Here is a 68,590-nt window from a genome sequence, read left to right as displayed (position 1 = left end):
TCTTTACACGAATACGTGTAGTTAGCATGTATACAAAATATGTTTTTTGCCGTTTAAAAGTTTTAATGATAACCAATAAAGACTAATCCAATAAAAGCCAGTCCTGAAAACTAACCAATATTGTGGAAAATTGATTCATATCACAAGTGCCCATACAATTCGATATCTTCCCATCTTGTGGAAAATTGATTGGAGAATTTGATAAAATTATAGTCCTAGAGCTGAGAATCCTAACTAGCTAGTAATATCGAATAGAAGATCAAAGTCGAGGAATAGTGCTTGAATATGTTAGTGTGAACGGATATTATTTTTGGTATATTTCTGTGGTATTTCTGTGGAGAAGAGAGGATCGTGCTGACCTGTACCAGAGCCAGAGCCAATTATAACATTTACTTATTTTCCATTTGTGCAATTTTCAGAAAAACAATAGAATTTCCATTCCTCTTTTGTTGCGCGCGCTATTTTTCAAAAATATATGTTAACCTTCATGTGTCTCTACATGTTACATACATTTACATACTGAAGACAAAACTCCCTTGGTTCTAAAAGTGAGTTCTAAAATATGAGGTCAGGAAGTACACAATCCAATAAAAAGTAATATTTACAAAAAGCCGAATTGATTCTTCAAACGTATTCAATTATTGTTTCAGTGTTAAAATGTCTTTGCAAGTTGTAAATATCGAATAGAACATCAAAATCGTGGAAAATGATTTTAGATGTAGGTATTAGATATAGGTATATTTACAGTATATTTTAAATTTTGAATGCAGGGGTATATTTCGGTATATTTCTGAGAGTCTGACGGTCTATTTGATCGATAACTTCACGGTCACACTGATCAAAAGCCGAACATATTTATAATTTTTGTAATAATCAATAAAAAGTTAAATTTATAGAATATTTACTATCGCGAGAGCTAAGAGAGGACACACGCCAGAGAAACAATATGAGCGGGAGGTAAGCCAGCAGTGAGAATTGCTTGATAAATATCTACTTACGGGTGCATATTATGTATGTATGAACATATATGTATGTTTCTTGCAGTTCCCTCTGTGGGGTTGTGGAGCCAGCCGATTTCCAGGCAGCCGCCGCCACTGCCGCTGCAGCTGCGGCAGCTGCCACTAGGGCCAACAGCTCGTCGGACCGGGATGAGTGGAGCGTGAGCGAGTGCGGCTTTATGGATCCCGAAGTGCAGCGCACAATGCGAAGCGGCAGTGCCGCAGAGGACATAACACAGTATCCGCTGCGTGGATGGCAGGAGGTGACCGGCGAGTTCATTGCGGCATGTCAAGAACTGATACCCGGCGAGCTGGCGCAGGACATGATGTTTGGCCTCTTCGAAGCCATGTCTGCGATCGAGATAATGGACCCAAAGATGGATGTGGGCATGGGCTTCGACAAGTCGGACTTGCCTCCTCCCTCCTTTGAGGCAGCCATCACGGTAAGAATGCGGGAAATAGTCTCTCGTCTAACTCATCAATTCATTGACACCCCTGCCAGATGGGAGTAATCAAGCTGGACGACCTGACGCCCACCGAACTGATTGGGATCTTTGATGCTCTATTCTCGTGCATTGTGTCCTGGCTGGAAGGCAATTCAATGGATCAGGTGTTGTTCACGTGTCTCTATCTGCACGCCCCTGCCAAGATTAAGGACAAGCCGCTGCGCGTCTTCTGCACTGCAGTGCGTAATCTCATTGCGGTCATCAAGAGCATCATTCTCTTGGCCGGTGTGAATGAGGAGGAGGACTTTCAGCTGTACGGCAACTCAACCCTGCTGTCCGCGGAAAAGGCTCATCCCGGCAATATTTTCGGTTATTTGAAGGAGGTGGAGGACGAACTGGTGCGCAAATGCAAGCAGCTGACATCGCCAGAGGATTTGATGTCTGTGGTGCATCGACTTCGCTTTATGCGACACCTGTTCCAGGTCATCTACCAAGTGGAGCAGATGGAAACCAGTACCGGCACGGAGGATAGAATGAGCGAGATTTACAAGAATCTGAACGTGGCTTCCGAACTGCTGCCGCTTATACGCAAAACCATTGATCGGGGCACCCAGCCCGTGGAGGGCTGTAAGTTCACTGCCGGCGATTGTGCTTCTGTATTGTCTAACGAATTTATTTTATCCCGCAGCGGAGGCCCCGAATCCTATTGGTTTCTCTACACGCATCCATGACCGCAGCCAGCCTCCCTCCTTTCCTCGCAGCATTAAGATCAGAGACCGTCCAGCCAGCTTTCAATTCCTGGAAGAGATGATCTCTCGTTTCAAGTACGCCTGCAAAGTGACCCGGAATAAGGACTACTTCTCAGCTCTGGTAAGACTAACAATTGAAATATTAAGAATTTAGCATTTAGGCGTTGCCTCCCCTTGCAGAACTTCTTCATCGAGTACAGCAAAAAGTCGGGGCAGTGCATCCTCTCAAGGAGTGTGCTGCAGGCGATATTCACCGCAAACCTGCGGATGGTGCATGGCCGAATGCCGATGAAGCAGTTTCTACGGCACTCGGTGCAGGCCTTCAACTCACCGCCGGTGCTCAGTGCCAAGAATACGGTGTCCAGTGATCCCAAGGTGCAGCAGCAGTTGGAGAACTTCTTTCGCTATTGCATCAGCCTGAACACCTTCACCATGTTTATACGCATCTGCGGCTTTAATCGGGCCAGGCAGCGGGACAAGCTGGGTCGCTTGATTGAGAATTTCGACGCCATCCAAGTGGATGCGGCCAGATTGGACTCGTTTATGAACCAGCTGGCAAACGAACGGGCCATGGAGGGCAACGAGCTGCATGCCACGGCTCTCAAGCACAGCACCCACTTCTCCACGTGGGTCCTGTACAACTGCTTCCGTGCCATGCTGATCTATCTGATGTCCGGCTTCGAGCTGGAGCTGTATGCTGTGCACGAGTTCCTCTACATCTACTGGTATCCGTACGAGTTTCTGGTGGGCTTCCTCGTTTCGGCCCTGACACGCACGGAAAATATTCTGCTGGCCCAGGAGGAATACGCTGAACACCTGAGCAAGACTCAAGCGAACGGCGGCAGCACCTCCAAGAACCGCAAGGTAGCCAAGCCAAGGAAGAACAAGAAGCTACAGCGGCCCTATCGCTGCGAGATAGTCTTCTATCACGCTTTGCTTAGCCTCTGTGGCGGCATGTACAAGGCCATGGGTGCCCTTACCAAAGATGGACGCGTGCGTTTGCCAATGGACACATTTGACAACGAGGAGGTTCGATATATTCGACGATTCCGACCCTTTGGATCACTCACCAGTCCACCGCCCGTCAGCTATCAGGAGTTCAAGAGCATCCGGGACCACATGATGCTTGCCAGCGTCGAGGATCTGTACTCTGTGGCAGCCAAGCATTTCGATCAGGCCCGAAATATTTTGGAAAACATACAGAATCCTGACCAGGAAGTAAGTCTGGAATCCTTCTCCCAACCTCCCGTTCACATCTGAATATCCAATTTGTTGCAGGTGCTGGACCTTCTTCAAATCGCTCGGACCAACTTTGTTGTGATGAACGTGCTGGCCCGTGGCCATCAGAAGGATGTGAAGCGCCAGCCAGAGTTTGACTTTTCGAAGCATAGCTATTTCCCCATTATTAAGTTGAAATAAGCGCCTGGCGATTTGATTTTAAATGTGTTCTACCACCCCCCAAAAATAATGGACTAAATTATATGTATTTATGGAGTTTAATATCAATGCTGCTCTTCCGACACAACGTCCTGCTTGACTATGTGCTCCTCCACATAGCCCTTAATGGGGCAGCTCTTGGCACAGGTGTAGACCGCCAGTACGCCCCAGTCCAGCAACTCTTCCTTGAGCAACGCCAAGGTCTGGGGCATGATCTGGAACTCGAACTGGCGAACTCCGCCGCACTGACTGCAGTTGGGCAGCGTCTTCAGTTGATCAGCCACAGTGGCGGCTGTATTTGTTATCCAGAGAGGCTCTCCGCCGCGCTTGTAGCGCACAATCTGCTCGGGCTCATCAGCGATTTGCTTCTTAAATTGACGAAACGTCTTGTCATCCGAACCAGCTGTATTGCCAAAGTACTTGTCCATCTCCGCCTCGGAAACGTTGCTCAGGTCGCCGGTGTTCCCGCTGGCCTGCAGCGCCTCAAACTCTGCCAAACGAGCGTCGTCATCTTTGTCGTCTTCTTCCACCGGCCTGGTCGGACTGCTCTCGATCACAATCTCGAATTCCTCAAATTCTATCGCGCTTAGTGGCTTGTGCAGCGCAGGCTTCGATGATCCGCAGTTGGCCTTGTGGGCGGACCAATGTGCCCGCTGATGTTCAGAGGAACAATAATAGATGCTTTTGCAGCGGCTGCAGGCGTGCGGAGCGTAACAGCCGCAGGCCTCACATAATTTTTTCAGGCAGGGTATAGGGGGCTGAAAAACAATAGGTCAACAATTTGAAAAATCTTGAGCATTCCTTCATTGCATACCAAAGGTTCACCATCATCTTCCGCCGCCTGTTCCGAGAAGAATTTGTTTTTCCGCGGCAGCTGCGACCTCAGCACTGTGAAATTTCTGTGAAAGCCAGAAGTATTAGGATATTCAGGATAATCACACACGTATTAAATCACTTACTCTGCATTATGTGCCTGCTGGCAGTCTGCATTCCGGCACACGAAAATATAAATTGAACGATGAAAACTGAATTCCTCCTCGTGGGGCGCATAGAGTTGGGCCAAGAAAACTTTGGGTGCCTTGCACTTGCTGCACTGCAGCTGTGCTGTTGGGGGGAGTGCCTCCAGGTCCAGCCAGGCGGGTTGTCCACCCAATTTGCTAGGGAAGTACCGGTTGCTCAACCAGGCATTATTATCCCGTTTCTCGGCAAAACCTAAATCAATTTCCATGTTTTTAAACGTGCAGAAGAGATACCAGTGTGGCCGACGATGATAAAATATACCGCCTGACCCTCAGATAAAATCCGAAATATACCGAGTAAAAAAGGAACCTGATCTATATTTCGCTTCAAGATGGAAGTGTTTAACCGGCTAGTTTTCTGGTATATTTTGTGCTGATCTGAGTATTCAACAGCAAAATTTGTGCGTCAAAATTGTATGTCGAACAAAAACCAAGAATTCTGCCTCGTTAAAAGTTTCTGGCCTTAATCTTGGCTCTGAGCGCGTCTGAGATGACGAGGAGATGATTCCATCCATGTAAGAACGGGCTGTCTGTGAGTTCGGCTGGGTCAAATTTTCTGGCATCCTTCTCCAACTGCTCGTCGCAAAGAGCGGTCCAGTCTCTGTCGCCAGAAATTGACTAGCTACGATATTGTCACAGGTTCGTCTTCGACTGCTCCTCCGACTTCGTGTTGATTTTAAGTCCAGATATGGGTATGCTTTTGATATTAGCCTCGGATCCTGAATGTAACCGCCTGCGGCCAGACTCTGGTTTAATGGGCGCATAGTAATCGGTGGTTGAATCGTGCGTGGAAGTTTCTTGACCGGCGAGCCACCGTTCTTGTTCTTTCGATAGTCCTGGAGTGAAATGCGAGCCTGTTTAACGGAAAAACTCTCCTCGGATGTGTCCTCCTTGATGGGATGGTTTCTCTTGTGACTTTCAACTTCCAACTCCTCTTTTACCACTGGAGTGTTATCAGAGTAGCGCCGAAAGATGAAAAATTTGAATGTGATGGATCATTTATGGATTCCAACTACAACGGGCTGCGGCAAGGGCGTAATCAGAACTGTGCTGGTCAATCAGGACTACAAGGCGGCAGTCATTCCCGTGGACTGTGCCATCATTGGCCTCATCGTGATTCCCTACGAGTTCAACAAGCAAGCCAAGCGACCCGCCCAGTTCCTGTAGCTCCTGTTTGGCCAAAAGAGATTGTAAGTATATATATCTGAAAGTTATATCTCCTACTGACTGAATCTGCTCTATCCCTTCAGCATCGCGAGAGTGTGAGTGATCATCCACATACCAGAATTCGTAGTGGATGTCGTGTGCAAGACTGTCATTGTGGGTAAAGTACACGGGGATGTTGGCCCTGTTTTGAGACCAAGGATTCTGAATACTCATTAATTAATAATCCATTCATATTGCCCACCCAACCAGGATTGGACTCCAATTTTGTAGTTGGAATCGTTTGGTTTTCGTCGAGTTCACGGTAAAGTGAATCCAGAAATGATGGATTCTTTCATCTTTCGGCGCTACTTTGATAAAACTTCAGTGGTAAAAGAGAAGTTGGACGTTGAAAGTCACAAGAGAAACCAACCCACCAAGGAGGACACATCCGAGGAGAGTTTTTCCGTTAAACAGAACGGTGGCTCGCCGGTCAAGAAACTTCCACGCGCGATTCAACCACCGATTACTATGCGCCCATTAAAACAGAGTCTGGCCGCAGGCGGTTACATTCAGGATCCGAGGCTTATATCAAAAGCGTACGGGCATATCTGGGCGGTAAAATCAACACGGAGTCGAAGGCGCAATCGAAGACGAAGCCAGCGTCAATATCAGAACCCGACAATCCTGGCGACAGACTCTGGACCGCTCTTTGCGACGAGCAAAGCAAAAACGAGCAAAAAAAGAATTCGATTATGATTTGAGCCTACCTTTGGAGAACAGGTTCAAAGCCTGTTTCTCGCTGGGAAATTTGTGTAAAAGAGTCAGCAACGAGTAAACTATCTCAGAAAAGTGGCGGTGCTCAAAGTACATTTCACCGAAATCTCGTCCTGTTGTGGAGCTGTCCTGGTTGAGCAATTTAAACTCTCGCGGGACTCAACTTCCAAACCAAAAATACAGAAATGGCCATATTTGTATTTCGCTCTGTGCCCAGTATGATCAAAGTAGAACAAAGTAGATGCTCTCTAGGTACACTGCTTTGTGTTTGTTTGCACAATAAAACCCGTGGAAAATTCCATCCAAATTTTGTATGAACTCCGGAGTAGAATGTTATTGCAGAGTGGATATGGAGCTAAGCCAAATCTATCTTTCGCCACTAACCATACAGTATAAAGTACACTCCATGCGCGAAGAATTTGTTTAAAAATATTGTTGAGCAATGCATTACAAACGATGCATATTGGTCCAATGCTGCAAATCCATGCGCTTCTCATAGGTATGAAAAGAACACTTGGTAAAAGTGTGCTACAACAAACTTTAAATGTGTCAATGAAAAATTGGAATTAGGCATTAAGCAAGGAGAATTAAATTCCCAGACGCATAATAAAGGTTGGCTTTTGTAATTCGATCATTTTCACAAAATGCTAACATCCCATCCCTTATTAAAAATTATCAATTGGTCTCGCGGCGGCAGCGTTCCTCGGGTCATTTCCCTCTTAGTTCAGTGCTTCAGGCGTACACTCCATTGACGTTTCACTCACACTTACAGCGAGAGCCCTTTCACTCGCACTTATTGACAGCATTGTTACGTTTCCCTAATTTTTCCGACGGGACCTCCTTATAGTTGCTTCATGTATAAGACAAAGTCATCGTTAATTATTAAAAGCAGTTTATTAAATGGATTTTTTTTTTACCTTTAACCTTATTATGCAATCAATTGAGGAAAGATGTACCATAAAATCAGCAAATCCTGCGGAGAATTGAATGATAGTGTGAGTAAAATTACATTTTTAAAGCTGAGAGTCCTTACCTGCTGGTAATATTAAATTGAACATCAAAATCAAGGAAAATAATTTAAGATTCACGGTATATTTACAGTATATTTTGAAAATGCAAGGGTATATTTAATCGATAAGTACGTGGTCACACTGCTCCCGCGGAAAACAACAAACCACCCATTTTATCCCACTGTACTGTGTGCGCACTCTTTGTTTTTTTTTTCGCTCGGGGTGCATCGCTCTGTGGAACCTGTATATATCAACACTTACTTTTAAATATGAAGTGATTTTACAATCCTACTCAAAGACGCAGAGTGAACTGTTTTTAATTGGTTTTTTTAGCAAATAGGCAAAAGTGAACGTGGAGTGCAACTGCAGTTACATAAAATCGAGTTACTGTAACTGCACTTTTACAGTAAGATTCCATTTATCTCAGTCCACACCACCGCCATTTGCCTATGTCTGCGTGTTCTGCGTCGTTCGGTTGTTGTTTCTCCTGCGCGTTTGCTCGTTCTCTCTGTCTCTCAGAAAGCGCACTAGTTGCCTTTTCTCCCCTGTCCCACACTTCCTCACTGCGTCATACTCCGAATTCACTTTTGTCTCCTATTTATAGAGCCACAGATTAACTGCACCTACGAAGCGCTATGGAATCAGAGAAGGGTAGAAAAAGCGAACAAAAGCGTCCACGCGGGTGGGTAAGAGAGATGTGATAGTGTCTGCTCCCACTCGCCATATCACAGTGGGGCCTATGGCGTTATCAGTGCCAAACAACAGCCAACCATAAAATAGTATGCCAATCAGGCCGCGATCAGCCTCAACAAACTAAAAATTATTATCAAGAAGGGCCCCGACTCCATAAATATATGTATGTATGTACATATGTATTCATACATATACATATGCTGTAAGAAGTTCTCAATCTTCTAGCTGCCGTGGCTATGCGGTCTAGACGTTTAGAAATTTCTCATGTTTGGGATTAGGGAACGTTCGTGTGTTCGAATCCCGCCCGAGCTTGTTGGCTTCTTCGACGAAAACCCACGTTAATTAGCCGTTACTCCTTGGGCTACATTAACTTTTTGTTTTTTTTCCCCATTTTCTTTTCCCCTGTTGTTGGTTTTTCACTTAAGTTTTCCATGAAAAAGAATTTTAAAGCGAGTTGTTATTTGCGGTGTGATATCATCGGCATTCAAATATAACGACAATGGTTAAGCTCTCTCTTTTTCTCTCTCTCTGCGTTTGTTCGTTTGCCTCTGACTGGTGACGTAATATGCATCTACTGCAATCGCATTTCTTGCTTTGGTCTTATACGAAATGTGTATGGCTGCGCAAACCGGTTCTCAATAGTTTACTTTTGATTTCGGAACTGCGCCGCACCAAAACAAACTTCCATCTGCTGCTCTCACCCTACCACAATCCCATCCGTATCATAATCATTAAAAAGCGAGTTCCAGATGGGCTGGCTGACTGTCTGACTGGATAGGTTTCTTAGTTGAAGGCGACCTACCATCAAGTGTGGCTGGCCATCCATATCAATGTGAATCGCTGTGTTGTCAACACAATAAAAGTGTTGAAAGCTTATTCAGACGCGATTAAATATTGGGAAACTGCAGTTACTAGCTTGGATTTTCTTAAACTTGTAGGTTTAAAATTGTATTCGTGTAAAACTATTCTTTCGTAGCTTCAACATTCCCCGGATAGACACTCATAATGAAAACGAACATTACCCAAAAACGAGTGTGCCTTAATTTATGGGCAGTGTAACCATTGGAATCAACGCCCTTGACATGGTTACAACACTTATCCAGCTCCAGCTGCTCGCGAAAACATAAACAACGTCATGACGACGAGTTCGTTTGATCTCGTTCTAATTATAGGCAACCCAAAATTACACGAAAATGTTCACGGATAGAGTGGGGGTTTGTTAGATTTGTATATGGCTGATTTCAAATAAGGGCAGAATGCCTTAGATGTGGAATAGGCTTGCTTAAAACTATGTATGTAAATGATCGTGCTAAACATATGTAACAGAAATTGTAAAACTCTTCCAGTGAGATTTGGTTGCATGTGTCTTAAGTTTAAACTCTTAACAGTTGATGCGCGCTACATAAGGTGGTGATATTGATGATGATGACATCACCATCTATTGAGCAGGGCAGCTTATGTAGACCCACTGTCTAGTGGACCTAGGGATTATGCTGGACACCCACACGACGCCCACGGGGGAAAAGGTTTTCGTTTTTGTGTGAATGAAGCAGCTACGAGGGCACTCTGCTGTAACAAAAGTGGGTCAACTGGTTCCATTCAGGCAGCTGGCCGAGGCACTATCAACACGCAACCTGACAAATCAATAAAAGCGACCCAAAATCTTCTAACATACACCCACATGCATTTTATTTATAGCTTGAATAAATATTTTCAGACAATCGAGCCACAGGAAGCGGACTCCAGCCATGGGTCAGATCATGGGATCCATGCAGAGCAATGTGGCCGAAGTGTTTAGCAACCGACGGAAGCGGAAGCGCAGCACGGATTCGACTCTTGGTCAGGAAGAGCAGGCGCAGCTGGGTACCACGCTGCCCAAGAAGTAAGCAGCTCCCAGAGTGCCATTGCTTGTGGTTCCATTTGCTAATTTATTTGCTTGCCTCCACCGCCAGAAAGAAACTGCTGACGACCACGCAATACATTTACAAGGCCCTGTTCAAGGAGGAAAAGAACTCTGATGTGGCCGTGATGGTGCTGGACAAGGTGTGGCACCTGCACAAGGTGTACTTGAGTCAGAGTCCCTACTTCTACACGATGTTCAATGGGACGTGGAAGGAGGCGCAACAGAACTTTATACAAATCACCATTCCCGACGATCGCATCAACGTTGAGAGCCTGGATGCGGTGTTCGGCTCTATGTACTCGGACGAGATCGAGATAGATCCAAAGGATGTGATACCAGTACTGGCCACAGCCACGCTATTCCACCTGGACGGCATCATCGACAAGTGTTCCGAGGTGATGGTAGACACCATCAATGCGGAGACGGCCATTCACTACTACGAGGCGGCCTGCCAGTACGGAGTGATGGGGGTGAAGAAGTCCACCTTCAAGTGGTTCCAGATCAACCTACTCAGCATTTACAGCAAGCAACCGAACCTGTTGCGGCACATCTCCATAGATCTGATGACCGCCCTGACTGCCAGCAAAGACCTCTACGTGATGCAGACAGAGTTCTCCCTGTACACACTGCTGCGCACATGGATGTTTTTGCGCCTGCATCCTGATCACGATCCCGAAGATCCAGTGCAGCGGGCTGAGGCGCAGAGGACGCAGGATCGACTGGTCAACGCTGGCGTAGAGACTCACACACCAAGCATGGATGTTGCCCAGTGGACATACTTCACCAGCCGAATGGAAGAACGCTCCTTTCTGGCCACGACCGAGGGACAGCCCTTTGTTCCAGTCTTCCAGAAGCTCCGCACTCAGTACCTTACAAACCACTATATGGATTTGAAGATCATCTATAACGACAACATAATACCCAAGGAGTGGCTATACAGCCACATCCACAGTCACTGGGACGCCCTGTTAAAAATCGATCACGGCCAAGAGGATAGGTAAGGCCATCCTATCGCACAGTTTCCCGAGGACGTTAACCCATAACTTTGTAATTCTCCCACAGTAGACGACAGTGGGACAGTTCTACAGTCCCGCAACAGTTGGACGACGACCAGTTCTTCGAGAACTGTATGCGCTGTGGTCGCCTCCTGACCGAGCCGGGGTACCAGAAGTGGCGCTGGACGGGCTTTAATTTCGGCATGGATCTCATACTTATCATGGACTCTCGCAGACTGAACATTCGGCGCCACCACCGGCACGAGCACGAGCGAGTCCTGAGCCTCCAGACCAAACGCAAATTCATGATCCGCACCACTGTCACTTCGATCAATGCTCAACGCCAGCCGGTGTTTACACAAACCTCAGACATCTGCTCGCTGAGTCTTGAGAAGAACGAGGAGGTGCCGCTGATGGTTCTCGACCAGAAGCTGGTCCATCCGCTCCTCATATCCATTAACTTGCTCGTAGTCATGCCGCCCAATCAGAGCTTCAAGGAAGTTGTGCCGCACAGCGAGGAGCCAACGTCGGCGACGTCGTTTTCCATACCCATTTCGGAGATTGGCGCCACTTGCGAGAGACCGCTGACTCCGGCCAGTGCTGATGATTCGGCGGTCTACATTGGCGATTCGGAGGCTTCGACGCCGACGTCCCCGTCGCCGCGGCGAAGGATAAGTTGGCCCCGAGAGATCGCTGTCTCCAGCGAGGCTGACGCACTGTTTGGCGACATGGCGTGCTGAGCGCGTACATTCACCAATTGCAATATCGCCATCATAAGCACAACTACATACCACCATTTCCTGTTCATATGCTCGCACTGGCCGAGTGTCGTTTTAGATGTAATTGTAAATTCGTTATCTGATAGTTTCTCTTACGATTACGATTATCGTGTGATTTGATCCACACGTTTGTAAATTAAGTTCCGGCACAGCACACCGAAGATCGTTCTATATCTAGAATCTATATTTTTGTATATCGTTTACATAACAACCTACATGTAATAAGTAATTATGTAAATCTACTCGTTGGAGTAGCCTGGAATCGTTAATGCGCTCGCACATCCATGCTGCATCTTGTAATTTATACATACACACATATTACTCACTCAAAAATTATCTACTTGTTAAGCTAAAGAGTAAGTAAGGCGGCAACGTAACTAAGATTAAAGCGTATTCGGATTATGTAGTCGTGTAGTATGTTTACGCATCTAACTGTCCTAACACACATTTTGTATTCGCTTTGTACGCCATGTACGCACAGTAACAATTATCTCGATTTCGTTTATTAAAGTCTTCGATTAATTAAAAAATTAAGTACATCCAATTAAAAGGTTAAAAAAAGTACAGTACAAATTATCTCGATTTCTATTATAGCAAAATATTCCGAAATTCGTATACTACTCTTTATCACCATCGTCCTGCACGCCAAGCAGCTCATCCAGAACGTTTCGCCGCCAGGAGGCCAGATCACCAATCAACTTAAAGTTGTCTTGCATCTGCGGCTCTGCACCTCCTGCAGTTTGAGGCAACCTCCTCAGAATCCTATTGCCGTCCTTGCTCCGCGTCCAAAACGTGTACTTCGCTGCACGCGCCGCCTGAACGTAGGGCGACTTCTCCTCATAGCTCATGAGTTTCCACTTCTGGCCGGCACTCAGCACTATTTGAGTTTGTCGCAGATTGCAGAGTTTCTCCTTGTTGCACCTCTTGAAGTGTACCAGAAATCTGAGGAAAGGATTTCGTCCGCCCCCTTCCGCGTCAGTCATTCCTTTGCAGCGTTTATTTTCCAGTTTACTTGACGTGCACTTCGACTTTTTGGCCGAACCAGAAGTAGTCGTCTTAGAGGATGAGTCACCACACTTTTTTACACAACTCCCCATTTTTCAGAGAATTTTGATCAACGTACAATAAGTATTGTATTTATATAACAACTAATGCAAAGGACATAAATACATATGTATGAGGGCATATAAGGTAAGAACAATTTAATTGTTAGCATTTAACAACGGAAATTTGTAATTAAATTTATCTACTGACACCAAACAAATTCGCTTTTGCAGCCATCATCATATGCATAATTGAGTACAGAATATTCGCCGGAGGGGGGTTCACAGTAATACAGATTAGTAATAGAATAATTCTGGAAAGTTTGTCTCGTAGATGGGCTTTTCGTTGCTGCCCTGCAGCTGGGCCACCTTGCTGTCGCTTTGCGATATCTGACGCTCCACGGCCAGCGAATTGAACAGCTCGTTGAGGCGGTTCTGGATGAGATCGTGCTACAAATGGGGAAACAAAACTAATGAGTTAGTTCGAATAAATAGATGGGGCATGGTTGAGAATTACCTTCGGTTCTGTGCGTCTCACAAGATCATCGAACTCGCCTTCGCGGAAGGTGCGAACGATTTGCATTTGTCGCTCGCGCAGCTCCCGCTTAGCAGCCTCCGTGGGCTCGGCTAGAGCCCGTTTCATTGCGTCGAAGTTGAATTCGGGCGCCAGTATCTTCTTGCATACGCCCGGCGAGCTGCTCACGCTGTCCACATCCCCATTGTAGACCGTTAGATCCGCCGAGCTGTTGCGCTGCGTCAAATGGCTCACCGACTCCACCCAGGAATGGCGGTGGCCGGGATTGTCCGTTTGGTTGAGCGTATAGGGAGCGCCCGTATTGAGACGCTGGGCATCCATGCCAGCATTTTGCAGACACTCGCCCAGCGCCAGCTTGTCGATTGCTAGGTGTGGCAGCGACAGATTCAGGCTCTTCGATGCGACCTTCTTGGACTCCAGCAGCGGGGGTAGATAGTAGGTGGCCTCCTCGCGACGCGCATCAACAATCTTCTGGGCATACTCCAGCAAATTGTTAATGCCACTAACACGCGAGATGAGCACCAGCAATGCAATTGAAATGGCGTGCAAATTGCACTTGTGCACGGCTCCCAAGGTCTCCACTGTGTTGGCCACCTCTTGAATGCTAAGGATGTAAGAACATGAGTTTGGTAAGATGAAAGCTTCTTGATTGGATGCCTTACCCCAGGATAAACAGCAGGAACTCCTGCACTGTCTCGCTGCTGGACATCTCCACAATGAGCAGGGCGGCGGTGTTGTAGCTGGCGGACAGTGCGTCGACGCGCTCCGAAAGGGCCATGCTATCAATGAGCGCCTGCATTATGTGGGCTCCGTGCTTGTGCGTGAAAATTATGTCAGAGCGCGAGGGCGGCTCCTGGGAAAGGGCCGGATATGGCTTCACACTGACACTACTGAGCACCTGATCGTTCTGGTGGCGATCCAGGAGTGCTTGGAAGATCTGCATGACAATCAAGCGCGTTGGATCATGGGGCGCACGGGCCATCTTCAGCAGTGGCTGCAGGAACGAAGCGGGGAAGGCCTTCTCGAAGGACACCGTGCTGTACTGGGTGCCGACCTTAAGCAGCGACTTGAGCAGAATGTTCTGCAACATCTGGTCGCCCTTGCTCTTCTTAGAGGGGTCCGGCACCGTGTTCATGATGAACAGCATTATCTCGATCTTCTGGTAGTCGGGATGATGGTTTGCAAACTCTCCCAGTGCATTTATAAGCGCCTCCTGGTACTGAGACTCCTCAGCGGTGATCTCAGTGGTGGTGCTTACGCTTGTGCGCAAGTGGGTCAGCAGATTGTTGATGATGTCCAGGGCCGAGGGTCCTACGCTTTCGCCGGCCGCAATGGCAATGATCTTCGACAGCACCACCGCCAGGGAAGTGCGCGTCTTGGGCGAGGACTTGAAGTTGCTGTCCAGGTGCTGCATCAGCGTCTCCACCACAGTGTACGAGTACTGCGGCTGAATCGAGATCATCACAATACGGAACGTGTGAATGGCAAAGGTGTTTGGCACCCAAAGCTCATGCCGATCGAGGTGACTGTACGATTGCGAGGGTAAATATTGATTGAGCACATTGATAGAACTGATAGTTATGCTTTGTTTGTGGCCACTTACGTCAGCAGCGGCTTGAGCACGCTCCGAATGTGTCCGAACGATGCGCGCCCGACCAGCTCCCGGAGCACTTCCTCGGCCAGTGCTGGTGGCGTCACATTAGTGGCATCTTCGACGGGCGTGAGGTCGCCAGACTGCGGCGGGCGATAGAGAAATACATTAGAGTCTGGCACTGGACAGAAGGTGCATCTATCTTATCAGCTACTAAACTACTCGCACAAATGCTAGTCCACAGGTCATTGTGCTAATTTAATACTAGGATTCGATTCGATTATAGTAATTATTACCGCCAGTAAATTTTTCTTCACGAACATAACGTTTACACAAAACTGTTTCATGTTGTTGTGTGTTGGTTGTGTTGTGGATTGGTTGGTTGGTTGGTTAGGGTTTGGTTTGCATTAACAGAATATACGAAAACGAAATGCAGAATAGTATATCGAAATTAGTTCAAGTCGCAACAATTTTGAATCATTAACCAATCCAATTGAAATGGCAGGGATCCAGGGATATTTATCCTCTGCATCGGCTGCTACATGTGTTGTCATTTTGCTCACCTGCATATTGAACAGCAGCGAGGGCACAATCTTCTCCATGTGCTGTGCCGCCCAGATGTTCTCCACCAGATCATCGGACACGGTCTTTCGTATGACGCCCTGCAGTCCCTTGATGCCCGCCAGCCGCAGGCTATCCCTCAGATCCTTGCCCTCGCTGTGGCACATCGACGAAAACTTTGAGATGAAGAAATCGTAGCGTCGATGGTACGAGGGCGTGTCTTCGTTTATGTTGGCGAACTTGACAAACTGCATGGAGTGACATAATGGCATAATGACACACTGAGCAGACTTCATGTTTACTTACCGAATTGGTGGCCATGATTTTTAAATTCGGATTATTATCCTCCAGCAGCTTCTGCACCATCCGCAGGAACGATTCCACGAACAAGTTGAGAGTGGTCTGGGCGTGACAGGCCTGCAGCAACAAGTCCATTGCCTCCATGGCGATCTCTGCCAGCCTTAGAGGGCAAGCAAACACATTTAATGTTATTCAAATAACAGATGCCAAGCCGTTTTACTCACTTGTAGCGCTTGCGGTTGATGTCCTTGGTGGCCTTCTGGTAGAGATATTCGCCAATGCGGTCAAGCTTATCGGGTGAGCTGAGCGAGTAGAAGGTCAGCTTCTCCATGTTCGACTTGACCAGCCCATCCTCCGGGTTCACCGGAAAGATGTTGTCCACCAGTCGCTTGTAGCGCGGCCGCAGCGCCGAGCAGCACCCGCAGCAACCTAGAAGGGCGCAGGGAAAGGCACAGCTATTAGAGGGATTTGGAAGACAGGCGCGTATGCAGCGGTAGGTAAACATAGCGACGACGATGCGACGTCATCGGAGTGGTCCGTGTTTAGCAGATGGCGAAAATCGACTACCGGGAGCGACCCCTAGAACTGGCGACTCGCCTGACCGGCACCAGTCAGCGGGGTGGCGCTCGGCAGGGTAGGTAGAGTCGAATGGGTGCGACCACCATTTTCCGTTGTAATCTTATCGCGATAATGCTTATGGCCGACTATAGTTTTTGCTGTTCTTATTGTCAGATGTCGCGTGCCTGTGTGTGTGTGTTACCCTGCGTTTAAGCTGTGTCCCGATGAGTGATGGCGCTTTTCATTGCTCTTCGGCGATATTGGCCTGTTCCATCATATATAACCCTTCCGGTTACTCCTACACCCCCACCGACTCACCCAATGACTCGGACCGGCCCCAATCTGCCACCTGGTGGCGTCATTTTCTTCACTTTGGTGTCGAGGTCATATCGTTCTCAATGGCCTTTATCACGCCAGGCAGCGCTTTTCACCTGGCTCTCTCTCGATTGCTTACCAGGCATGTCAGCGTTTGCTCCAAAGGCGTAATTTGCTTCGTTGGCCTTTATCGCGGCATTAGATAATAAAAGTAGGCGATAAAAGAGCTATGCTCTGTGTTTGTTGTTGATTTTTTTTATGAAAAAAAATTTTACTATCGATATCGAAGATTGTCTGTGTTCAGTGTGACCGTGGACCCATCGATCAAATATACCGCATGACCCTCAAAAATAAACCGATATAATTACGTTCTAAATCTAAATCTAAATATACCTAAATCATTTTCCTTGATTTTGATATTCTGCTTCATAATGCCAGCTATTTAAGACTCTCAGAACTAAAATTATAATTTTATTCCATTTCTTAATCAGTTATCCACAAGATTGTCTAGTTTTCATGATCTATTTATATTGTATTGATTACAAAATAAGGTTCAAACTAAAATGGGAAACGAAAAAAAGATTAGCATAACCCGTAAGAATGTTTCGATTTGCCAACTTGTTGCTTGTCGTCGTATGACACTCTAAATATTTATTTCGATACATGAGGCACAGAAAAAACAAACAAATCCGTCATGCACTGATACTCTAGATTACCTAATTATAGTACAAGCTTTACTTATGCTAGTTCTACGATCTGGCAGCACTCGCTAAAGCGGTAACTGGCCGTTGAATTTTGAAAGATGGCTTTCTCGTTAATCTCATAAATAATCAGATTTTATACTCACAACTGGGATCGGTGCATTTTTGCACGAAGCTGTCGAAGAACTCGGGCAATTCTGGTGGCTCAAAGCAGCAGCGTAGCAACGCCATAGTTAGATGACAACAGCAAAATCTCGCACCCCCCGGGCAGGACGTTGACCATGAACTTTGAGTATTTTTAGTGCGAGCGTCTATATCCGTTTGTTGCTCTTCTCTTGTTGTTTGTTGCTTGAAGTCAGCTGATGCCCGACCTAGCGAGGGCAAAGCTCCAACTCTCGTCTTGCTGTCTCCAAGCTTTTTATTGCCATAGACACTTATATCACAGGGGGCCCCAGTTGTGGGGTTTGAGCCAATGATGCCTTTCCCCTTTATTTGTTTTGACACACATTTCTGAATACTAATCAAGGTAAAATTAATTGTCCTACGCCCGAAACTCGTTCAATAAAAACGCTACCACTTTGGCGAAACGATAATTAATGCAATTAATAAAATGTAAAAATTTTTAATAACGGCCGCCAGGCCGCCCAAAACTCAAACAGCACACGGCAGGAACAACAAACTGAATGGAAAATGTGTGTTAGAGAAAATGTACTTTTCGCACAAAAGCTCGATGTGGCTGCCACACACTTGGCTGGCTTCGCGGTTGCTGGCAAAAAGCACCGCAGAAAAGCAAAGCTCAGGGGAAAAGCTTCAGCTTTTCGCGTATGATTTTCATTCATGAAGTAATACTCTGGTGGCGGCGGGGGGGCTTGTGGCGTTCGCTTCGTTTACCGTTATGCAGAGGACACAATTAAACACTCGAAATCTGGAATGCAAAACGAGAATCGTTATGCCCACGGACACATACTCGATGTTGTCAATTGCGTCCATCAGCAGGCAACGGAGAGTTTGTGGTGTGTGTGTGTTGGCTGCTAAAAAGAGATGGCATGCTGTCGGCTGGAGCTCTTCACACGCCAGTTTCGTGCGTTGACAACTTTATTAAGCCTAAATGGGCTCCTTGGCGGGATGGGTGAAGGGGAAGCGGTGCAAGAAAAGGAGCGTGACGAGGAGTGTGGAGCGGGAGTGGAGAAGAGCTATCAAAGTGGACGTGGTCTCGGTTCTCACTCCAGCTGGGTGCTTTATAGTTTCTTGACCGACGATGACGATCGATGATTTATTGGTATTTCGCTTATTCCGAGATCTTTTGATTAATTACTGTGATATTCAAATTCAAAATTCAAGTGTGTTCAGCATATACTCACATTTACGAGTATGTATCAATATATCTGTCGCCTTTATATTCTCATTCCCAAAAGAGACGATTCTCGCGTTGAGTTCTGGGACCGAGTGGCGATATTTTACGCTTTGTTCACGACACATGTCCAGAATGGTTTTTATTTACCCAAAGATTAGCGCCCTGTTCCGAAGATCCGAATGGTTGTCGTATCTAGAAGATGAATTAATTAGTGCCGGGCCTTAATGACTAGTGATTGATGAGTGGGTGTGGCCTTTGTGGGCAGGAGCGGCAGCGGGGGTCCGGCTAGGGTCACTGCTTTGGAAGCGTACAGTAGCCAGTCCAAAACTGGAATATCATCTGCCGACTCCAACAATATTTTCATATTTGCCTGGGCGCACGTAGGAAAACATCCCAAGAATGTTTGGGCGATCTGGTTTCACTTGTTTCCACTACCAGCAGCGCAAAGCTCCCTCCCCCCAAGTATTCGTACTCGCACTCGCACTCGCACCTTGATTCCAATTCATACGAAAGAGTGTAGAACACAAACTTGCTCACGTTCGCTCTTTAAATCTCTCGCTCGCTTGCTCTCTCTATCTCTCTCTCTTGTTTTTCTTCTTTGGGGCTTTCGAAATGCCGGCTACTTGCTAGCAATGTGTATCAACACACGGTGAGGCCATTGGCAATCATGAATCTCTCTGAAGCTGAGAGAGGGGAAATATCTCACCTTACATACAACGTTGCACCTTGCTTGCTAACTTCGTCACATTCGGCACTTGTTTACCTGCCCTCGGCTCATTAAGCTCGTGGCTCTCTCTCTCTCTCTCTCTCTGCCGATCTCTCAATCTCCATTCTCTTTCGTGGGAGCTTTGCCAGAGATCGTGCCGAGTCCCATCAACTGGCTGGCTGCTGGCTTCAGTCGCCTCTCAGACGTGACCGCGACCACCTTATTGCCGATCCACTAAAAACGAAACTGCGTCGCGTTCGAGCCTAGTAAACAGCCCACAAGCAACCAACGAACTGGCCAGCGCCCAACTGCCAACAACCCGACACCCCACTGAAGAGGATTCCGGATTCCATCTTCCACGAAAACCCTGACTCCCCCCAACAACAGCAACGGCTACAGCCTAAAGCTGGCTTTTGGTGGCAATCACTGATCCGACCCGACCATCGGCACGTCCATTCAAACGCTCTCGAGTCGACAACAACCCACACAAATCAACGACTTTGTGCGCATTGCAAAAAAAAAAGCAAAAGCAAGAGCTAAATCAAAAACTCAAATACAAATACAAATACAAATCGTGATAAATGTTAGCTTAAATTGTGCAAACGTTATTCGATGAATTGTTTCGGACAAAGACCATTTTCGGTATCGACTAATTAATATTTGACGTGCATCCGCATACTCCGAAAAAAAAAACAAACAAAACAAAAAACTCCGCGACGACACCTGGCAAGTGAAACACTTTTGTGTGTGCCACCTAACGAGCTGTTGATACATCAGCAACAATAACCCCCAGCGGCCCCACTACAAACAAATAAGTAATTAGAACTGCGCAAAAATTACTTACATAGAACTGCAAAAACACATGTACATATGCGGAATGCTGTTTTGAGGTGAGTCGAAGCGACACTACAGTAGAACAACCCTAAACACACCCTCTAACGAAACGCAGTAGATGCTTTGTACCCTCTACACTCTGATAACAAACTGAACTGCAGGACCCTGGAACCAACGAGAATAATCCTTTCCTTAATCCGCCCAGCAAAATCCTCTTCTTCCCTACTAAATCCGGCTAAAACTAAAGCTATCTCTGATTCTACTCTATGCTGCCTTGAATTATTCAGATTCGTAATCCCAAATACCTAATCTCAGATCTAAGCTTTTATGAGCCTCGAATAATATTGAGGCTGTCCCAGTTACACACTTACCCATGTGGGTGGGTGGGTGTGTGTGTGTGTGTGTCTGTCTCTGAGCCATATATAGGATGGAGCGGGCAACAGAACAGCCAACGCACTAACGAAAGTCAAGACACGAACATGAGTCAGATGGCATAGAAGTTTTGCTGGCACTCCACTCTACGTAAGCCAAAAACCCATTTGGTCTCGCCTGATCTGGGCAACGCAACCTTTCGCCCGATCTGGTTAATTGGAAGTCATTTGGGGGTTCAACGATTCGGCGGCAACGAAGAAGATTCGCGATGAAGAAGAACCAACTCGACGCGACCCGACCGGACCCGACCCGACCGCAAATATCGTCTACTTTCTTTCGGTGTTTCTCCTCTCGAAACATTAATATGAAATATACTTAACGATCAGGCGGTCTGTCGGAGCTTTGAATGTGGATGGGATGCAAATTAATAACCAATTCTAATGTTAATAATAAAAGCTCGACTCTGTTCGGCTGATGTAGAGCTTATAGACCGCTGAAATGCGTTCGTCTTCATTGTTTGGGGCGGAAATAGAAACAGAATTTTTGAAGGTCTCTCTCTCTCTCTCTCTTTGCTGAACAGAAAGCAAACATTTTTCAATGATGACTTCAATGTTGAGTGAAAGTTTTCGATGCTCTTCGGAAATTTGAGGAACAGTTTACATATTCCACCATCACTTTATATATATATATATATATAGAAGTGTGTTCTCTGTGGGGGACCCTAAGTTCTTATGAATTAGCATTGCTAATATTTCGTTAGAAAAACTTTAGCATTTACATTAGTCTGGGCTTTGATGTGATTAGGAATTTGAAATTTATTGTTTTTCTGCGGTTTTTTGGCAAAATATACATAAGTAATTGGCCACAGAATCGGCACATTTGAATTCTGGTTCAAAGTTATTTGTTGTTTGTGTGGATTTTGCTTAATTATACAACATAAACATATGTAGTTTCGTCTCGATAACGAGAGAGAAAAACGAAGCGTTACAGAAGGTTCTCCTGGGGTCAATCTTTATTTTGCGAAGCACTCTCCATCCACTTCTCTTCTGGAAGGATCCAGAAAACTGCGTTTCGTTCAACCTATTCTAAATTATTTCGATATTTATGTAGATCTTGTATTGTATGCGTGGGAGATGTTTTATTGCTGCAAAGATTTGACCAACTTTAACCTTGAATTTCAATGCCACTGCCAATGTCAATGATGTCAGATGTATATCTGTATCTGTACATAAGATGCGATAATATATGTATCTGAATGTGTGGCTGTGTGGAGTGTCTTGATAAACACCTCGTTTTGTTCTGCTGCATCTTCCAGAACCCGAACTGCTGCTGCTGCTGCTGCTGGGTGCTGTCCTCGTTCTCGTTCTCGTGCTGCCTCTCGTTTTCGTGAGCCTCTTCAAATGCCGGACCAAATTAACTCGACTCCTCATTAAAGTCGAAAAATTCGAAAGTTTCGACCGCCATCGTCTGGAAATAAACGTCAATTTAAACGAAACCCCTACTCCACACACAGGAGGTAGAGGAGGGTAGCAGCAGGGTAGGCAGGAGGTTTGTTCAAAAAACAAAAACAAAAAAAAACAGCCACAAAAAATTGAAAATTCTCAAAAAGCTGATTTTGTTGATGTGGCCAAAAAAGGTCTACAGCCTTGCCATGTATGCAGTCAGTCCTACGGCTTGTCTCGTTTTTTTGTTTTTTTTTTTGGAAGCCGCTGCGTTGCCTCCTCCCCATACGGGGTATTACGAGTATATTGTCTTTGGGCTGCCGTTTTTGGTGTTGCATGCGTCAAGGATGATTTGTATTTGTGCATAAGGCGAATGCTGTTTCTCGATTTTGGATTTTCTGTTTTCTGTTTTATGTTTTATCATTAATTAAACTTTGTATTCATTTCATTTTGTGCTCGGTAGAGCTTCCTGCTTTGAGTCAGTGTCCGGCATTTAGCACTTTACACCTACAACGCGATGCCAACAATTAGTCACTGACATCAAAGGCCAGCCACCGCCCGCTCTTTCTTAGAACACTATTTTGCAGCTATTTGCTAAGCCCAAATACTAACACTATCCCTGAGTGGTGCCTCACTAGGTTGATTGTCGTAGCTGTAACGTTGCCCCGCTCCCAGATTTAATTCATCTTTCTCCCTGCCACATATCGTTGCATTACGTCTGTTCCCATTTTATTGGCACAATCACTTCCCTGTCGTTCGGTTCGTTCCACACCCATTGCGGCTATGTGGTCCTCCCTGGTGACCTTAAGCAACCGAAGCATAGATGGATGTGGTTGGATGGATGGATGGATGGATGGAAGGTGCGTGGCTCTTCGAAGCACATTCACTTTGGCGCTGGCATCGTGCAGCTTTAATTGCCCATGGGGGTTCAACAGCCAAGCAAGAGCTGAATAAAATCAAACTACAAAATACAAAATACGAAAAAATGAAATAAAATCAATGCCTGTCAAATGGCGCAATCGGCCTGAAAGCACCTGAAAGTTGATCGTCCGGCGATGCGATCGGTCCGCTGATTGTTTAACTGTTGACTTAAGCGGCAGTGTTAACAAATTATTTGATTTGGTCGCATTTCATTTAAAAGGCAAAACATTTGCCCAGCTCGACGACCGTCGAGTGGCATTGGGGAGGCCTCTCGCGGCCGCTCTCGATCGCAGTCTCAACGGAAGTTGAAGCGCGGGAATCGAATTGAACGGTAAATGGCATACGACACTCCATAGAGCTGCTGCGGAAGTACTTGGATCTCAATTTGGTTTATTTCTGCACACCCTCCCGCCTCACCACTTCCATTCATAGCAAATCAACAGCGTTTGACACGCTCGTTTGGCTTAATTTTTGTTGTGTGTTTGTTTTTCGGGCTTGGGTCTGGGCCTGGGCCTGTGCCTGGGCCTGGGCCGTTGGGGTTCGTTGTGTTGGGTGACCTTTCTGGGGGATATCAAGTGTCGCCACGCAGGTGCAATCCGACGCCCTGGGAACAGGTAGTAAGTAGGTAAGAAACACGGTTCAAGGCAGTTTTCGGTAACTCTGCGAAGCTGCAAGATCTCTCTCCTCCTGCTCTCAATGTGAGTTTCGGAGTTTAGGAGTGGGAGCAATAAAATGGATCCAAATTCGAAATCTTTGGGTTCTTCCTTTCTTTCTTGACCGAAAATGCTTTCAATGAAGTCATTAAATTGATGTATTGGTCGATAGTTTCGCCGCTTTGGGGCACACCGCGCGTCTCTGTGTTTCCAGGTCAATTACAAATTTCGTAGAACTGAGCAGCGCTCTGGGGCGTGGGCCGTTCATCGTTCATCGTGATATCATTGGCCAAGCGACATTGCTACATGCACATAAATTATATGCTCGACAAACAAAAAACGAAGCAAACCAAACCCATTATGGCTGAAATGTTAATGAGACTCGATTTGTGGTCTACGATGGATCGTCGTCGTCGGCGTCTCATTGTCGCCTTATCACGTACGGGTCGCGGCACCATCTCAAGTGTTTTATTCAAAGCTTTGAAAGATTTGTAACGCTTTCATCATGTAATAAGCCCCTGCCCCTCATTGAATCTTTCGCATTACTCAATGAAATATGTATACCAAAAAATATACTCGTAAGGGCAGTGTCGAAAGCGTACTTTGTATGCCCCACTCGGCAGGTTTTGCGACTTTGATTCGCGGTCAACAACATTTCGGGGGCAATTGTTTTGGCAGTTGCATATCAATGAACCAGTGGAAAGAGGAATCTGCTTTGAGGTGGAGAGTACGAGCAACGAATGAATGGCCAAATCGATGCTCTGTCAATCAATTTGGAATCGAATTGGATATCCCAGCTGCCTTTTGGCGATCAATTAGCTGAAATTTGCATAATTTAGTATTTGGCTACCGCTAGTCGGACGACTGCCATTAATTACAATGGCCACCAAAAACACCAACGAAAAAAAAAAACATAAACAGAAACACAGATGGAAAAAGTGAAACTCTCCCTGCCGGTGCTGTTGTCTGTCTTATGCAAGGCGGAAGATGGAAGATGGCGCATGCACCGCAGCTTTGATTATGACATGCACTACAGACCCAAAGAAGGTAACCAGCCAGCCAGCCAGCCAGCCAGTCAACCAGTCAGCCAGTGGCAAAGGAAAACAGTTGGCAGCAGCATCGCACAGCATCGCGTGCAGAGTCGCCCTTTTCCCACTCAACGAGGCCTCCTTCTGGCCTCCAAACATTCGTTTTCTTTGGCTCTTTTTTTTGGAATTGAGAAGAGCTGGGAGCACAGCGGATGAGAGCGGAGCCTGACCTTTGCCACCGCGCTTGAGACGTTGCCGGAAACCTTTGGACGCTGCTGCTTTTATTGATTTCCCAAGAAAGGCCTGCCTCTTCGTGTTTTGTGGATTCTTTTTGCACAACCCAAGTCGCGGCTCAATAATTGCGCACAATTGTCGATAAATTCAATCGATAACAAGCAGAGAATGGTGCAGAAAAGATGGAAACGCGAACGTGATGATGAGTCCCACGTACACTTACAAGTATCGGCCCATATCGGCTGGGCGAATGGCGCTAAATGACTGCACATCGTGACACGAAAAAGCGGCTAGAGATGATAAGGAAAGAGACAACTGAAGTGCGGCTATAACTCGCATGTCTCATGTTGGTAATAATTCGATGCTCATAATGAATTTATTTACATACCGACCGATGATCGGTCTCAGATCTTAAGTGGATTTTTTTGTTGACTTTTTGATCGATCGATTGATAAAAGATAAAAACTCTTTGTGTGTCGGAGTTCCTAATTGATTTTCGCACAGGTTAAAAGTCGCCCAACCAGCAGGTATGACATGGCCCCCTTGGGGCAGTGCTTTCTCAGCTCTGGATCTGGGCATAATCTGCTGATCCAAACCGAAACCGAAGCGCCGCGTCACTGGGCTAATTATGAGTTTGGAAAAGTGAAATCTCTCGTATGGCTCGCAGCTCACAGATAGATTAATCATGCAAAAAATACTCGCACGCAGGAGGAGGAGAAATGGATTCACATTTTCCGCTTACAACTACCGAAACCCACTCACTGGCCATGCCTGGCAAAGGTTGCCGTGTAATGCCACAGAGATTAACCTTCTAACACACATAGTAAGCCCGTGTCCAAGTCTGAGACTGAGTCTGAGACTACACAAGGGGAAGAGCTTCCTCTAAGCAGAAGAAGGTAACACACAGATACACACAGATGCGTGTACAGTTTAGGTGGCTAACAAAGCGTGAAAACGACGGCAGTGCACCCCACCAGAAGCGATGACAAACATTGTGGCCAGATTTGGCATTGGCAGAAAGCAAGCGACGGGGGGATAGAACAACTCTCTAACAGATGATTCGCATTTCGTTTTTCATTTGGTGTTCCCATCATGCTATTGAAGTTTTCATTCATTCATTCATTCATTAGCTCAAGAAAGCTCTCAGACTCTCAGACACTCAGACACTCGGACCCCTGGGGGCGAACGAGATTGCGCCTCTGAGCGTATGTGAGTGGGCGCTGGACAATCGCCAGCTCAGAGCGGAAAAGATGGAAAGAACTCGTCATTGTTGTTGTCATCATCTCAGCAAATGCCACTGGTTCACAACAGATAAGCGCATGGAAGCAGATGACTCTAAATGGGAGTAGCAATTACTAATTTCCTTAGTAAAGCGCACGATTGCGCACGAGGGGAATTTAGTTGTAAGAATTGACAATTGACCCTCTCCCCCTCTCTCTCACTCTCTCTGTGTCTGTGTCTGTCTGTCTGCAGCTTCAACTCACCAGAGACCACAGACCCCAGACTCGATCCCCATCCCCATTCCGTTCCTTCTTGCCAAAGACAGCGCCGGCGCGTTCTTTGGCTGTCCGATCGTCCACTGTCTGGGGCATTGAGCGGCTGCGGCAGCGGCGGCATTCACATTCACATTCACTCACAGATGCCTGAGCATAGATATCGAAATGCAATTAAGTATTTGCCAAAGTCGAAGACGCGAACGAGCGCCACGCCACCAACAAAGCGGCTCCTCCGCTCCATGCTGCACGCATGGAAAAATGTGCGCTAGACAAGGTCCAGTCCACCACATTGAATCTCAACTCCAGAGGGAGCTGAAGCTGGAGCCGCACCAGCAGGAGCTACAGTCGGAGCTGGAGTTGGCGATGGAGATGGAGCTGGAGCTGGAGCAAGGTTGATCTTTGCATAACTTGGACTTTGTATGGCCATAGGGCTTGGCCATACTTACAAATTGGACTACACCTTCATTTTCACTTCTATACCAAAAGGCCGCACTCGTCTGTCTCACTCTGAGAGCACTACACTGGGAGAAAAGTTGTGGTAGTGGGAAATAATCGAAATAACAATAAATATTGTATCCGATATTTGATCCTGGCTATGGCAGCTTTTATGCTGCAAGGAAATGGGGCAAGTGCATTTTCTCTCAGTGCATGACTCTCAATCTCCCTTGGCTTGGCCCGAACCCCAGAACCCCAGAGGTCAGAGCCGCGGCAACCGCTGGGAACACACGCAAAGTGGGCAACCGGCGAGACGTTTGTTTGCTTTGCTTTTGCTTCTGCCTCTGCCTCTGCCCCTCGAATTGTGCCTCGGCGCACTTTTGGTTTCACTTGACACGGCCACACGGTGCTGTTGTTTCTGTTGCCAAAGGAGGAGTACGGATTGGGGTTGGGTTCGGTCTGGGGTTCTTGTTTGCGGGGCCTTCCTATCATTACCGCAGTGTTAAAGTTCAAGTTCAGAATGATTATTGTTCTTCGTGGGGCCCACGGTCAGGGGATGTTGTGGGATGTTTTGGCAGTCATTTGATGGCTAAATTGTTTACTCTGCGCTCTAATCTAATCCCATTTCCATTTCCATGTACGTACCATGTGTGTAATTTGTATAATTTCAAGTAATTTCGGCTCAAAATTAGCCACAAATGCGAATGCGAGACTGTGAATGAGCGAAGCAAACGAATGAAATTAGAATAAAATTGCACTTGAGTGAGACATTGTGTGTGTGTGTGTGTCTAGACTCTAGACTTTTTAGTTTAATTGAAAGACTCTACACACACACACACACATCGAGTGGTCCAACTCCAACTCCATCTACGAATCCGACTGAGACTCCAAGGTCCGCGAAGCGATACAAATTTTATGTTTATTACACCTTAATAATGCGTGTTTACAAACAAATCACGTTCATGGCGCAATCAACGCTCAGCAATCGGCATCAGGAATCAGGAATCAGACATCGGCATCTGCCAAGTCTACAGCTTCAACTCCAACTCCAACTCCAACTGCAGCTTCAGCTTCCCATCAAAGTCAGGGCGCACGCATGCGCACTCAAATTATATGGTAAAGGATTTTTATTGGCAGCTTGCAGCGTTTTTTGTTACCCTCTACCCCGCTCAGGCCGGCAATGGCGTGGCATGGAGGCCGAGGCCGAGGCCGAGGCCGAGGAGCCTGGCCCCGTGTCCAGCGGTGCCCATGATCAGACAGACAATGTTGCCATTGATGTCTAGCCGGGCGATTGTGCTTGTTAGAGCGGAAAGGCCTAGGAGTAGTCTGAGCCTGGCTTCGGCCTGTCCTGTAAGTAAGCCAGTAAGTGAATGACCAAGCGACCAAGTGGTCTGCTCTGGTCTCCTTTTCGATAGCTGTCCCAGTGCTTGTCCAGGTGCCATAATAGACGTGCATTTTGCACACATTACCGCGCTTCCCAGTCATGCTTTGAGACTGGCGAAGCTCTCAGTGATTTCTGTGTCCTGTGATCTCTGAAGGGTATTCAGGATTTGCCATGCCCGCGTCCAGTCGCAGTCTGTGCATGTGTGCGCGTTGGTGGTGGGTGTGCGTGTCTATGGGGCGCTGTTGTCTAAACTGGACGCTCTTCTGGGGGATCCACTCGCGGCAGGGGCAGGGGCAGGGGCAGGCTGTAGCAGGGGAGGACTGTAGGGCTAGTCCGAAGTTCCCCCTCGGGCGTGGTGCATTGTTTGTGTGCTCTCGCATTCAAATATGAATATTATCGCGTTTGCTTAATCGCAATCAATATTTCTACAGTTTTCTCCACTCCTCGGGGCAGAGCACTCTGGAAAACTCGCCTGGCGAGTCCTATACTCCGTACCTCTGCCCTCTCCTTCTGCCTCGCTCTGCTGTGGTCTGGTCTGGTCCGCTCTCTGTGACAATGGCAAATCGAATTTGAATCTCGTATGCAGCACCAAGCACCAAGCACCCTCGGTCGTGTGTCTATTTTTGTAATTGTCCGAGAAAAAGAACCACAAAAAATGGAACAAAAATACATAAAAACGCGATTCGATTGGTCGTGGCCCACACCCGAAACTGAGGGATCAGTCAGAGTGGGAATCAGAATCAGAATCAGAATTGAAATAAGAATACAAATTAATTGGCAATTATTCTTTTGACTGCTGTCATGCACAACAAACAATTGAAGAAAGACTGTATAATATTATTTACCATTCTTACGGGAATCCTAATGCATATTATAATACCTTTACTTTGCTTTCTGCGCTCTGTCTTTCTACGTTCCTTTTGTTAACAAATATGATTTAATTGTAACAACACTTTCTCTCGCCAAGCGGACACGTACCTAAGCCAGATCTAGCATAACTACAGCTAAAACAAATACAAAATAAATACAAGTTTGACTAAAACTAAAACCAAACACGAGGAAGAGGAGTAAAGTGGAGTAAAAAGTCTAACAGCGAGCTGCGCTCTTAACGCGAGCTGGATAATAAGTACGATAATCAGATAATCAGATCAAAATAACAAACACAACAAATAACAAACCCAAACAGTGAAATCCCCCGCACAGAGAATAGATGCTTATATATCTGAGAATTGTTTCTTCTTGCAGCTAAAAACAATTTCAATTTCCCTGCTTAAATGGAAAATGCGAGAAGCAGTTCAAGCAGCTCGATGAGACTGTCGCACAGAAAGTTCACTTAGGGCTTCGAATTCTTCCGATAGAGAAGATAGCCCAAAAGGAGAGAGAGTAACAAAGACAGACAAGAGAAACAAAGAGACAGAAAGGTAGAGAACAAATACAAAACAAGAGAGAGCAAATCACCGCAAATATACTGAGATGCAACAACAACAGCAACAGCAATCTGGAGCAGCAACAGCAACAAATGGAGGACCACGCGTCAGCTTCAACCGGGATGTGCACGTGAAGCGGATAGGTCAGTGTGTGTGTGTGTGTGTGTGTGTGTTCATAAGGAATCCAACTCCCTCGCACAGCGTAACCCCAATTGCTAGTAAATAACCAACATGCGCATCATCAAAAGCAAAAAGCAAAAAGCAAAAAACAACACGAACTTCTCTCTCTCTCTAATGATACTCTAAGCAAAAGACCAGCCAAAGAAAACTCATCAATAACGGATCCAAGCAGCAACAAAACAAATCACTAACCAAGAGCCATACATATACATACCCTAGCAAAGGGCATTTGTGTTTATTTGCAGAGTGTCAAAAATTAAGAGTGTCTCATCAACTACATTTTATTCTTTTTGCAGTGAAGTTAGCTGCAAAAGTTAGCTATTTGCATTACTTAAACAAACTGTAGGGTGTAGCTACCCCACCATTTGTGGCCTTTAATTCTTTGTGTGGTGTGCCGAGGCCGGCAGCCCACACTCATTGGCTTGGTCAGTCTGTCAGTCGGCCCCAGTGAGTAGTTGTGAGTTCTAACACAAAGTCTTGATGGATGGATGGGCCCAGAGGCTTTCCCTCTTCGCTTGCCTAACGTTGAGAAACTCTTGAAGTTTTCCTTCATTTAGTGCAAAAAAACATATTGTAAGGTTTTCCGTATGGCTGGGGAGCAAAAAAGAAAGAAAAACAAAAAGAAACCTCGTGCTGGTAGTGGGCGAATAAAGCCAGAACGAATGCCAAAAGCGATAAAAATAATAATAATAACAAAAGCCGCCTCTCAACAATAAAATGTAGTTTACCTTGAGAATAATCATCACACACACAGATGCACACTCACACTCGCACTCACAGTCACTCCAAGACAAAGTGGAGAGCTGTCCCCCTACTCCCATAGCCTCATATAACTATTTAAAATAAGTTGATATTTTATAAGGCATTACGAGTCGCAGCAGCAGTAACAACTAGCTCTGAGAGCAAACGCAAGAGAGCAGAGAGCCAGCTGCAGTATCACTTTGCACATCTCTCAGTCGGACATCCGACAGACAACTAGGTGGACCCCAGAGCTAGAGACAGACAAAGACCAAGAGCAAGACCAAGAGCCACTTGGCTTCGACTATATTATTATTGTTATGATTATGTCTGGCAGCAGAGACAGCAACGACATGGGATTTATTTCATAGCTGGCTGGAATTTATGGCAACTGTCGTCGTGATCTTTTTCCTGTGGGGAATGGAGAAATTAAAAATTGATTATGACAAAACCTGCACAAATGTTAATTATTTAGACTGCAAGTCTCAGCCATTCACCTCCGATCTGTCTGACTGTCTGACTGTCTGACTCTCTGCCTTTCTGGGGTCTCCCCCCAAACTTGAGTATTGCCAGCCAATGGCCATACGGAGTACTCGAGCTCACTCTCTGCCGGCTGTTGGCATTTCCTCATGGATTTCCATTGCTAATTAACCATACTCGTACGTCCTTATGGCTAAACTGAAAGTGTCTAGTGTGTGTCGGTTGTTTGGCTTTGGCCAAAATGGCTATGGACCAGAATTTCATGTTGCCTGCCATTTCGGTTACCCCCGCGATAGTTAATTGACTGGACGCTAACGTATTTAATTGCAATTTCTGAATTTGTTCAGTTAAATGCTGCTGCTGGTCGAGGTCGGACCAAAAAATGTAACAAAGATTGAGCCAATCTGCCTCAGATTCTGTGATTTCTGTCGTGGTGGATTCATCGTTATGTCATTCTACAAATGGGATTAAATTGGTTTTAATTAGCAGTTTAATTGGAGTTGCCAGTAGCTCAATTTGTGTTGTACAAATATCATCCATTAACCTTCATTTAATGGCAGCTCCTCGGTATAAGAAGCAGTAGCCACGGGGGCTACTTTGAAGGGAGATCTACACAATTTGTAAATGCAATTACGAGCCCATGTGATATGTGAAATGTTTCCTTACTTTTTGGCCATCTGTCACAAGCGTTTAGCTTAATTGAATCCCCCAACTTGTAAAACGAATTTCAGTCTCTCTTTCTTAGCTATTTTGGCATGCAAATTAAAGCAATTATGTGTAAAGCACAGACTTAATGATGATTTAATTTTGACGCAACAAAGCAGCAAGCAGCAAGCAGCAAAATCCGCAAACCAGAAAATGATGGAAGAAGGAAAATGATTCGCCCGCTGGGCACACCACACAAGGCAGCATTTTTCACTACACTCCACTCAGCACACAAGTTAACATGTGAATTTACGGCTAAATTACAGTGCAGTCAAAAGTCAAAGTTGTTGACTGTAAAACGAGAGAAATAAACCGAAAGACGACTAATTTGAGGCTGCTCGGCGAGTGCCTGGTACAGGCAAGCCTCGATTATGCAGCTTCAACCTTGCGGAGCGACAAATTTGGCTAGAGCAAGTCGCAGGTCTGTTGGCTGGCTAAATGCACTTTTGCCAGTTACAAAGTTGTTTTCCATCTCCTTATGCCAATCTGGAAATGTCCTTACAGCCAGAGACGACTTTCTGTCTCGAACAGCCTTACAGCAGGTGTCTGTGTCTGTGTGTCTCTGTGTGTGTGCGTGTGTGCGTGTGTGTCGGAACGTGTATCTGGGTAGCTGAGATGGCGATGTCGATGACATAATTTTCATGGGCGATTAAAAAAGCGTTAAGCGAGAACAAGTCCACACAGCGTTACTTCAAGTAGAAGCGTGGGCTTGAAGGAGGACAGTTTCTGGTTCAGTCACAGATCCACAGCTTCAGCTACAGCTACAGCTTCAGGCTTCAGGCTTCAGACGCAAGGTACAGTTGCCACAGTTGCGTAATAGGTGCTCTCACCATTTCTCCGTATGCCACAACATTTCCCCCCATTATGTGGCAGCTGCCAGCTAGCCATCGAGCGAGCGAGTGCCTGCGCCTTAATGAGATCATACACATTTAATTAATTAATTTAATTAGGCAATGAGCAAGTCATTATTATGAGATTTGCTACGTTTCCTACTCTCGATTCGCTACTGCTACTCCACACAGCTCCACAGCTCCACAGCTCCACATTTGATTTGCCCGAGTGCGAACTTTGTCAAAGAGTCGACTGGTTATTTTTTGTGCCTGCCTTTCTGTCCGCCTGTCTGTGTGGGTCTGCTCTTGCTCGTGCCATCTTTGGGCTCTGGGAAGGCCACTATTAAAATGCCATTTATGCTTTTTTATTAATACATCATTTGCATACATCATTTTGTTTTGCTTGCGCTCTGTGCTCTGCTCCCCAGAGCAAACTTAATTAATAAGTCTCGCAGCTCTCAGCTTTTGGCATTTGCCTTGCCTGCCCACAAATTTCGCACTATTTTCTGGCTCTGGCTCTGGCTCTGTGTTGGCTTTTGGTCGCAATGACATTGGATTGGCGTAGGCAGTCAGTCAACGTCGTCGTTGGCGTCGACTTGGGCTTTGCTTTCAGTGCCTTGCTTTCAGTCTCTGGCTGATATTGGACGCAGTCGGGTTCTCAGCCTGATGGGCATTGCCAGTATAGAGTACCCATTCCCCGAGTCCCCTCGAGTGCGTGTGTGTTAAGAATTTAATTTTGGTTCAATTTCGGGTGAATGGAGTTGTCGATCAATCCGCAGATCAACTTCAGTTGTCGCAAATACACAACAAATATAAAGTAAAGAGGGGAAAACGCAAATTGCAGACGCGGATTGCGTCATTTGTTTATCGAAATGTGTATTGAAATGAGTCGCAGATTATTTTTAGAGCTCTTTAACTTGAAATGTTTTCTGTGTGTATTTTTCGTGTCTTTTCGTTGACAGCTTCTCCGCTCTCCACTCTCCGCTCTCCGCTCTCTCTTGCCCGCCCTCTCTCTTGCTTTTGCCGAGGGAGAAACGAGTTTGTCGCCCGAGTCTTTTGTCTCCCCTTTCCTCGCGCCACCTGAAATCGATTCTGGAATGGGGGTGGGCAGGCAGCCAGCAATTTTAATTGGGTTTCAGCCTGCAGTTGCATCGGCGGGAGCATGGGCAGGGGCGGTGGTGGTAGCGGTGTAGGGGGATCATGTCAATGCAACACGCCTATTTGCATACTCGAGGCGCAGTCTCAAGGACGCTGCGCCGCTTTTGATGTGATTAGCTGCAGGAGCCAGGAACAGACAGGGGCAGACGATTAGCAGCGAAGAGCATTAAATTATTTTCCATGCACAAAATAAATGCGGCCTGTCGCAGGGGGCTATAGATAAAAGAGAGCCAGGGTCTAGGCCTAGGCCAAGGCAGCTTCTTAAACGAAATCGAAAGTGCGCTGGCGGTTAATTGAAATACCCCATGGCAACCCAAGGCACATCTTTGTGCATGCCACAGAGCCCAGACCGAACCCATCCTCAGACGTAGAGCTGGGCCACGGGCGCAGAATGCGGGCGAATTCTCCATTTAGCAGACGTTCGATTCGACCTTATCTTGTCACTGACATGGCCAGCAGCAGCAGCGGCGGCAGGGGATAAAGCATTTTGCCAACTAAAACGTTTTGCTATCTCTTGTGGGTTGGGGGCTGCTGGCTGTGTCTTTGTGGTTGCTCCTAATGAAGCGAAGTTGAGGTCGTCGCATCATCATCATCATCATTGACAGACAATTACCGCGTTGTATCATTAAACTAAGGTAAAACCATCGACAAACAGGACCCTGCCCCCCCCCCCCCCCCCCCCCCCCCCCCCCCCCCCCCCCCCCCCCCCCCCCCCCCCCCCCCCCCCCTTTCCATCAGCTCAGCCTGCCCAAAAACAGACAAAAATAAAGAAAACCACTTGTGGCAAGTGAAAGTCGTGCCACAAAGCGCAGATTTCATTATTTATATGAGTTTCTGTTGATTTCTGTTGGTTTTTCTTACGTGCCTTATTTTTTGCTGGTGCTCAAAGTTGGTCAGTGTGTTTTGTGGCATGCGGCATGCGGCATGCGGCAGAGTGGAGGCTCACCTTGGCTATCACGACAAGCAAATTACGTGCAACCACAGCCCGAAACCGGAACCGAAGGCACCCGGGGGCCAAACACTAACGGAGACCAGTTGCCAAAAGTGGATCAGAAATCTTTTACCGCAAAACTCTACCAAAATCATCGGCGAAAAAACCAAAAAGGTTCAGCATGGAATGGGATGATCAAGATCAAGCAAAGGATCATAGCTGCTCCATGGATAGCTGGTAGCTGGCGTGGCATTGCATTAACTGGATCAATGATTAGATTAATGAATGGCTTTCAGCGCCTTTGCCTTTTGCACCGTTGGTAATCAATCAACTGCAGCAGCGGCAGCGGCCACTCATTGTTGCAGAGACTCTGAGAAACGACGGTTTACGGTTAACCGACATTGAATTTAGTTTCAGAGATTCGGCTACAAGCCACGGAGCTACGGAGCTTCGGAGCTATGCTGTCGCTTAGTGCGAATTTATGTTTTCCTGTTGCCTCCACAAAAACAAAACGAAGAAACGAACAGAAAACGCCCCCAGCTGAAATGGAATGAGCATGAGATGTGCGATGATGTGCCTTCTCGACAAAACGAAACCTTGTAACCATCATGATCGCATCGCAGCTGCCCCTGCTGGTGCAACATTTCACCTTGACACATATACTGCCTTGACAGACAGCTGATGGCAAAGAGATGCCACATACGAGTGTATGCGCTGAAGAATGGAGTGTGGAATGCCTTTGGCTTATCCACTCCCAGCACCTGATCCCCACCTTCGCCAAACTCCGAGTCGAACCATTGAAATTCCCTCTTTATATATTTATGTTCTGTTCTCTCGATCTGTTCAATTTCTCAATCCCATTTGGCCTAAACCAATTTGGCACACGACACGCCCAGCTCTGTCATTATTCATTGTTGTTTGAGCTTCGATTAGACATCGGTGTCACTTTTGCCATTTGGTTGCTGGCTGCGCCACGAATCGAAGCGAATGTGGGAGCGGTTTGTGAGCTGCCCATAAATGTGACAGGTTGTGCAGGTGAATGGTCAAGCCACCAGCCACCAGCTGGAGACCTGCCCGAGACTGAATCTAGAGTTGATCTAGAGACAAGGTCAGACCCCTTTGGCGGGTGGTCTCTGAAGAAATGTACGAAAGATTCCTCAGCAGCGTGTTGGCATCTCCAAAGGGTCTACCTGGCTCACTGCCAGAGCAGAGATCACGCATCTTGGCCTGGAAAAAAAAAGCAACAACACAAAAATCAAATCTAGTTTTGCTCGTTCTGTGGCACGTTTTTCTTTTCTTTTTCATTCTCTCTGTTCTCTCAGTTCTGTGCGGTGTTGTTTTGTGGTTTTTGCTGTTGTTTTCGGCGTATTAAATAATAATAATAATGATTATGAAAGAACAAAAAACAAAACAACAAGTGAGGAAGTGGAAGAAGAATCTCTATGAGATACATTCCCTCGGCAGAACAGAACCGACTGAAGACTGACTGCAGACTGATGATAGATCAACGGGCAGCGCAATCCTCTTCTTCAATGGGCCATTAGCGCTTACAGCCACCGATTACAGAGTAAGCGTTCCCCACGCATCCCCCCCAACCACACATCGGCACACATCGGAGCACATCACAGTCCAGTCCCCGTTCCAAGAGACCGACAAGCTGCTGCTGCTGCTGCTGCTGCAGACGTGGGCCACATCCATTGTTGGACTCAAACGGAATTGGACAAGTGGTCGGGAGGGGGTGGGGATGGTGGTAGGGGGTTTGCCTTATTTAGCAGCCAGCTGTGGCCAATTCACACTTGTGGCTGAAACTGTGGCGGCTGCCATGGCAGATATTACATCATCGCCTCGCCAGCTGGCTGGCTGGCTGGCTGGCTGGCTGGCTAATGTGCTAATTTGTCATTACAACTAGTTCGAGGAACTAACTAAAACAACTCTCTTCTCTCTTGCAGGCAAACGTCCCAGCGAATACGAATCGAGCCAAGGGCCGAGCTACCATCAACTGCCGCCGGACATTGATCCAGCGGACATAAGGAAGGAGGCAGCGTTGGTCATTGCCCAGGCGGGCAGGCATCACAGCAAGGCGGAGAACGGCGACAGGGAGAATATATCCAACTTCAGGAGCAAACAGAAGCGCCAGAGCGACGCCCAGAGGTTCCACTCGCTGCCGACGCGCAGGAAGAAGGGCAAACCGGTGGCCAGGAGTGCCAGCGACGCCTCCAGCAAGAAGCCAGCAGGCAAGCGGCCCTCGATCTTCGGCCTCTTCAGCCGGAAGAGCGACTCGAATGTCAACCAGCTGGAGCGGGATCCGCGCTTCGAGGACGGCGGCGCCAGGCGTCTAGTGCGCAGCAAGAGTGATGTGGGCGGGCGCAGGCCCGAGAGCAGAGTAACCAAGAGGCCAGAGGCAGCATCTGCTGGCAGTGCCACAGCCACGGGCAGCGCCTCCAAGCAGCAGCTGAGTCCCATCATCGAGCAGGCCCAGAGGGAGGACTTCTTCGAGAAGGACTACTTCAGGGAGCGCGAGAGGCGCAAGTCGGACGCGGTCACACTCCGGGAGAAGGATGAGTCGGGACTGAGCGAACTGCTCAACCGCAGCCGCTCCCAGGTGGAACCAGACGCCTCCCTACTAAAGCGAGAGCCAGCAGCCGGAGGCAACACCTTCTCCGCCTCCATATCGGCGGGCATACGCGACCGCATCGATACCCTGAGGGCCAAGTCCAACGAGAACATGCACAGCTCCCAGCAGCCGGCCGAGCGGCTGCCCCTCACCAAGGGACGCACCGTGGACGGACTGGTGAAGCGTCTGTCCATGGAGCGCTTCTCCCCGCAGCCCTACATCAGTCAGCCGGGCTTCTCCTATATCCGGCCCAACGAGGGCATCACCTACGCCCAGCTGGACCACAGTCCGCTCGAAGAGAGCCGCCAGCGTTCGCCTCTCGGTCGGGACATGCGCTCCCCGCAGCGGGAGTTCGCCCCCGCCAGGCCACCCCGGGCCAACGACAGGGCACAGCACAGTCCCGGACAGAGCAGCTACTCCCCGACCGCCAATGGAGGAGCAGCACCGCTGCCCACTCGGGTGAGCCACTCGCATTCGCACTCGCCCTCGCCCTGGCAGCAGCTCAGTCCCCGCAACCTCAGCGACGAGGACGAGGGCCTGGGCTATGAGCCGCGTAAGGTCTACTACGAGGACGAGTACCCGCCCCGGCGGCCCGAGCCGCCCATTGTGCCCGTGATACGCAGCGTCAGCCCCGCGCCGTATCTGGACGAGCTGGGCTACCGGCGGGCCCAGCTGGAGACCCGCATACTCACCCGTCGCTTCGGGGAGGGAGCCGCCACCCTGGAGCGCCACAACAGAGTGGAGCAACAGCCAGAGAGGGAGAGGGATCGAGGACGTGTCTATCTGAGTCCCGAGAGAGATGAAGAGCGCTTCCAGCGGGTTGCAGCGCGGCCAACGGAGCTGTCCAATGAGTATCCGGCGCAGCAGGAACGCTCCCAGGTGGACGGCACGCTGCCCAAGATGGAGAAGACTTCGCGGTATCGGCACACAAAGTACTACGATGACGGGCACGGCGGCGTCAAGGAGACCTATGTGCGGGAGACCCAAAAGGACGGACAGATCCGCGAGTCGCGGCACCGCGAACGGATTGGGGAGCGCGAACGAGACTACAACTCGGCGGACAGGCTGGAGCACGAGCCGAAGAGCCTCGACTCGCAGCTGACGGGCACCGATCTGTACCGATCCTCGCCAGAGCTGCGCCCCAACCAGCACCAGCAGCAGCAGCAGTCGGGGGTGCAGCAGCAGGACTATTGGCAGAGCAGCCTCAAGCGGGACAAGCTGCAGCAGCGGAGCTTCGACAAGGGCGATTCGGGCATTGAGAATGACTTCCGCAAGGAGTCCTTCAATGGGGATCTAACCACAAGGTAAGTGGACTCTCTCTCTCTCTGTTTGGCATCTTTAGAATTCGTTTTCCCTTTGTTTGCAGGTGGCGCAAGCGCACGGCCATCGATGACATGCGGGCCTGCGAGTCCTTTCTGCGGAAGGAGCGCCGCGACAGCGCCCAGCAGCGCCAGCTGCAACGGCAGGCCATCATCCCGGCACGTCTGAGGCGGGAGAACAGCTACGTGTACAGGGAGCGCTCCATCGACGATGGCTCCCACTTTGATCCGCATCTGGACAAGTATCCGGTGGCCACCAGCACGCTGCGACGACGCGAACAGCAGTCGCAGTCCCGCTCCCAGTCGCAGCCGCAGTCTCAGTCTCGCGAGGATTCCAGCACGCTGAAGCGCAACAAGAAGTTGGGCGGCTTCGAGAAGGTCAAGCAGCTGTTCACGGGCGCTGCAAGTGGCAGCCACGGCGGCAGCGGGCGCAGCAGTGGCAGCAACGTCTCCAGTGGCAAGAAGGAGCGCCTGAGCAATGGTCAGAGCAACAGCAGCACCTTGAGTCGCCGCGACAAGGAAAAACAAAAGGAGAGGGAACGCTATATGGTCAGAGAGGAGGAGATGCGTTCGCGCTACCGTGAGCATCAGGCTTTAGCCGAGGAGAACTCACGCGAACCAAAGGTGAGTCATACCCCAAGATCCCCTCGACCCTTTTGGGTTCTCTAATGCCCAATTGATGGCGCCACAAAGAGAGCAAACAGAGTTCATTCACCCGCGTGGATGGGCATTGGTTGGGATCGGATACCAAGACCCTCCCCAGACGATCATTTGCCCATGGCCGACTATTATTAATTTCGAATTAATCAAGACTTGCGTCGATGCTGGCCCTCTGCTCGGGGTATTTGTTTTGCTTTGTCTTTGTCTTTGTGTTTGTCCACTTCCTGCTCAAGTCGGTGGGGCATCAATGGGCGTGCAGTCCAGGTCGGGTGGGCGTCTCGCTTCGTCTCAATCTGGCCGAAAATGGTGGCAGGCCAAGACGACAAGACGTCACGTCCACTTAGAGGCACATCTTGGGCTCGGATTGTGCTACGCAGCGGATGGAATACGCGCACCTAATCAAAACAGTCAAGACCATAAAGAAATACTTACTCGACAGCGACAGAGACAGCGACTGAGACAGCGACTGTGCCTTAATAATAAACGACAACTGGCCAAATAGAGATTGCAAACGAAACGAAAAACGTTAACACGAAACTATTCAGGCGACGAGGCGTCGTATAAATTTTCAAGCCAGAACAAAAGCGTCAAGAGTGGGGCTTAAAGCCAGAGATGGAAATGGGAGAGCTCAGAGCTCAGAGCTCAGAGCTGAGGGCTGAGAGAGGTGCGATGAGGCTAGAAGTAGAAGTAGAAGTAGAAACAGGGCCCACGCAGCCGCTGTCAGTCTGTCATTCAGTCAGTTTGTCCGTCTGTCACTTGCTCGCAAATTAAGAAAGCTGACAGCGAAACGACAAACAGAAACAGCAAAAGCAAAAGCAAAAGCAACAGCAACAGACATCGGGGGCGAGGCATGGGGCATGGGGGATTTTGGCTAAGACTCGCGCCCCGAATCCAATTCGGATTCCAAAACGATTTGAGCTACTGTCGAGGTGTTTGCCGTCCATATTGCACAACATGCAACATGCTGCCACTGCAGCTACTGCGTGCTGCAAGCCAATTTGCAATGCTTGAGCGAATTTCTTGGCCAAGTCTAAGAGCGGCTTGAGGATGTTGCCACTTTGCGCTGCTTTGCCGTTTGCCGTTTGCCTTCTGCCGGATGTACCAAGTGGGGGCGGCACAATTCAATCCAAACCAAAGTCTAAGAGTGTGCGGCATGCCTCATCCTGCAGGAGCACACACACACTGTGTCCATTGTTCAGGCTCGAAAAGGTGTGGCCGCCCTCCCCCGCCTCTGACCGTTGTCAAAAATTATGTCTGCGTGTGAGATCGGAGAGGAAAAGGAAAAGGCATCCACGATTGGCGGTAAATACATGCCCCAATCTCTGGGACAATGCGTTGCCATTATTCATTCCCCGCCCGACTGCTCATAAAAAAATGCCGCCCGAAGTGCCGTCTTCCAAAGAAATCGTTAAGTGCCTCGCCATTCATTCGCCCAAAAGATTCTACATGCCGAAAAAGAAACCACGAACAAATTTGTGTCAATAATTCTGTTTGATTATTTATGGGCCCCCATCCGCCATAACCAACATTGTCCATAAACTATATTCGAGCATCGATCGCTGAATTTCTGGGTTTTATTTCTTATTATTTGAATACTTGATTATGTAGTGGGTGCTGCGACATTCCACCACATTCGATGGTCTAGTGGAAATTGTGTTTAAGAGCGGGGCAATCGAAGGAGAATGAAACCTTTAATCTATGTACATATATCCAATATCCAATATCCATTGCGGCCTTAACCAATCACTCGAGTAGGCCTCAGCCTCAGAGTTCCCCCTCTCCCTCTCTGTCTGCCTGCCTAATACAGTTTCAACCGCAAGTGGGCCAAAGTTTCATTGGGCCGGCCAAAAACAGTGCCGACTGCCGACTCGCATTCACAAAAGGCAAAACAAGTTTATTTTTTTGTTGGTTGTGTGTGTGTGTGTGTGTGTGTGCAAAGGCCACCTGCCCCACATAGGCCACAACCTGTTGCAAGTGACGCAAACCTTTGACCCGAAAGCGAAAGCAATGCATAAATCCTTCCCCGTTAACCCTTCCACCAACAGACTATCGATATCTCGATGCGACGCCGCCTGTCCACGCCCAAAGCTAGTCCCCTGCTGCTGAAGCGCAGCTCGGCGGACAAGCCGCCCAAGAAACTGCCGCAGAAGGCCAAGGAGGCGACACCGGTGAAGGTGGAAAAGACGAGCTGGTTCAAGTCACTGGATCGCCGGGCCAAGAGCAGTCCCAAGGAGGTGAGTTAGATCATCATTTCGATCACTGTGGATGGAGCATCATCAAGTCCCATTTGCATATTCCCCTCAGCTGAATGTGTCTGTCAATGGACACAGTGAAAATACCTCCAGCCTGAAGCGCAGCAAACGGAATGCAACGGCGGCCCCGGCCAAGAATCTGCGCTTCTTCGGCGACACCGATCTGGACTCGAATCCGCCAACCATCTCAAAGGCCAGCAGCATGCCCAGGTATGCCTGCAGCAGCAGCCCCTAGACAGAGCTCATCTAAATCCATTCCAATCCAATCCAATCCAATTCGCAGAAGTCGTCCGTCTTTGGGCCAGTCGAAGCACTCGCAGAGTGCCTATAATCTGGACCGCAGTCCACCTCCGCCCTCGAGGGACTATCGCCACACGCTCTCCGGCCAGTCGCAGGGCAGTCAATCGGCAGTGAGCAGTCGCCAGCGGGCCAGCTCGATGCAGCATCTGGACAACGGCAGCGACGAGGTGGATTTCCGCAAGCGGCGGCATTACTCGCGCTCCCGCGAGCTGCACGACATCTCGGAGAGCGGCTCGGAGCCAGAGCCGGCGGAGCGGCACAAGCGCAGCTCCACGCAGAGAGCCATGTCGCTGGAGAGGTCGGCAGCGGAGGGTCAGCGGGTTCAGCGCTTCGAGGATCGCCCGCTGATGGGACCACCGAAGCCCGCACGTAGTGCAGAGCGTCGCGGACTCCTCTCCAGCTTGGGCCAGGAAAATGTCGGCTACGGCAGGTGAGTCCTTACAGTCCTAGAGAGATAGAGAGAGAGAGAGAGAGAGAGAGTGCAACTGACTGGAACTTCTTTTCAGGGATCGCTTTCCTGCCGAGAGCTCGGGCACCGAGGGCGAGTCGAGTCTTCACAGCCAGCGGAGCGTTGTCTACCTGCACGCCACCACAGTGGGCGACATCCCACAGCCATACAACCTGCGTCGCCGCTCCGTGTCCCGCGAGGATCTCCGCAAGGGTGGAGCCAGCAAGCAGCAGCAGCAGCAGCCGCCGCCACCCCTCCAGCCCATGACGCGCACCGTGTCCAGGTCCGTGTCAATGCTGGCCCCCTGGAAGCCCAAGCACATCAGCGAGGGCTACGAGATCAACTACTCCCAGGAGCAGAACAAGCGGGTGAGTGCCCAGTCGCATTCCCTTTACCTTCTGGGTCTGCATCTTCACTCATTGCAGATGTCTACACTGCCACGCAAGCCGCCGCCGCACAATGGAGCCACCAGTGCCAGCACCCTGAGTCGCCTGGGCCGCAAGAACGAGACGTCGACGTCCACGTTGACGCCGTCGCGTCGCCATCACATGGACAGCCTCGATCGCCCGCCTCCGCCACGGTCCGTGCTCTCTGCATCGAATTTACGGAGCGCCAAGACAAAGTGAGCTCCGAGAGCGCGTTCCACTGCTCACCGGTGCTCTGTCCCCCCCCCTGTCTTCCTCGAGTTAACCATGCCCAACTCTAATCGTAATCCTTAATTCGAATTCGAATCCGACGTAGACGTAGCATCCGTGGGTCCCAGACATGGCAGATGGGGGAAGATGATATGTGAGGAGGGGCCATGGAGAGGAGATGCCTGCCGTTTGCTTAGTCTGTAGCAAATTCTTTAACCCTTGTTGCAATTCTCGTCATATTTTTAAAAATGTGAAATGTAAAATGTAATCGTACTCGTATTCGTATTCGTATTCGTATTCCAGTAATAATTATACATTAATAAACGTACCAGATTTTAACTTAAACGAAGCATCAGAACAGTGTCTGAATACTTTTTGAACCAAGTGTAAAATCCATTCTACTCCGCAGCTACATTTGTAAGCACAACATTCTACACGCTTGTTACACGCACTAAACCCATGTCACAGCTGCTCTAAAACTGTGCTGCTTAGCCGAGTTACCCACCGCACGCACGCATGCAGGCAGTGGCTCTCGAACGGCGATTGAATGTTTTTTTGATTTAGATTGAATGCCTCTGCTGTGATGCATCGGCTTGCGAGTCCATGACCGACGATGCAAATGGACCAACAGGCCACGACTCCCGGTCCCGCCGCTGTTTGCAGCATGCAACAGCAAGGGCAAGAAGATGGTGAAAAAAACTCAGCATAAATTATTTTTCACGCAGCTAATAAATTATTCGCAGTCACTCAACACTCGACACAGCGAAAAACACATTTCCTCCGGCACGCTTTTGCAACTTTCCGCCACTGCAGCCGTCGCTTCCTCCCTGTTTGCCCCACCCCCCCCCCCCCCCCCCCCCCCCCCCCCCCCCCCCCCCCCCCCCCCCCTTGGATGCCACTGGACTCGTAATTGCGAGAAATACTGACGCTCTCCCTCTCCCTCTCGCTCCCTCGACCTTTCCCGCTTGCCGCCGTCTCGAGCGCTGCACTGCGGCGGTGGTATTTTAAAGTTAAGCAATAAATTTATAACTTTGCAGCGTCCATTTGTTTTTATATGGAAATCCGTTGGTCCACCCGACACCCACTCACCCCCCCCCTCCACCCATAAACTATGCAGAAAAGGAACAACAACAGGCAAGGTGCGGGGTATATCATCGGAGTCGTAGCTTTGGGTACCTATTGGCCTATTGATTTCGGTTGGTTTAGAGATGCGATCTTCAAGGTTCCAACAGGTCTGCGGACATTCTCGCCTGTAGCTCTGACAAAATCAATATACTCCACTCGCCGAGGGTACACACAACAGGAGAGGAGGAGGATGAGGCGCTAAGAGAAGTAATGAAAAAATTGCGATGGAATATTTTCTTGAAGCGGAGCAAGATTTATTTGGGAAATTCGCTTTTCTTGGCCTTCTACCGGATAATGCTATAAGCACCTCGGGCTTCAATGCCTCCATGGGCGTGGACGAGGAGGTTATTAATCCGTCCTGGCAGCGGCAGGCCTCATTCAATCAGCAGCTGTTTTCCCCACGGGTTTTCCATGTGGACTCTCTTGCAAATACTCGCACGATATGATACAAAGTTGACATAATGCGGACACAAAGTGAGTTGATGTTTATTGTCCCTTGAAGACAATCATCATCATCATCTGTCATCCACCCGATGGGTGCAGCTGCTTTTTGCATTTTTCCATTCATTCATTCATTCATTATCCTTGTCCATTCACCTGCCCATTTGCCTGCAAAGTGTAGGACTCGTTTAATTATCCTAAGTAATTGAAACGCATTTGCAGGTGCCACCAAGTAGATGGGAGCAGCAGCAGCAGCAGCAGCAGCAAATGTGATTAAGAGTTCGTATTCAAGTTGCATAAAAACTATGAATTATTGAATGCATTTACGTAAGTAAGAAAGAAAAAAGAAAAGAAATTTTCTACTAAAATCCAATCCATATGCTGGAACATCGCCTACCGGCAGCGTGTAACAATATTCACTAGCATTTTAAATTAGTTTAATCCATCTAATTAGATGATAATTTATCAGAAATTTATCCCTGCTCCCTTTTTTACGACTTATAACAAATTCCATCTGCATATGCAAATTGTGGATTATGAAACAATCAAGGGCTTGGCTTGGCTCCGCAACATGATGAAATAAAATATTATGAAATGCCCCCCCCTGGATCGATTATTAATTCCCACATTTGATTGTCGACAGGAAGAAAACAAAAAAAAAACAAAAAAAAGAGAGTGAAATGATATTACAATGAATAAATTGATGGCCGGAGGGCGGTGAGGCGCAGAAAGGACTCGGCGAGGCTCGTGTTGCTGCCACAACTCTTTTCAGTTCAATTTATTGGCTCGAATTAAGCTGGGCAAATAATGTTGACAATTATGGATTATATGTGTCAATAATGCGAGTGCTGACAAATTGCGTTTTGCCGCCCCGAAGTGAGAGATGCTCACTCGGAAACAGGACACGTTGGATACTCTATCTGCATCTATTTATTTATCTATGTGGAGACCTGCAGCACCACCGGCTCCAATGAGTGGTCCTAATTAATGTCCAAACATTTTTAGAATTAATGTTCTGCTGGCCAGCATGGCATTCAAGACAAATGGCCAGAGCCAGAGCCAGAGCCAGAGGTCGGAGCCAAAGCAGCAACAGAGTGAGGCACGGAGCAGAGGAGTTGGAGTGCAAGCAGTTGCATGCAACAAGGGATATTCGTGGCTGTGGGATATTCCTTTAACAATAATTTCAATTTGAGTTCTGTTCGCATTTCAGTGCAAATATTTACACATGTACGTACATATCTCTGGCATAAATTGGTTTTGTTGAGTGTGTTCAGGCACCCAAACCCAAATGGTTGTGCATGGTGTAAATAATTATATTTCTGTAAATTTAATTACTCCAATTGATTTGGGGGCGGACTGGCAAACACAGGAATAATCCAAGAAGGAAGCCCGGCCGGCGCATGAGGTAGACAAATCCCATTTATGATAACACATCGCTCTCTCTGGGCCAGCCAGCAAACGGGGGAATAAAAAAGCAAACGGGAGCAACAACATTTGCATATGTCGGCAGCAGATAGTGCCACAAACAATTCCCCTCCCTCCCGCTGCACGCAAAAACAACCATTTATCAATTAACGAAGAGCGGGAATCGCGGAGGCGCCAATTAATTTTCGCTTTTTGGGGCATCAACAGACACAACACATCCAAACCGACAAAAACAGAAGAGGAGCGGAGATGAAACCAAAAAGTTGATTAGGAAAACGCCAATGCGAAGGGAAGGAAGGGGGAAGAGCGTGTACTGGGTTCACATTTGAATTTGGATGCGATGCCAAGTGGATACCAAAAAGGATCCGCCATCGCCTTCGCCTTCGCCTTCGCCTTTCTCTGCTAATTAATCATCGACGTTTATCCGACTTGATGCAGAACTAAACAAATCGTTTCAAATTATTAAAATCATTTATAATGCCAACGATGACGATGAGCCACGCAAGCCATGGGCCATGGCCAGAGACGGAGACGGAGACGGAGAAAAGGAGAGACTGAGATACGGGGCCGGCCAGCTCGTTGTTGCTGGCGAACGTTGAAGTATGAAGGATGTGCCGCGTGCGTCTGGCGCCGGCTACTGAAGATGGCCACGTCCGTAGCGTGTACCGACTGCTTCTGCTCTTGTCTCTGTCTCTGTGCAGACATAAATCAGTTGCCCATATTAACATCCTCTCCAGCAGCAAGCAAAGAGCGAAACAGGGACCAGTGGCAGGGCACTCCGCTTTCCTGGGGATGTGCGCGTGCTCCATGTAAGTCGCGCGATACAACACGAGTTAATTGCAGAGCCACAATGCACAAGGAACTCCCCTCTCGAGTCGTGACTTGGGTTCGTGGCAACCATCTCTAGCCGTAAAGCCGCTAAGTTTTAGCCGCGTTCGCTGTTCGCTGTTCGCTTTTCCCATTCGGATTCCCTTACGGGCCGGCGTGACCAATTAAAGTCGATGTAGTGCGTTTTATTTATGTCTGTTGGCGGTCGCTTCGGCAGGACATAGACCCAGAGTGTGGCTCTGAAGGACTGTGGATCTGGGGATCTGTGGGCACCACATTCGCTACGCCTTCCATTTGCTCATTATTCGCACATTCGTTAGGGAGCATTCGGGCGAGCATATTTCTCGCAGTCAGCTTATCTGCAAGGCGCTGACAGCCAGCAGGCAGGCCCCACTCAACCCACTCAACCCACAGACAGGAAGACACGCAAGGACATCCAAGGCAGCCAAAATAAATTATGTGTCCAGCGCAGCGCGTAAACAAAACAACTAAGAAAACAAGCCCCAACGATCCGACCAAAAGATGCCCCTTACTGGGCAGCTGTCTCAGGCATTCTCACTGCAATGCATTGAAAATGATGTGGAAAATGTTACTGTGGAAGCTACACATCATTCAAACGCTTCCTGCTACCTATTGTGCGTGTCAGTATGGTACGAATGAGAGAGAGAGGGCAGTCAGTCGGGCTGCATGTCAGGCATTGACCATGGTCAGGATTTGTTTTACTATTTTTGTGGGGTCGGGTCGGTTAACCTTGAGGTGGGGTCAGCGCGTGGTATACTTGATTTGATAGTCCCGCCAACGTTTGGGGGAATATTTTTGTTTGCTCTCGGTGGGGCAGCTGCAATTGGCAAGCATTAAACGCAAAAATAAACACATAAACAACAGAGAGAGGTTCGAACAAATATGACCAGAACCAGTACATATCTATGGATGAATCCATGAATTTATCTATGCTCTCTCTTTGTTGATCCTGCCACACCGCAGCAACAGCAGCCCGGGAGATTTGAAACTAATTTGCGGTCGACTGCACAATATTGTAACCTGTACAAATACGAGTACGAATGCCAGGTAGTATCTGTATCTGCTTTTATTTATGTATTATGTGTCAATGGTTCACCTGACTGACACTCCCCAACCAACGAAACCCCAGTGAACAGCAGCAGCAGCAGCCGGCATCTGTTGACCAAGCAGCACATGGACTTGTAGCGCTAGGCGGCGTTGTCCTTCTGCTCCACTGAATTTTTCCAATCAAATACCCTGCCCAGTCAAAGATCACAAGCGCACGGAAAACACGCCCATGCGGCAGCTAAGACATGCACGGCGAGAAAAGATTGTGGCCTACACAATAAAATATCACAAAGGGGAAAGGGAAAAGAGCATAGCAATTTGGGAGATTGCCATTAGCAGCCACAACTCGAATCTCTTAAGATCGAAAGATTCAAGCAACAGTCCCCAGAGATTTCTTACAGCATTTCTTACCCCTCTGCCCCGTGTGTGTGTGTGTGTGTGTGTGTGTGACGATGGCAACATATTTGAAAAGTTTCTAAATCACGCCTGAAAAGCTAGATGCTGAAAGGCTCCTTTGACCCCTGCCCCGAGCACCGTGCTCGGTCTGCAGATATTTCCTCAATGAAAATATGTGTGGCAGCCAGAGACAAGCACAAACATGGCTTAATAACTCATCCGTGTGTGTGTGTGTGTGTGTGTGCGTGTCCTCAATTCCCCAATAAAGCAGTCAATGGCAGCAACTATTTGCCAACGACGACCCGAATCAAGCACTGGCTCTGCCACTGATGCTGATGCTGATGCTGATGCTGCTAGTGCCACACTGTCACATGACCCCCAAAGATTGCGGAGCAAAGTGTCAGTTTGAAGTTGAGCTGTTGACTCGCACTCATTAAATAAAAGATTGCATGTTTCCAGCCCTTTGTCCTGGTGCCCCATCGAAGGCCAGTAGAAGGGTTAGCTAATCCCCAACACTCCCACTCTCCCATCGCCAGCCTCCACCTCACTCTGCTCTCTCTCCCTCTCTCGTGTAGGCAAATATATCAGATGTCAGCCTGCGTCTGGGTCTGTCTGTGTATCCGGGTGTTTGACTCCAGTTAAGTGCTCGGCCAATGTCGCTTTCAAATAACTTTTCGTATCGAATATTTAGGTTGAAAACTTTGGCCAAACACTTGGGCAGACTTTTCTGGTCTGCATTTTGTCCGCCTTCTGTGTTGTGCTGCAGTTGGAGTTGGAGTTGGAGTTGGAGCTGTCATGTCCCATTATCATTCCGGAGAGACTCGGCTGCTGCTGCCTGGTGGACGACACTGCTCTTTCAATTATCACCACATTTTCAAAAAACATCAAAATTGCAGCCAGACTCCAGCAGAAGTTGGCCCGAAATACTTAATTGTTTGGCCTCCTTCCATCTGCCGGGAATGCCCATTATTCTACCTCTAGACGTGGCCCAAAATAATGCTACCGAAAAGGCCAAAAGTTGGGTGAGCACTTGCTCTTCGGTTTCTTAATGTTTGTTCCTAGTTTGGACGTTGATGTTTATCTTGAAACTACAAACATACATGAGGCTTTCCCCTTTGCACATTTGTACTTTTGGGCACCAAAGAAGCAAGTCAGATTGAAGCTACAAGAACTCCTGAATAAGAGGACAAATAATTGTTAAAGCAGCTAAAGCAGGGAACTCAATAATAAATGCAGCAAAAGAAGACAATTACAGGAGAGAAATATTGCTTTGCATTTGTTTTAATTATGATTTCTTTGCAGTTAACATGGGGAGAAACATTCTATGCAGCAGCTACAGGACCTTGCACCTGCATGTGAATCCCAGCTGCACTCCTTGCCACACATCTGGGTTGGCCAGACTCTGGGGCAGCTGCAGCACCTGGTGGTAAGCGTTATTTAAGAGTCGGCAAAAGTTTATAATGTGCCACCACAGCACAGCACAGCACAGCGCAGGGCAGTGTCCGATGCTGGGGCATGACTCTCATTTCATTTCGCAGCAACATTAAATTTACCTTCTATTCTTTTGAACCCCTCGCTCCTCCACCCTTTGCCGTGTTAATTATGCATGCAAGCAGCTGCTGCTGCTACTGTTCTGAATGCCGTTTCTGAATGCAAATGCAGTGCCTGCACCGCTCTTTTAGCCTACTTTGGGGCGTATCATTAATTGCAACTGCCTCAAATTTAAACAACACCACAGAGCAGCCATAGAGCACAGCCTATAGCCGCACAGTCAGTCCCGGCATTACCCACTGCACAGAGCACCCTCTCGGCTCTCCTTATCCCTTTGCCTGGCAGAGGTACTTGAGAGGGCTTCTCCAAAGCTTCTCGTTTGTGTTTTGTATATATTTTCATTGCTCCAACACCTCTTGATGCCTGGGCGAATTCTATTGTATGATTTTGATTTTGATCGGGAATAGTGTGGAAATATGTACACACACACACACACACACACACGCACACACGCACACTCTGACACTTGTGACTCTCGCTTTCGTTCTCTGTCTAATTTCCATGTGTTGTCTCTCATTAATATTCATGGGAATCGCTCACGCCAGCCTGAACTGGAGGAAAAGGCAGCGGCAGTCTCGGAGCAGAATATTTGCATAAATTTCTTTCGGTCTGGGGCTCAATGCCACAGCCCCTCCACGCCCCTCGTAGCCGTCGGGCTACTTTATGAGCAAAGTCAGCGAAATATTGTCTCTTAAAAAAGAAACCAATTCTGTTTGGTGTCAGCCATTAAAAAGCTACATGAAAAAGTTCACATGCAAATGAATTTACAAAAATATATGCGAGTACGGCCTGAATAATTCCAACAGAGAGAAAGGGGAGGGACGAAGACACAGGAAGACGGGCAGACGGGCAGACGGGCAGGCAGTCAGAGTGCCAGAGGAGGAAACGGAAATAATAATCAATTATTGGTTAAAATCAACTCAACGGGATTATTGAGTTATAAATGATTCATAAAATGTCCTGCGGCACCTGTCCTCTCACCAGTTTGGCTTTTGCGGCTTCCACTCTGACAAATGCGGACAAATAAAATATGGCTGTGTGTGTGTGTTGGTGTGTGTTGGTGTGTGTTTAAGCTGTGTAAAACCCAGTGGCATAAAATGGAGTCACGGATGCTAGTGCCAGCGCAACTACCAGCTGTAAACTAATTAGATTCTGCGACATGGCCACAAAACTGACCATAAAATAGCCACCAAGTCGGTGGGCAGGGCACTAAACAAATTCCATAAATGTTGGGAATTCTGAACGGTTTCTGTGTAGAAGCGAATGCAAAACTGTGTCCCAACTGCTGAAGCATCTTCCTTTTTCTGCATTTATTCAATGACGGGGCGGAATGCTGACATCACTTGATTCGATTCAATTTCATTTGAAGTTAAATTGAAAGGCCCAAGACCCATCGGTATAATTACAGCTTTAAGGCTTTGCGGCTATTACACATACGCCACGTGTGCCTGCTCTGACTGACTGTCTATCTGTCTGTGTGATATCAGCAGACATTGTGCATACGACATGTGGGCTTCACTGTCTGTCTGCCAAAGGGATGGGGAGAGGGCAAGGGCGAACATAATTGTCAACTGTCGTTTGTCGTCCACCGACTCTTCTCCACTCGGTTTTGGGTCACTGGAGACGCACACAGAGAGAGAGAGAGAGAGAGAGAGAGAGGGGGAAATAAATAAAAAACGCAATTAAAAGGAAAGTGGAAACGAACGAAAGTATTCCCTGCGACCCACTGCGGCCCTCCACGCCTGTTGCCATGTCTCAACTCAATTTGTTCACTTAACTGCTTTTATTTTTATTATATTTACATTTGGCTCACGCTCGGAGATACACGCCGGGGAGATAATTACGACAATAATAAGGACACATTGTCCCTGTTGCCTGTCAGCGTTGTTGCAGCAGCACACACACACACACACATGCTGCCACATCCTTTGCTTGCCACACTCTTCTGCTCTGCTGCTCCGCTCCTTTTCTCTCTCGTTTTTTTTTTGTTGGCCTGTTGCTGCTGCTGCTGCTGCTCCTGGCTTGTGTAACGTGCGATGCCAAATTCACAGCAAATTGCACAACAAATTGCTGCTGGTCAATGCCTGGCCAAGACCTTCAATGTGGGAGTTGAGTGGCAGCTGGCCAGCGGCGGGATCCGGGTCCAAGGCAGCGGCCAAAAGGGTAAATGGGTAAATGCTCAAGGCAAGAGGAGAATTCGCAATTGAAATCACATCAAATGTTTCACCTGCTCGACTCTGACATTATCCAGCGTATCAGATTGTCGACAGATTCAGCTACAGATCCAGATCCAGAAAGTTATTCAATTGGCGGCCAAACTAGCATCTAGCATTTAGCATCTCTGACTCTGTGCACCTGTCAGTGTCCGTCCAGTGTCCGTGTGCCCTTCTCTACCTCGAACTTTATCTCCATCTGTACTTGTATCTATATATAATGTATGTCTGTATGTCTGCTCTCGTGTCGGAGCGTGTGTAAGCGAAAACTTTACAACTTTTTCGCATGTGGAATAAAGCAAATTTGCAGCATATTCTACTACTGCTACTGCCTGCCTGCTGCTTGCTTCTGTTGCATCCTTCGCATCGTTCCACTTGCACTTGCACATCCATTCTATTCCATAAATTTCATTGTCTGCACTCGCACGCACACCCGAATGGCAGAAAGTTCTGTTGTCTGCATTGTGCATAAGTAATGCGCCCCAATATACGATATGATATGAGGTAATATACAAATTGAAATTTGCGCAAACAAGACGTGCAACTCGGGTCGGCAACTCTGGGGGTTACTGTAGCGTCCTGCATCCTGCAGCCTGCTTGTGTGCACACTAGTCTAGATAAATCTTTTTCTCACTTCAGTTCATTTCTTTTTCATGCACTTTTGATTGCTTTCAGCATGCGGAACAACTTACAATATTCAGTCAGAGAGAGAGACAGAGAGTGGGATCATCAATTTGGTTTTTGACGTCTTGCCTTCGATTGACAGGGGCCCAAGGCTTATTAGCCGCTTTGATTGCCTTCAATTTAAAGCTAAAATTTGTCTTATCCACCCCATAGCCTGGTAAAGCGGTCAAGTGAATATTTCTCCAGTTCCATGCAGCTGCAGTGGCGTTACTCGAACGAATTTAAGCTGCCACTTGGTATTTCTGCTATCCCTTTCATCATTGCTCACTTCACATGACACAGACTGTGCCCACCTGCCGCCACCGCCATGGCCATCGCCCGTGGCATTGTCATTACATCGTTTGCTATTTGTCGTGTAACAATTCCTTTGTTGAATTGTCAAAACGCGCTGTCAAAACAAATGCTCAACAATTTTTCAGCGCCAGGACGGACCCGACCGCTCCTTCTTGTTGTTCCCGCTGACAGTTGACAGTTGTCACGGTTCTGGCAGTGCTGCTCCAGCTCCATCTCCAGCTCCAGCTGGTTGCCTTGGAGATGTTCATCTGCTGATGGGTGTCGTCTGGTGTTCATCATCATTGATGCATTCCAGACCCCGTTTCGGTCTTGATAAATGAATAACGAGTGGCAGGAGCGAAGTGTTTTGTTTAAGCAAATTACTTGATTGCCGGTAGTTGGGAGTGAAAGGCACTATGCACCAAATATGCGTGATTTATGGTCCTCTTTTTGCTCCCTCCAGCAGTGCTGGGATGTTGATTTCTGGGGCATGTGCAGTGCATAATGGGACGACAGCGACAACTCCTAACAAATGCAGAGGCATGCGCGGCTTACCCAAAAGCCCACGAGGCAATTAGCGGGAATCATAAAGCTGTCTCCCACATCCACCCTCTCCCATGCCTTAACAGGGATACACAAATAGACTGGGAGCCTGGGAGCCTGGGAGCCTGGAAGCCTGTCTGCGGAAGCTTTCATCCCCTATGCACACGCATACGCACAGCTTAATCGTCTGCCACATGGGGTTAGCAGCAGCAGCTGGAGCCCTGTCTGCTGCCACACATTTATGAACTTATTTGCTTTAATGTAAATATTGTCCCTTTACTTATTTCCGGCAATGGGATGCTTCAGGCATGCTTCAAGGGGTACAACAGCGGGTTGTGGCGGGACTTTGGGGATTTGGTGTTAAAAAGGTTTTTTTCACTTTTAAATTGATATAAAAGCGAAAAAGTATGCCAAGGCATGGACTTTACATTCCAGTCCACTTTGCCCAGCACTTTCGCTGTCGTTATCCCTCTTCGTCTCTCCCTCTCTCTCTCTCTCTCTTTCTCTCTCTTTCTTGCATTACCATCTGTGCAGTTTCTAAGCAGCTTAGTGTTTATGAGCCGCTTTCCCGGGCACCAGCAGACACCACCACCGCCGCTCGGTGGCTCTGCGGCCTCTGTCGAAACTCTGAAAAACAATTGTGATAGCAGATGAGTGTAGATGTAGATGCTGGGCAGAGGGACGCATTCTGCGTGGCAGATGTGTTGGTAAATGTCAGAAATCTGTCGTCACTTGCACCGTCACTTGGCCCAACCTCCACCGATTGTTGCTGCTGCTGCTGCTGCTGCCCCCCGAAAACAACTTGCGCCATGTGCAACCTGCACGGGGTGTAAGCTGCGAAAACTTTGTGCACAATGTGTGGCAGGCAGCACCTAAGAAATAGGAATCCGAACAACGAGTAGATACAAAACGCCACTTCGTGCATGCCACACAACACATACACTGAGGGAAAAAACTGAAAGGCAATGCTGCTCGCTGCCTGGCCATCCCTTTCGACAATTCCCCAATGAGTTCTGCCTCTAAAATGCATCACAGTTTTGCGTCCGTGCAGCAGGAAGGAACAGAAACAAGTGAAATGGGAAAGTAAGCAAGTTAGCCAGTACGGAAAAAGTAAGTTTTGTGTGGGGAAAGGAATGGCAAGAAGCACGTCTCATGCATTTTCACTTTGTAAAACATTTCTGATGTGTACGTGCTTCGATGGCAGGGGGAGGCGGGGTGGAGCAGCCCAAAATTCTATTTAAAGTTTGATTAGCCGAACACACACACACACACACACACACACACACTCAAGCCCCACCCTTTCCGACCAGCCGCTACATGGGTACACAAATAATTAAGCAGACGCACACGAACAAAATTTATCCCAGCGAGAACAGAGGCTACTCCACGGCACACCTGAGACAAAGAGAGAGAGAGAGAGAGAGAGATAGTTGGTGTGCCTGTGTGTGCGTGTGGGTGGGGCAGTAAGAGCTGTAATTAATTTTGGGCTGCTTTGCAATTAATTTCTCAAATGCAATTATGAGCAATCCTTTCAGTGTGTGTGTGTGGGGGGAGTGTGTGTGTGTGTCTTGGCACTTTCACTCAAATTTCGACCATCGTTTTGGGCATCATTTGTAGGGCAAACTATCCATCTAGCCATCGCTCTTTGTATCCATTTATCTGTCTTCGCCATCGCCAGCACAGCCACTTTTTGTGGACTGCATGCTGGCGAGGGCAGAGCAGAGCGGCACATGTCATGTGTGGCCCCGAGGAATGTGTGCAAAATGTCAGAGCACCAAAACACCGCCCATGGCGGCCAAACCAAAGATGTAAGCCACATAAAATACTTGACAATTTGTTTGCCATACATTTTCCGCTTCAAAAGCGGCTCTTCTCCTCTTTTTGGCAATTTTCTGCAGCATCAGCATTTATCTCAGTTCGATAATTCTGCTTTTGTTCTTTCGATTTGGCTCTGCCTCGCCTTGGAGTCGCCTTCTCGCCGACTCTCAAGTGAGACAAACTACTTTTGGCTGCAAAAGGAGCAGCCAGGAGACAAGATAAATGAAGAGAGAGAGAGAGCGGGGGGGAACAACCTATAAGTTCATAAAACAATTGGCTCCATTTGCTCTGATTTTCATTGCCTGCCATTTTGTGTGACCTCGGGCTGGGGCTCAAACTCGGACTCGAACTCGGACTGTGGATGGGGTGCGGGTGTGCGGGTGTGCGGGTGTGCGTGTGTGTGTGTGTGTGTACGCCCTGGGATGACCCCGTCTCGCCTTCTAGTGACACATGGAGGATAGGATAGCTACTGGCCCGCTCCAGTGATTGAAAGTGGGCTCTGGGGCTGGATATGGAGCTGCTGCTGTGCACTTGGACCTTAATTGGTTTGTTTATATTGTCGCCCCCGGGGCAGATGCAATCAATTGCCCACAATGCTGCCAATTACTCCACCCCAGTGGTGGGACCCAGCCCCCGATGCGACCGAAAACACTCTCATATAATTAATAATTTTTGCCTTTTATGCTTGGGTAATTGCCCAGGCATTTGTAGGCAATTTACCATTTACCAAATGATAACGAGACAGCAGGAGCGGGCAGGAGCTCAACTACACTCCGGAGTGCACTCCGCTCCACATCCATCGCATCGCATCGCATCGCATCGTATTGAATGCGGTTCTAGTCTGCCCCCTCAAATCGTTTCCTTGCCACATGAGAACGCACCAACATTTTGCTGGCTTCGACTTCATTGCATATTCAGTTTGCTGCAGTTTCTGCAGATGCCACATGACTCCCAGTCACTTCAATGCTCTCACTCTCTCTCTCTCTCTCACTCTCTCTCTCTCTCTCGGTGTGCGGGAGCATGATTGTGCGATTGTGTGGAAGTGTGCCAATTGCAATCCAACATTACATATAGACACAGGTGGTAATGACTGCCACTGCCAGTGCAACTGTGTGTGTGTGTTGGCTCAGAAGCTCGCTGTAATTAGCAGGAAATGTGCTCTGGCAGAGCCTCAGCTTCTGCTTGAATCCGAGCTGAAAGCAAGGCATTAAGCTCAAGTGAAGCGGAGAGGCAATCAGTGCCACCGACCGACCAATTATTAATTGTCCAGCACTCAAAAGGTGCCGAAAGCTTTCCTTTTGTCCAGCTACACATAGCCGCGAGTCAGCTGCCAGGGGGCCGGCCGTGGCAAGTGTGATTTGACCGGCAACCAAATGAGCTGTTTATGTAAATGTCTGCAAGTATATCAAATGGAAAGCCATGAAAACAAGCCAGTGGACACACTGTTTTTATGGGTCAAAACAACACCCGAAGTGAACTGAATTTGATGGCCATGCATAAATCTGTTCTAATTGCAGGCACATCATCGGAGGAGTCCACTTCGTGGAGACTCCACTAATTGAGCCACAAGCAGAACGAACTTTGCCATGAATCACACACTGAATATGGGTTGGTGGTTCCACTGAAATGTAACAGGTTTTTATTTTATGCATTACGTGACCATACAAAAGTTGTGTCAAGAAATATATACAATAACAATCTCCTCCAACAGTCCGCAGGAGACTGCTGCCTGCTGTCGGCCTATATCAAATAATTACCGGAACTTGAACGCATAACCAACAGTTTCCGTGGCGGGGAAAACTGCGACATGGCCTGCGTTTGCGGCAGGAGCAGGTGAGGGTGTCCGTGCCTGCCGCTGCCCCGTGCAGGACATGCACACATGTATGTCCGTTCATAATAATTCACATGCAATGAAAATGTCAATAGTAGTTGTGCCCATGGCCCCCGTACGTTGAGCTACATGCTCATAAATAATTTTACATTTAAAGCCACGTTTCCGCGCCATTGCAGTTTCCCTTTTTTATGCCACACACACATATAGGGATGTAAATATTTTAGTGAATGGAAATACTTGTGGCAGGGGGGTGGTACAAATGGTGAGGTGGTGGCAAATTATGCAAATGTGTGGACCATTAGCATAAAGTGATTTTGATGAGGCAGCCACCAAAAGTGGACTTTATGCCTCACTGCCTCACTGCCCCCAGCCAGGGCGCTCCACCCACTGGACGACACTGATTAGGGTTATAGTCAGAATGGCTAGCATGGATTCGAATTGCTCCTGCCTGCGTTCTGCCGTTCTCCGGTGTTTTGTTGTGGCCAAAGGAAAACATTTTTCATGGTCAACAGACATTCTCTTCGAACGCGCATCCTCTTCGCTGTCGTATTCAGCAATTTGATTTCTCTTCTCCCTGGCGTATAAGAGCGCAAGCGTAGAAGAGTAATTCCATCAGTGTGCAGTGTAACTTTTGTTTTATTTTGGCTTAAAGTCGGTCCGGTCCATGACGTCAGTGCCTAATCGAGGACATACTCGCGCGCGGCTCCCTTGTTCCCCTGCTGCCTGGCCAAAGGGATAACAACATGACGAGCTAGTTATGTGCATAAATTATATTTATATGTATATCCCCCCAGGTGTGCGTGGCTGCCCCACAACACCCCACACACATCGGACCATGATGGATGAATATTTTCTGGTGGAACTGGAAGTCATTGGATGATGATGATGGCCGTTCCCATTGCCAGGAAGGTGTTGGGGCGTGCGTTGCAATAAGTTAATGATATCAACAGTGCGGGGGGTTAGTCTATAACACACTCGAGCAACACACCCATCATACATACACCTAATGCTGCTCCTACTCCGGTTCCGCATCCTAATCCGGGCTAAGTGTTTGTGTGGCGGCAGTCTCCTAATGAACGCAAAACTAATACCAGACCCAGGTACACTAAAAGCTCTCTTCGGGCAGCCAGAGCAGAGCCAACAGACTTGTTACATGCAACGATAAGGACCAGGACCAGCACAAATGTCCGACCACCGACTTACAGCTGCTCTCCAGCTCTCCAGTTGTCGTCGTCCTTCTGCACTTCTTTTTTTGACAATAATTGTTGGGGCTCTGGCTCTGGCTCTCTCTTCTGTTGAGTGTGTCATGCTTTGTTAACCCATTGGACTGGTTGGGTTTTGGCTCAAACAAGATTTATATGCATCACCCTCGTCGCCCAGATAAACGCAAAAATTTCAATTTGCAACTTCGAATTTTGTATTTCGGTTGGGAAAACCTTAATGGGATAATGTGAAAGATACAGCCACAAAAAGTGTGTGTCTGCCGTAATTCCCCAGTGATAGAATTGGGCAGGCACGTGATCCAGCGACACCGATTCATACATCATCTGTTTGATGGCATTCCATCCATCCATCCATCCATCCATTCAGCCAGCCAGCCAGTCCGTCTAGTGATGGAATAGGGAGACAAACGCTAATTGCATTTCAATATACTACACTCTGCTCCGAAGCGAAACGAGCTGAACCGATCCGATCTGATGTGTGGGTGGGTGTGGAGGAGAGATAATGGACTTAAATGCACGAATAATTAACTATGACAAAAGCGGCACATGGCACACGGCACACGGCACACGGTTAAGGCACACATATGTGTACGTATGTAGATCCGTTTTTGCGGGAACACACGCAACATTCCAACTGCTATTTCGCGACACTGAGAGAAACCTACCTATCAATCTAGTGCACAAATAGCCACAGAAGTCACTCTCCCACTGCCATTCAATTCATTTAGTTCTGTGGAATGTTGGTTCCCCCTGGCAACTTGACTTTAAATAGTTGTGGAGATTCCACGTCGAGTGTATTGGCGCAGCAAACGAGTTAGCTGGAAAACGCAGCCTGACAGTTGACATATGACGTGGATGCCCACAAACCAAACCCACCACGCGCAGCGAATTGGTTTTGAATGTCTGAATAGCCGCAAGGTGAGACAAGGCCACGGGGGACAGCAGGCAGATTGGCTGGGGGACATACATACACATACATAAAATACGTCTGTGTCGATACAGAGGCGTCAACAAAGAAAAGCTCCAGCCAGTGGCAGTGGCAAGACGAAACGATGTGTGCGACACATGCCACTGGAACGGAATGCAAATTGCCGACAATTTCGTAATCAAATTTGTTGCACTTTCAGTGCCGAGACACTTGTCACAACTGGCAGCCGTCGTTCCGGGAGTTTCCCAGCTTTTTCCTTCCACTTTCTGTAGAGGATCGATGAAACAATGGGATAAAAGGGAAATACGAACCATATTTCATAATTTTCGGCTGCTGCTGCTGCTACCTGATGAAATGTTGAAGGATATAAAACGGAAGTTGCTTCAGAGATTTAATAGTGCGGGCAAGCAATAAATTATAGTTTATGGCAGACGGGAGGGAGGCACACATCCTTCATAGATTGTTCGGGATATCCAATCATAAATACATATAAATACAACCAAAACAACCAAATAAATATTTGAAGCATTCGATTTCGATGGAGCGGGGAAAATCGAGCAAATAAGCTGCGAAAATGGCAACCCAGCTTGGGTTGGACTTGAGTTTAATAACAAACCGAATGATTGGTTCTCCCTAACTAACGCCCCGTGTGACTATGATAGTGTGCGTGTGCGTGTGTGTGTGTGTTTGTGTTTGTGTGTGGGTTTTGGAAAATTCTCGCAAATTATTCGTGTAGAAAAGTGGCAACATATTTGAAAAGTTTTCCAATCAATGCCAGAGCTATTAATAATTTATTAGCTTCTTTAAACTCTGGCGCACATTTACGGGTCCATTTTGGTGGCATAGAAAGGGTAGGACCTGTGGCACTGCGGCACTACATAGCTGTGAGTGTTCGCTTTAGTTCTTGGGCTATAACGTCAATCTTAACTTTGGTAATTTCAATATAAATTAGGTTTATGTACCATTTGGCCAGGATGCCAGGAGCGAGAAACGAAGCATGAAAACCATCGATGTAAGTATGTAAAGTGTTCGTTCTTCAGAATGCTAGAAATAGCAGCGCCAAAATGTGTAAGCAACAAGAAGCGAAGCTAAAAATAAAGACTAGAATGTGTCTGCATTTATTTTGAAGCATATTTATCCAAAACAATTGACGGATCATAACTAAAATGTGCCACATTCGTATGTACCGAAGCGGATAGTTTCTCCAAAAATAATGGCGAATCGCAGCAATTGCTCTGTCAGTGGCAGTGGCTGTGGCCCTGCCTGTGGCAGTTATTCAATTAAAAAAGACCTTCAATAACTTCAATAATAAACAACAAAAAATGCAATTTGGCAATGGTTTAGGGGCATAGAAACTCTGTAAAGGGAGCAAATATGATGCCCAAGGCCGGAGGGAGGAGCATTCACAGCTTAACCCATTTTCAATTTATATTTAGCACCTCAGCAGGGCAAACGCCATAGATATGGGCCAATTAACTTGAACCTGTCCATTGTTGCTGCAGGACTGCAGCCTCTGTGCCCCCCCGAGACGAAGGATAATGGGCGGGTTAAGTCAATTGTGGACAGCGTTGTGTGCCTGTGTTCCTCCTACCGAAGACCTGAATGCAGAAACTTGGAGGTTCTGCTAAGGATTTTTGGTAGTTTGTAGCCACGCCCTCGCCAGAACCTCAAAGTTGCATAAAGACCTACATGTGTAGTCGCCCAGAATCTTGGTGCCTCTCGAGATGCATTGCTGCATTGCTGTTGCCAATTGTTGCCATTTCCCCTATCCAATACATTGAAGCGTCCGCTTCCAACGTTTGCCGGAAGTTTGCTCCGCTTGGCTGGGATTACATTTTCCTTGCAGCGTCTTCAGATGTAAGGCTTCTGTTTTGTCCAGATACACATTCTGTGAGCAGGAACCCAAAAAGGAGGCAGCAGGAACATCTCTTCCAGCTGTCCACCCATAGCCCCTGCCCATGGCCATGCCAATGGCCTGTTATGTAAATGCATTTTCATGTTTCTACTCTGGCTTATCCTTAAAGTCTATAAATACGAGCATCCTCAATGCTCGTATTGAAAAGTAAAATGAAGAATTTCTTTCATTTTATTCGTTTACGAGAGAACAATTCCCTGACATTCCTTGGCTCCAATTGATGCTCCTGCCGCTTGCTGCTACACCTTGAATACCCTTCAATGGGTATTTAGCTTCTTGATTTCTGTGTCTTTTGTATCTGCTGAAGCACTTGCAAGCGCTACTTAGCATTTGCTAGTACAATTTAAGGACAAAGGGAAACTATTTTCAAGGGTATCCTCAGCTTCGACCCTCGCTTGCCTTCTGGTCTGTCTGCTGTTGAGCCTTGCATGTAGAGGGAAAGTGCTAATAAAAATATACAAATTTGCACATAAAATTTGTTCAATCCTATGGCATCAGAATGGGACAAGCAAATTCACAGCAGCCCCAGCCATGGGTGGTCCTGCCACCGAGCTCTCGCTGTATCCGGCTTAGATGTGAATAGAGTTTTGCATGGGAATACTAAAATTCGCAGAGAATCCCCTGATATCCAAACGATTAAAGTCTGTTCATTAGCATGCGACGCGATGGTTGCTGGAATTTTCCATCCTTGGAGCAGTCTCTGTCATCGGAAGAGGGCGGTGGGCGGCTTGCGTCAGCAAATGAAATTATATTTAATGCGTTTGCAAATGCACTCAAACGCAGGCGACCCAATCCACATCCCCATCCCCATCCCCATCCACGGGCACAATCATAAATTGTTAATTAATGCGTGAACAGTTTTACCCCGCACCAGCAGCGACGTGCAGCGAGAGCAACGACGAACCCAACCCCGCGGGGCTGTCGACTGTGGATTGAACTGTGCATTCGTGGAGCGGGCTGAGCGGACTAAAGGTCACATGCCCGGCAGCTAGGGGTCAACGCGGGTTAGTGGTAGACGGGGACGCCTCAGATGCAAATGGAAGGCAAACACTTGAAGCCGCAACAGGAAGGATTGCCAAAGGAGCAGGACATCAGGGTGCGGCATGATGTGTGCCACGGTTTTCCACGTTGAAAATTCTGCTAGTTAGCTGTGCAGCAGCAGCAGCAGCAGCAGCAGCAGCAGCAGGAAGCAGGAGAAAGAACTTCATTGCGCAAACACATTTTAACCTAATTTACAGTTAAACATTAAATATGTAAAGCACGTCAGTTTCTGTGTGAACGCGTCTTCCACCCATGCCCAACGTTAGCCCCAAGCCTTTGCATTCCGTTTCTGCCAGCAGCAACCCGCTCCATGGCCATGCGGTTGGTTCCTCGGTAAAAGGGTTTGCTCGTTGCCTCTTGGCCAGGGCTCTGCTGGGCTCTCTCGCTCTCTGTGTGTGTGTTTGAAAAAGTTACCTTTATTAAATTGCCAATCGAAGCATGTAACTGTAAATTTGCATTGTGATGGTAACAGAGTGGCTGAGCGGGGCAGAGCCGATTGCCACACAAAGAGAGCAAGGGAGAGAGAGAGAGAGAGAGCGAGAGTTGCTTAGCAGCAGCCCCATGCATATACAGTGTCTGAATGCGGAATCCTGGAACCTCCACACACAAAGACGCACACATTTTCCATACGCACTGTTGCACGCACTTGAAAATGTAGGCAGGAGCAGAGAGAAGGCCTAATGGCATGTGGCTGTGGCTCTGAGGTGGTATATAATCCAATGTCTGTATATAGACGAGCGCAGGGCAGAGGCCTAATCGAAATTACATATGCAAAAAGTTAGCAATCACGTTCGACGCTAATCAATTATTTGCCACTCAGACTTTGGGGGCTGCGAGAAGAACTCTCTCGTGCCTATGCCCCTAGTATTACATATATTATTTATGATCTATTGGGGGTCTCGCTCTCACACACACAGCTGTAATTAGCTGGAATCATCAGTGCCCAAAAGACGTGCTGAATTGAGTTAAAGAAGTTTCCCCAGCAATCAAGTGGCCTTAAATGTTGGATTACACTACAGACCGACTGGATACCCTCGAAAATAAATTCTGCAAGGCTGTACAGGGAGAATAAAGTACCGACAAGGTGACTCCGGCTAGCGATTACTACTCTCCCTTCCCCCCAGCATCCAACCACAATTCCCATAACACACGAGTCCAAGTGGCGAAGCATAAAGCCAATGATGTGGCGTAAGTGTGTGCCTGGTTTATTGAATTTCATGGCTTTCGACTGTTGCTGCTGCTGCTGCTGCTGCTGCACATAAACATAAATAAATGTGATGGTGGGAAGGGCCACCAAGTGGTCACCGATGGACCAAAGATTTACGCGTATTTGCGTAGTAGAGCATTTAGCATCGAATGATGAAGTGCCGCCCCCTGCCAACCCTTTGCAAGTGCAACTTGAAAAGTTTCCAATAAAGAAGAAGCCAGGAAAACAAAAAGAGAGCAAAGGAAATGTATCGCTTCTGAGTTTGTCCCACCACAGCAGCACTCCCCTGCTCCAAGGTACGCCTGCCCCTGCCCCGTGCGACGTGGTGGAGGCGTCACCGTCGTGCGTAGCACATTTTCCACATCAATGCGCGTTTATTTTACGGCTAAAGCCTTTCCGAATGAATGAATGAGCACTTCGGAAAAAAAAAGGCAGCAGCTCCCTGCGCCCTGTTCCCCTGCCACCAAAATTGCCACCAAACCAAAGAGGCTTACGCCATTGGGCGGCGTCTCGCTGTGAGTGTGTTTTGAGGTTTTGTCCTTTAAAGATGGCGAGAAGAGAAAGAACAGATAAGAACAGATGCACATTTCCTTTAAAAATACAAAATGCATGAAGACCAGAAGATGTTCGTAATATTATCCGGATTCAGTCTCTTTTTCAGTGTTCACTCGTGAACAATTCGAACAATTGAACAATTGGAAGCTCTACTAGCTGCCAATGACTGTAGGCAGCCCCGAGAGTTGGTATCCATAATGCAGCTCCAGCTAATTGGTTTGATCTGTACCTAACCATGTAAATTTATAAATCAATTGACATTAGTTTGTGGCATTGAGACGTCGACATCCGTTTGTATTTTGTGAGCAGTGTGCCAGGAGGAGCGCTGAGCCAATAATTAAGATAATTAGCCAACAAATCGAATTAAATAAGCGAATGAACAGGAGCTGCGGTTGCGGCTGCGGCAGTGTGGCAATATCAAACAGCCATAAACCCGACCTACTTGTGCGTTTTTCCACTTGACTGCACCGCAAGAACAGCAAACCCAACATCCGAGTAAGAGAAAGCAAACGGGAAGGGGGGAACAATAAATTTATGGCTTTTAAAAATGTTTAACTCAAACTTGACTCCCACTGCCGCACAACACTAAAATGTGGGCCATGTTTGCTGTGGCTGCTGTTGTGTCACAGATTTATGGGCCACAAGAGAAAAGGGAAAACTTCCACTTCGCCAAGGAATGCGCATAAAGTTTACGATGCTGCAGGTAGTCAAATTGAATAAATGTTAAGACAATTGCTGGCAAGAGTTAACTTTCGGTCATGGCAGCACCAGCAAATGCTTATCCCTAGACCGAGTGTTGTGGGTTCAAGCAATCAAAGCGAGGAGGAACGGTCCACCCTCCGGGTGCAAATTTCATTAAAATAAACTTGTTTCTACCAGCCAAAAAAAACGCGAGTATTTGCTTAGGACAAAAAAAAAAACACAACAGCCCAAAAGGAAGAAGCGAAATCACGGCTAGGGCACTTTGGCACTGGGTGTGGGTGCACTTTCCACACCACCCCCCACCACACACACACACACACACACTCTCTTTTTCGTGCTTCGAATTGGCTTGGTTTTTATGGTCGTCGGTGCTTTTTATGGCCAGCATTTGCCTCATTTCACTCCTGAGAGCAGGGATCCCGATCCCTCAGCCTTTCACCCTGCACCAATCTCTCTGCCTCTCTCCAATTTGAATACCTGGCTGAGAATGAGAATCTGTTTGGTAATTTCTGGCGCTGCTTTTTGCTGCTCCCGATAACGTTTGCATTGCTCTTTATTGCTTTTAAATGTTTTTTTAGCCGCCCGCGAAAGCCTTTTGCCATAAAAACTAGACGATGGGGAACGGGCGAGTTTATATGGAACATTTTGATATAGGAATTGTTTTTACAGCCGCAGGAAACGGTCCAACTTTCGGCAGAGGCACACCCGCCCCCGAGCCCCCTTCAACTCGCAGCAATTATCCAATCGATGGTCGGGGCAGGATCCGCTGCATCAGGCCCTACTTATGATGAGCCGGACAGGCCGTGGAGTGCCGTGGAGTGCAGTTCGGTGCAGTGCCAAGAGCTAAGTGCCGCTTCCGCTGGTCGTTGCTCGTTGGGCCCCACAAAAAGCTGCAGGTCCGAGTCCGAGGCCATAAATTTTGCAGGCAAAAAGGCCGAAAGACTTGGCCTCTACGCCAGAGGCGCAACTTATTTAAAATACACTGAGAGAAGTTTGAACGAGATTTGCAAAGCAGGTCGCTGCTCGAATCGAGTTTGTTGCTCATTTCCCTCAGTGTAGCCCACCTACAGACGCCGCGCCGGGGCTCCGGTTATTGTTGAAATTAATAAGGACGCCGCCAACGGCAAAAAGCAAAAAGCAAAAAGCAAGCGGCGTCTGCCGTGCGTTGCCACTCGACCCCACACAACAGAGTGGGCGGCAGAGAGTAAGGCAGCGGCAGCGGCAGCGGCAGCGTTAAATGTCCTTTGCATTGCAGTTACAAGAATTTCGCATTTATCGCAGTCGCTTCGGCAACAACAAGAAGCAGCAAGAGATGAACATGCAACGCAGAGGCGGAATGTAGCTGCAGCAGTGGCAGAGGCACGCGGCAAGAGCATCTGAAGAGAATGCGACAACAATGGACACTGGGCCAGAAATCTCGTCGCCAGCGTCGCTAACAACTCGTGGCATTGCAGCTGCCAGATGTGGCAGGAATAGAGCTGTGCGGGAGGGCAGCGGGTGGCGTCGCTCGGCAGCCGAGGCGCAACATTTATTGTTTGCAAAGCCTTGTTTATTATTTTACGTGCATTTCTCTCTGTTGCCATCTTCAGCGGCGGCAGGGCCAGCGGTGGCAGTCGAGGCAAGGACTCTTTATGATTCACTCCGTGGCTCCTTTTTGGTCGAGGACATTTTGTAAATAGCAATGCCGTGCCCCGGCTTGGCTTGGCTTGGCTCGGCTCGAACTCCTCCGCTGCTCCTTCTGGCTGCGATTTTATTCACTCTCCACGGTTTATGTGTGCTGCCGCAGCCGCTGCCCCTGCCACATCCTTCTGACCCGGAACCTCCACCCCGCTTGCACCTCGTCAGTCACTCGAGGGGAGGCTGCTGCGTCTCGGACTTGGGTCCTGGGTTGCTGCTTACTGGGATGCGGTTTTCTTTATGCTTTTTAATGCCGTGCGCCAAAAGTCCTTTTGTTTGTACACTTGTACTTTATGTACCGAGCGAAATTTATGCGCCTCTAAGTGGATTCGTGGATTTCCACCGCTCCACCGCTCCACCTCTCCCTCTGTTGCCACTGTTTCCTGTTCCTGCATTTGTGCCTGCCAAACAGGAAATGCAATCCTTAGCATCCATAAAACTTGTCCAAAATTCTTGGGCCCTGGCCCAAGGCAAATGGGTAGAAAAGGTCTACTCTCGCCCTCCACAGTCCCGTCCTTAAGAAGTCGCTGTCCTTCCTCCTTCTGCTTCCCTTTCCCGCCATCGAATCACAATTATTCGGCGCGTGTCCCGGGCCCTTGGCTGACTCCTCATTCGCGCATTTAATCGAAGAAGTTTGCACGATGTTAAAGATGCCCAAACCCTAGACTGTCCCGACTGTCTTCCACGAAATGGACATAAAAATGGAGTCCTCGAGGCCAGTCCTGTTCCAATCCTCAATTAACACGAAAACAAAACGAAACAAATCGCAAAGCGCAGGGTGGGCGCGGGGCGCGGGGCGGGCAAACAGGACGAAAAGGTAATTTCTGTTGCTAATTGGAAATCGAGGGGAGTAAAGGCCGTAGAGGAGGTGCAGTCAGGAGGAAAGAAAGGAATGACAGCCAGAGGAAAACCGGAAGCAGAGACACTGACCCGCCCGCCTCGTACTCCTCCTCAGCATCGGCAGGAAAAGGCCCAAGCTTGGTCAGTGCTCAGGAAAGCGTCACAAATGTTTGTCCGTTTTGAAGGAAATTAATGCGAAATGTAACAATCGAATTAGGGCTTAAAGGAACAGCCACCCAAGCAGCCGATAGCCGAACCGAGAGTCGAAGCGCTTCGAAACCGATTCGCCACGAATCGTTACACGATTCGAATTGGGGGGGGGGGGGGGGGGGGAGGGAGCACAACTTCCCCCCAATGACCTTCAAAGACCAGACCATACTCCAAATTGATTTTAGGTATTCATTGGCAAAATGTGGGCTGGATTTCAGGGCAGGCAACCGGCAATTCTCATAAATTAAACATGGCTCGCTCTCCCCTCCACACACCACATAAACTAACGTTAAAAATGCCAGACCTGATGCTGGAGCAGTGCCGCATAAAAACGCCAGCATTTAACTGTATATTTGAAATATTTTAAAAATAAATTTCAATATTTAACTGCGTTCGCCGACAGGAAACGGTTTCCAGTCCCAGTCCCAGTCCCAGCCCCTTCCGATGGCAGCAGCGGAAAGGAAAATGCTGGCAGCCGGACGGGCACGACAGGCAGGACGGGGCAGAGGACGAGCAGGGGAGCGGAAATGATCCATCGGCGCTCGTGTGGCTGTCCCAAAACTGGGACCCAGTCATTGGGTTGGACACACAAAAATGGTAACCAAAAAGCTACCCAATCCGCTGGTGAAAATACCCTTTGAAAATCCATTCTGAAAATGTGTCTAAAAAGTAATTATAGTCCCAGGCCAGTTGGGGGATCATCTGAATGCTGGCAAACCGCTTGACAACATTAGAATTACCCTCTGTAAGGGCACCGCCCCCCCCCCCCCCCAAAAAAAAAAGGTCTCTCATTCGTTGTTGTGGCTGTTGTTGCTGCTGCTGACTTTTGGCCACAAAAACGTTGAAAATATTTGTGTTTCCACTTATTTGCATTAATGCCACGAACCGATTTACTGTCTGTCCATCTGTCTGTCTATCTGTGGGGCACATAGAACCCCAAAATACGGGCTGAAACAATTCTGTTGAATTGGGGGGGGGGGGGGGGGGGGGGGCAACCTCCTAAA

At 47.9% G+C, this 68,590-nt stretch overlaps 6 protein-coding genes and 2 long non-coding RNA genes across 15 annotated transcripts; 4 read left to right on the top strand and 4 right to left on the bottom strand.

The window, feature by feature from the left end:
- Positions 1–879: 879 nt before the first annotated feature.
- LOC117592364 (N-alpha-acetyltransferase 35, NatC auxiliary subunit homolog) lies at positions 880–3,693 on the top strand. Its single transcript, XM_034286062.1, has 6 exons — positions 880–957; positions 1,045–1,441; positions 1,501–2,071; positions 2,133–2,314; positions 2,374–3,411; positions 3,472–3,693. The coding sequence occupies exons 1-6, from the start codon at positions 947–949 to the stop codon at positions 3,610–3,612; spliced, it is 2,340 nt and encodes a 779-aa protein (XP_034141953.1). The 5' UTR covers positions 880–946; the 3' UTR covers positions 3,613–3,693.
- LOC117592368 (programmed cell death protein 2) lies at positions 3,674–4,902 on the bottom strand. Its single transcript, XM_034286067.1, has 3 exons — positions 4,590–4,902; positions 4,445–4,529; positions 3,674–4,388 (listed from the first exon to the last, which is right to left on the bottom strand). Exons 1-3 carry the CDS (start codon positions 4,856–4,858, stop codon positions 3,696–3,698), a joined length of 1,047 nt encoding a protein of 348 aa, XP_034141958.1. The 5' UTR covers positions 4,859–4,902; the 3' UTR covers positions 3,674–3,695.
- A 588-nt stretch (positions 4,903–5,490) lies between these two features.
- On the top strand, positions 5,491–7,241 carry LOC117592373. Of its 2 annotated transcripts, none has more exons than XR_004574519.1 (3): positions 5,491–5,839; positions 5,900–5,969; positions 6,066–7,241. It is a non-coding gene; the product is annotated as an uncharacterized LOC117592373 (long non-coding RNA). The 2 variants fall into 2 exon arrangements; XR_004574518.1 differs by having other exon boundaries at positions 5,900–5,973.
- Positions 7,242–7,394: 153 nt separating this feature from the next.
- Positions 7,395–7,625, bottom strand: LOC117592374. Its single transcript, XR_004574520.1, has 3 exons — positions 7,603–7,625; positions 7,487–7,542; positions 7,395–7,419 (listed from the first exon to the last, which is right to left on the bottom strand). It is a non-coding gene; the product is annotated as an uncharacterized LOC117592374 (long non-coding RNA).
- Positions 7,626–7,747: 122 nt separating this feature from the next.
- On the top strand, positions 7,748–12,351 carry LOC117592366 (protein germ cell-less). Of its 4 annotated transcripts, XM_034286065.1 has the most exons (4): positions 7,748–7,985; positions 9,990–10,154; positions 10,225–11,172; positions 11,238–12,351. In XM_034286065.1, the coding sequence occupies exons 2-4, from the start codon at positions 10,021–10,023 to the stop codon at positions 11,908–11,910; spliced, it is 1,755 nt and encodes a 584-aa protein (XP_034141956.1). In that variant the 5' UTR covers positions 7,748–7,985; positions 9,990–10,020; the 3' UTR covers positions 11,911–12,351. The 4 variants fall into 4 exon arrangements, with proteins under 4 accessions (XP_034141956.1, XP_034141955.1, XP_034141954.1 ...); XM_034286064.1 differs by lacking the exon at positions 7,748–7,985 and having other exon boundaries at positions 11,256–12,351; XM_034286063.1 differs by lacking the exon at positions 7,748–7,985 and having other exon boundaries at positions 11,241–12,351.
- A 160-nt stretch (positions 12,352–12,511) lies between these two features.
- On the bottom strand, positions 12,512–13,088 carry LOC117592372 (HMG1/2-like protein). Its single transcript, XM_034286073.1, has one exon. It carries the CDS (start codon positions 13,044–13,046, stop codon positions 12,567–12,569), a length of 480 nt encoding a protein of 159 aa, XP_034141964.1. The 5' UTR covers positions 13,047–13,088; the 3' UTR covers positions 12,512–12,566.
- Positions 13,089–13,158: 70 nt separating this feature from the next.
- Positions 13,159–18,188, bottom strand: LOC117592363 (protein EFR3 homolog cmp44E). Of its 3 annotated transcripts, none has more exons than XM_034286059.1 (9): positions 17,700–18,188; positions 16,204–16,408; positions 15,986–16,139; positions 15,682–15,927; positions 15,415–15,456; positions 15,131–15,261; positions 14,190–15,053; positions 13,510–14,131; positions 13,159–13,442 (listed from the first exon to the last, which is right to left on the bottom strand). In XM_034286059.1, exons 1-9 carry the CDS (start codon positions 17,782–17,784, stop codon positions 13,290–13,292), a joined length of 2,502 nt encoding a protein of 833 aa, XP_034141950.1. In that variant the 5' UTR covers positions 17,785–18,188; the 3' UTR covers positions 13,159–13,289. The 3 variants fall into 3 exon arrangements, with proteins under 3 accessions (XP_034141950.1, XP_034141952.1, XP_034141951.1); XM_034286061.1 differs by lacking the exon at positions 17,700–18,188 and adding an exon at positions 16,992–17,144; XM_034286060.1 differs by lacking the exon at positions 15,415–15,456 and having other exon boundaries at positions 17,700–18,185.
- Positions 18,189–29,831: 11,643 nt separating this feature from the next.
- On the top strand, positions 29,832–43,438 carry LOC117579703. Of its 2 annotated transcripts, none has more exons than XM_034265698.1 (8): positions 29,832–29,982; positions 36,811–38,779; positions 38,842–39,418; positions 41,500–41,688; positions 41,759–41,916; positions 41,990–42,436; positions 42,513–42,822; positions 42,880–43,438. In XM_034265698.1, exons 1-8 carry the CDS (start codon positions 29,886–29,888, stop codon positions 43,078–43,080), a joined length of 3,948 nt encoding a protein of 1,315 aa, XP_034121589.1. In that variant the 5' UTR covers positions 29,832–29,885; the 3' UTR covers positions 43,081–43,438. The 2 variants fall into 2 exon arrangements, with proteins under 2 accessions (XP_034121589.1, XP_034121596.1); XM_034265705.1 differs by lacking the exon at positions 29,832–29,982 and adding an exon at positions 33,463–33,483.
- Positions 43,439–68,590: the final 25,152 nt, after the last annotated feature.

Source organism: Drosophila guanche, unplaced genomic scaffold (assembly GCF_900245975.1).
Source record: "Drosophila guanche unplaced genomic scaffold, DGUA_6, whole genome shotgun sequence".
In the NCBI taxonomy this organism is placed as follows: Eukaryota; Metazoa; Arthropoda; class Insecta; order Diptera; family Drosophilidae; genus Drosophila; species Drosophila guanche.
Note: the sequence above shows the minus strand (reverse complement) of the source record. Positions and strands in the feature narration are given on the sequence as shown.

What these genes read in the sequence shown, in the direction of transcription:
- LOC117592363 (XM_034286059.1), bottom strand. Translation starts at nt 17,784, where the DNA reads ATGGCGTTGCTACGCTGCTGCTTTGAGCCACCAGAATTGCCCGAGTTC. An exon ending in AAAATGCACCGATCCCAGTT is followed by an intron (nt 16,409 to 17,699) that starts GTGAGTATAAAA and finishes GCGCCCTTCTAG; the next exon opens with GTTGCTGCGGGTGCTGCTCG. An exon ending in TGAAGAAAAATTTACTGGCG is followed by an intron (nt 15,262 to 15,414) that starts GTAATAATTACT and finishes CGCCCGCCGCAG; the next exon opens with TCTGGCGACCTCACGCCCGT.
- LOC117579703 (XM_034265698.1), top strand. Translation starts at nt 29,886, where the DNA reads ATGCAACAACAACAGCAACAGCAATCTGGAGCAGCAACAGCAACAAAT. An exon ending in AATGGGGATCTAACCACAAG is followed by an intron (nt 38,780 to 38,841) that starts GTAAGTGGACTC and finishes CTTTGTTTGCAG; the next exon opens with GTGGCGCAAGCGCACGGCCA. An exon ending in CCCAGGAGCAGAACAAGCGG is followed by an intron (nt 42,823 to 42,879) that starts GTGAGTGCCCAG and finishes CACTCATTGCAG; the next exon opens with ATGTCTACACTGCCACGCAA.
- LOC117592366 (XM_034286065.1), top strand. Translation starts at nt 10,021, where the DNA reads ATGGGTCAGATCATGGGATCCATGCAGAGCAATGTGGCCGAAGTGTTT. An exon ending in GGTACCACGCTGCCCAAGAA is followed by an intron (nt 10,155 to 10,224) that starts GTAAGCAGCTCC and finishes CTCCACCGCCAG; the next exon opens with AAAGAAACTGCTGACGACCA. An exon ending in GATCACGGCCAAGAGGATAG is followed by an intron (nt 11,173 to 11,237) that starts GTAAGGCCATCC and finishes ATTCTCCCACAG; the next exon opens with TAGACGACAGTGGGACAGTT.
- LOC117592368 (XM_034286067.1), bottom strand. Translation starts at nt 4,858, where the DNA reads ATGGAAATTGATTTAGGTTTTGCCGAGAAACGGGATAATAATGCCTGG. An exon ending in CAGCAGGCACATAATGCAGA is followed by an intron (nt 4,530 to 4,589) that starts GTAAGTGATTTA and finishes TGGCTTTCACAG; the next exon opens with AAATTTCACAGTGCTGAGGT. An exon ending in AAGATGATGGTGAACCTTTG is followed by an intron (nt 4,389 to 4,444) that starts GTATGCAATGAA and finishes ATTGTTTTTCAG; the next exon opens with CCCCCTATACCCTGCCTGAA.
- LOC117592372 (XM_034286073.1), bottom strand. Translation starts at nt 13,046, where the DNA reads ATGGGGAGTTGTGTAAAAAAGTGTGGTGACTCATCCTCTAAGACGACT.
- LOC117592364 (XM_034286062.1), top strand. An exon ending in CCTTTGAGGCAGCCATCACG is followed by an intron (nt 1,442 to 1,500) that starts GTAAGAATGCGG and finishes CACCCCTGCCAG; the next exon opens with ATGGGAGTAATCAAGCTGGA. An exon ending in TACAGAATCCTGACCAGGAA is followed by an intron (nt 3,412 to 3,471) that starts GTAAGTCTGGAA and finishes AATTTGTTGCAG; the next exon opens with GTGCTGGACCTTCTTCAAAT.